At 37.9% G+C, this 72,089-nt stretch overlaps 5 protein-coding genes and 1 pseudogene across 6 annotated transcripts; 3 read left to right on the forward strand and 3 right to left on the reverse strand.

The window, feature by feature from the left end:
• Window positions 1-11,923: 11,923 nt before the first annotated feature.
• On the reverse strand, window positions 11,924-12,911 carry LOC143565537 (uncharacterized). Its single transcript, XM_077052491.1, has 3 exons — window positions 12,837-12,911; window positions 12,769-12,786; window positions 11,924-12,361 (listed from the first exon to the last, which is right to left on the reverse strand). Exons 1-3 carry the CDS (start codon window positions 12,909-12,911, stop codon window positions 11,924-11,926), a joined length of 531 nt encoding a protein of 176 aa, XP_076908606.1.
• A 13,106-nt stretch (window positions 12,912-26,017) lies between these two features.
• On the reverse strand, window positions 26,018-34,759 carry LOC143565538 (uncharacterized). The gene is made up of 7 exons (XM_077052492.1): window positions 34,325-34,759; window positions 33,953-34,210; window positions 32,963-33,205; window positions 32,348-32,497; window positions 27,371-27,435; window positions 26,357-26,820; window positions 26,018-26,277 (listed from the first exon to the last, which is right to left on the reverse strand). The coding sequence occupies exons 1-7, from the start codon at window positions 34,757-34,759 to the stop codon at window positions 26,018-26,020; spliced, it is 1,875 nt and encodes a 624-aa protein (XP_076908607.1).
• Window positions 34,760-34,804: 45 nt separating this feature from the next.
• Window positions 34,805-40,623, forward strand: LOC143565539 (uncharacterized; annotated as a pseudogene). Its single transcript, XR_013141088.1, has 12 exons — window positions 34,805-34,960; window positions 36,697-36,751; window positions 36,852-36,912; window positions 36,997-37,135; window positions 37,179-37,331; window positions 37,824-37,947; window positions 38,044-38,082; window positions 38,157-38,231; window positions 38,819-38,878; window positions 39,517-39,581; window positions 40,153-40,243; window positions 40,507-40,623. The product of XR_013141088.1 is annotated as an uncharacterized LOC143565539 (transcript).
• A 649-nt stretch (window positions 40,624-41,272) lies between these two features.
• LOC143565536 (protein C2-DOMAIN ABA-RELATED 5-like) lies at window positions 41,273-41,980 on the reverse strand. Its single transcript, XM_077052490.1, has 3 exons — window positions 41,870-41,980; window positions 41,641-41,736; window positions 41,273-41,569 (listed from the first exon to the last, which is right to left on the reverse strand). The coding sequence occupies exons 1-3, from the start codon at window positions 41,978-41,980 to the stop codon at window positions 41,273-41,275; spliced, it is 504 nt and encodes a 167-aa protein (XP_076908605.1).
• A 23,950-nt stretch (window positions 41,981-65,930) lies between these two features.
• Window positions 65,931-67,183, forward strand: LOC143565541 (zinc finger BED domain-containing protein RICESLEEPER 2-like). The gene is made up of 3 exons (XM_077052493.1): window positions 65,931-66,330; window positions 66,386-66,483; window positions 66,563-67,183. The coding sequence occupies exons 1-3, from the start codon at window positions 65,931-65,933 to the stop codon at window positions 67,181-67,183; spliced, it is 1,119 nt and encodes a 372-aa protein (XP_076908608.1).
• A 4,095-nt stretch (window positions 67,184-71,278) lies between these two features.
• LOC143565542 (uncharacterized) lies at window positions 71,279-71,806 on the forward strand. The gene has a single exon (XM_077052494.1). It carries the CDS (start codon window positions 71,279-71,281, stop codon window positions 71,804-71,806), a length of 528 nt encoding a protein of 175 aa, XP_076908609.1.
• The last annotated feature ends 283 nt before the right edge of the window (window positions 71,807-72,089 follow it).

The raw sequence follows: 72,089 nt of genomic DNA on the forward strand, positions 1-72,089 counted from the left end.
TGAACTTAACAAACTCACTATTAAAAATCGTTATCCTTTGCCACGAATCGACGACCTATTCGACCAACTTCAACGCGCATCGTCTTTCTCAATAATCGATCTTCGATCGGGTTATCATCAATTGCGTGTTCGCGAAGAAGACATTTCTAAAACCGCTTTCCGTACTCGATATGGACATTTCGAATTTTCGGTCATGCCCTTCGGGTTAACAAATGCACCCGCCGGTTTTTATGGACCTCATGAACCGCGTTTGCAAACCATTCCTTGATAAATTCATTATTGTCTTTATTGATAACATCCTTATATTTTCTAAATCTAAAGCCGAACATGAACATCATTTGCGTTCCATTCTCTAGCTCCTTAGAAACGAACGACTTTATTCCAAGTTCTCCAAATTTGAAATTTGGCTAGAGGAAGTTCAATTTTTAGGAAATATCGTAAACAACAAAGGTATTCATGTTGATCCCTCTAAAATTGAGGTCGTTAAGGATTGGAAAACTCCAACGACTCCCCCGGAAATTCGATCCTTCCTCTTTTTGACCGGATATTATCGGCGTTTCATTCGAAACTTTTCTAAGATTTCCTTGCCTCTTACCTCCCTCACTCATAAAGGGAAACCATTCGATTAGGGTTCGAAGCAAGAGGAAGCATTTTGTACTCTCAAGTACATGCTTTGTAATGCTCCCGTTCAAATCCTTCCCGATGGAAAGGACGATTTTGTTGTATTTTGCGATGCTCCCATCAAGGACTTGGTTGTGTTCTCATGCAACGAGGTCAAGTCATCGCTTACAGGCAACATAAGGTCAACGAGAAGAACTACACGACTCATTATCTCGAACTTGGTGCCCTCGTTTTCACTCAAAATCTTGAGACATTACCTTTATGGTATGAAATGTGTAGTTTTTACCGATCATAAAAGTCTTCAACATATTTTTGACCAAAAAGATCTCAACATGAGACAACTACGATGGGACGAATTACTTAGTGATTATGATTGCGAGATTCGCTACCATCCCGGTAAAGCAAATGTTGTCGCCGACGCCCTAAGTCGAAAGGTTAATGTTAAATCTATTATGCTCTTAAGCGTTGTTGTTCAAACCGATCTCCAAATTTGTATCTTCCAAGCTCAGCGTACCTCCGTTGAAGAAGGTAACATGTACGACAAAATGTCATGTGGAGCCGAACTTCAATTCGAAACCAAATCCGATGGTCTCTTGTACTTTCTTAATCGTTTGTGGGTTCCCAATCGCGATGATTTTCTTACTTGTATACTCGACGAAGCTCACAATTCACGGTATTCCGTTCATCCCGGTGCGGATAAGATGTATTTCGATCTTGGTGCTACCTTTTGGTGGCCGGGTATGAAAAAGGACGTAGCGTTGTTTGTCTCTAAATATATTACTTGCTCAAAGGTCAAAGCCGAACATCAAAGACCTTTTGTTCTACTCGAGCAACCACCGATTCCCGTTTGGAAATGGGAAGACATTGCTATGGACTTTATCACTAAACTACCCAACACCCAAAAATGCAACGATAGTATTTGGGTGATTATCGATCGTTTAACCAAGTCCGCTCATTTCATTCCGATTCGCGAAAGGTATTATGTAGAGCAGCTTGCTCAAATCTATGTTCGGGAAATTGTGTGCCAACACAGTTTGCCATTAACTATCATTTCTGATCGCGATGCTCGTTTTACCTCTCATTTTTGGCGTTCACTTCAAGAAGCTTTAGGAACACGTCTCGATCTTAGCACCGCTTATCATCCTCAAACGGACGGTCAATTCGAACGTACGATCCAAACACTTGAGGATATGCTACGAGCATGTGTTCTTGATTTCGGTGGGAATTGGGATTCTCACATTCCGTTCATCGAGTTTTCTTATAACAATAGCTATCATTCTAGCATTGATATGGCTCCTTTTGAAGCTCTTTATGGTTGTAAATGTCGTTCTCTGATTAGTTGAAACGAAATTGGTGAAGCTCAAATCACAGGACCCGAAATGGTCCAAGAAGCTACCGACGTTATCGATCAAATCCGTAAAAACCCCCTAGCCGCTAGAAGTCGTCAAAAGAGTTACGCCGATAAACGGCAAAAACCGATCGAATTTAATGTTGATAAGCTTGTCCTTCTAAAAGTATCTCCTTGGAAGGGGTAGTCCTTTTCGGAAAGAAGGGTATGTTAGCTCCTCGTTTCGTTGGTCCTTTCAAAATCCTTAAGCGTGTTGGGAATGTAGCTTATCGACTCGAACTACCGTAAGAACTTTCCGGTTTTCATCCGACATTTCATGTTTCGAATCTCAAAAAGTGCTTAGCCGAGGGTAATCTCCATATACCTCTCGATGAAGTACATGTCGATGAGTCGTTAATCATGGTTGAACGACCCGTGGAGATCATGGATCGCAACGAGAAGAATACCAAGCGTAGTCGTATTCGGTTAGTCAAAATTCGATGGGAGTCACGGCGTGGCGCGGAATTCACTTGGGAACGAGAAGACGCAATGAAAGAGAAGTATCCACATTTGTTTGCATCATCATCTTCATCGTAATTCGGGACGAACTTTCCTAAAGTATGGGATACTGTGACATTCGTCAATTTCGGGTTATCTTGCAATCGTTTTTATTATGTAAACCGACCCGTTTTGTAAACCGAAAACTTATGATATATAAAATATTGGATTTTTATGTTACTAAATCATTCTCGTTGGTTCAATTTGAAAAACCCCTTTTACGGATTCAAAAACGCCTTTAAAACGACAAAATAACATCAAAAACGAACTTTCAGGACGCGTAACGAACCACACAAGACGAGCTGGGCCAACCCACCTGACTCTGGGCACGTTGCGCCGGGCATCCAGGGCAGGAGGGTCAAGTCACGCGGCGCCTAGGGGTAGCTGCAGCATATTACGAATTTTCTTGTTATTTTTTGCTTTGCTTGTTTGTTTAACCAACCGATTTGCATGTAAACATGAAAGAGAACCTTGCAAAGAAGCTTTGACACTTACCCTATATATACACACCCATCTTCTTCATTTTACACTTGCTTTTACTCCAAATTCTCCCTCAATTCTTAAGATTCAAAGGTTGTTCTTCATATTCTTGGTAGTTTGACTTCCCAAGTCAAACAAACCGTAGTCTTTCATTTTAATTAACTTGCTAACTCTTATTGATACTTCAAGATTATGGCGCAACATATATATAATATACACCCCTTGTTACCTTTGATAGTTACTTCTCTTGTCTCTATCGGTTAGGTTTCGGACCTCGTAAGGCAAGGCTACACTGAGGACTTTCGTGGTGGTTGTTATATATTTTCCGCAACTAACTTTATTATTGTTTACTAACCATGACTAACTTATACTTATCTTGCTTATTTATAAAGTTCCATGGTTATGGGTTTGACGAGTCTAAACACGGTTTAACCGTAACTAGCTCCAAACCGTAAACCGAACTTTGTTTACTAGTTTTTTTTAAATAATTGTTTAAACATGGTAAATGTTAGATTTAAGTTTCTAAAATCATTTTTATGAGTTCTATGGTTATGGGTTTGTAGATTCTAACCTCGGTCTTAACCCGAAATTATACTCGAACCGAAAACCGAACTTTTGTTTAAAGACTTTATTGTTAACTTTTTGGTTGTAAAACTTAAGTATTTTCATTTGTACATTATTAAACAAGTTCTTGGATATATGGGCATATGGAAACAATCTATGAACTTATTGTGAGATGGAACCCGAACCAAGCCGAACTAAACTGATTTTCACTCGCTTAAGACACACAAGTGTGTTTTTAGCTATCAAGACTTATATATTTCTTTAAAAATAGTTTACAAACTGATTTTAATTATTTTATTAAGTACTTGGAAATTTTGGATCCAACTTGATCTCATAACAAAGTTTGGACCGACAAAACCGAACACTCGCTTAACGTGCGTTGTTAGTTCTAAAACAATAGAACTACATACTTAGTTAAGTCTTATTAAGTTTAATTGAGTTATCACATAACATTCATTATTTTGGAAAGTTGACTTTGGGTTTGACCAAATATCAAGACCCGAACCAACAACCCGAACACTCGTTAAAACCCGTTTTAGTATCTTTATTCCAAAGGGACTTGCATTCTTGCATTTTACCCACCTTATTAATTAATATAGGTTGAGTAAATATTAAGGTTAGATAGTTTAACCTAGTTTCGAGCAAACTTACATTTTAAAGGGTTATTATTATAAATTCTTAAATAGTTACATTTTAAACCTTGAACTTTAATTGTTTGCATTTCTCAACATTTATTTTATTTAAAGACCTTCAAGACAACCTTTTAATTCAAGACTTTCTTTTATTTAGGCTTTGCTCGTTAAACCCGTCATTCCGGTTAAACTCCAAATCATCCACCTTTCAAGTTTATTACTTGAACGTGAGTACTTTCATACCCCGTTTTCCGTCTTTCGTTTTGGGGGTGACATTTCATACCTATTCAAACTGAATACTTTATACTTGAGTCTTAAACCACAAACGTTATTGTATACTTTACTTAAATAAATGATAGATTTGGTGTTCTATGCTTACATGGTTATATGCTTATGTGTTTACCGATTTTGGAGGGTTGAATCATAAATCCGTGAACTATCTGGTATTCTCTTATAGCACGGTGCTGTTAATGTATTCTTATTAACGACCTCATGAAATCCGAATCTATTTGTTATTCTCTTATAGACGGTGCCGCTAATGTATTCTTATTAGCGTCCTCATATTATCCAAATTATTGCTATTTATTTGTTGTTTTGTATACAAGATTGTGGCTTTTCTTATTATATACATATTGTTCAAAATCTATGAATTGCTTACCAACATTTGTGTTGATAAACTCTATTTTATGAAATTTTACAGGTTTGCATTTAGGTTGATTATGGAGCTTGAAGAAAACATCACAAACAACGTTAGGATATTAGCAAAATGAACAATATATGATTTGTTATATTTTGTTGTATTTGTCTTATGGATATTGTTATGTGACATTTTGATGTTGTGAAATGAAATGAGTTTGTTAAATATTGTCGCTTTAGATAGTGTCATGCGCTTATGGGCAATCGTTACATCCCGGCATGTTCCGCCGCCTTTGGTCGGGGTGTGACAAATGGTATGACGGATCCGAGTCATCATCTGCTCTATTTCACTGCAGTAGGAGGGGTCAGTGGTTGGACTCTACCCTATTGGTGTCACATGTTTGCTTTGACATTGACGGGAGTTTCCCACGAGTGGTTCAAGAAATTACAAGATGGTCAAATTAAGAATTGGAGTGATTTGGTGGCTAAGTTCTCATAACATTTCAGTCAGTAGAAAAAACACATAAGGGATCCATATGAGATTTTGGATGTAATTAGGCGTGATAATGAATTCGTTAAAGATTTTATCACTCGATTCAATGAGGAAAGTTTGAACATTGGTGGAATTAGTGAAGATATGCTACGTGGGGCTTTCTGCAAGAATGTGCGGAACAACACTTTAATTCTATGTTTGACAGGAAAAGATGGAATGCCCAAAACCTGGGACGAGATTATGTCCGCAGCAAAACTTTTGGCCAGAACAAAGAAAACTTTAGGGCTTGAAAGTCCTAAACATACAGCAAATGTGGAGTTCAAGAATACGCGGGCGAATAGGCCAGTGCGCGGTTCATTCTGGTCCAGGATTCAATCGCCTACGGAAACTTCAAAACAACCAGACGCGTGAACATTGATTGGAAACAAGAATAAAGATCGTAATTGGGGGCAAGACAATAACAGATGGACCCTGTTAACGAAAACTCCTTCATAAATTTAAACTACAGAAAATGTGAATTTCAAGAAACCGCAACAACTTATGAAGAGAACATATTTAAATCCCAATCAACAGTGTATGTTTCACAATGACATTGGTCATCACACTGATGACTGTGTTAATTTAAGAAATGAGATTGAACAAGCAATCAAGTCAGGGAAGTTGAAGCATTTGTTGAAAAATGTAAGAAAAGAGACCCGTAAACCATCCGCATAAGTTAATTTTGGGCTGCCAAAAAAGCAGGTCAAGGATTTAAATGACCACATGATCCAAGGAGGAAAATTTTGCGGATATAAGAGACAAGAAATTGATTATGAGGAATGGAAGAACGAACTAGTGGTGTTCCCTTGGGTCAAAGGGGTCCATGTATGAAGTACCCGCTGATTATCACTACCTTGATTGGACATTATAGGTCTCATTATGTTTTCTTTGACACGAGAAGTACATCATATATCATGTACGAACAATGTTTTGAGCAGTTGGATGAAGAGGAGAAGACGAGGTTGAAACCTATTCACGCGCCGGTATCAGGTTTTGGTTATGAGGTTATACATCCACGAGAAGTCATTTCTTTCCCGATTTCCCTCAGTGATTGCATTCATTCGCAGACTGAAGATATGGAATTTTTGGTCTTGCCAGCAAAATCAAAACATGATATAATTTTGGGAAGAGAGGCAATTTGTGACTACAATGCTAATTCATACACATCTCATGGTGTGATAGGCGTCCCAACCCGCACAAGCATAGCAATCATCCGTGTTAACAAACATTGTTTTACCACAAAAAGTTCGAAGCCGAGTAAAATTCCGAAAACGGTGGAAATAATTGAGCATGAGAAGTGGGCGATGAATCCAAAGTTTCTAGAGCAAACGATTACAATTGGTCCAACTATTTCTGAAATAGTGAGGAAATTTTTGAAGCAGATTTTAGTGAAGAACTTGGACGTTTTTGCCTGGCAACCTGCAAACATGACTGGTGTTCCAAGAGAAATTGCGAAACATAAGTCGCGGGTTAATCCGGCGTTTACTCCAATTGTTCAAAAGTAGCTGAAGATGGGTCCTTAACAAACAAAGAAAATGAATGAATAGGTTCAAAATTTGTTACATGCCGGGATCATCAGAGAAATACGTTACTAAACATGGGTAGCGAATCCGGTTATTGTTCCCAAAAGTAATGGGACATGGCGAATGTGTATTGACTTTAAGGATTTAAACAAGGTGTGCCCAAAGGAATGTTATCATTTACCAGAAATTGATCTGAAAGTTGACGCGGTTGACCCGTTTAGATTTAAGTGTTTTCTTGATGCTTACAAGGGATATCATCAGAACCGCATGGCAGCTGGAGATGAAGACAAAACCGCATTCCGGACAGACCAAGGCACATTTTGTTATAAAATGATGCCCATTGGGTTGAAAAATGCAGGTGCAACATACCAGCGGCTGATGGATGAAGCCTCCACAGAGCAAATTGGGCACAACTTGGAAGTTTACATGGACGATCTAGTGATAAAAAGTGTTGAGTAAGACCAAATATTGTGGGATATTGAAGAAACATTCAACACTTTGAGAAAGATTAACATGAAACTCAACCCTAGCAAATGTTCTTTTGGGATGGAAGACGGAAAATTTTTTGGTGTAATTGTTACAAGTGTGGGTTTCAAAGCTAACCCAGACAAAGTCCAAGCAATCGTTCGCATGCCTTCACCATCTTCCCTCAAGGAATTGCAAACGTTGAATGTGAGATTGGTCGCCCTAAACAGATTTCTAGCCAATCATGCGGCTAAATCTTTTTCTTTCGTGTCAACGTTAAGAAACTGCTTAAAGAAAGCACACTTTAAGTGGACTGCGGAAGCTAAGGAAGCATTTGTGGAGGTCAAAAAGTGTCTAATGGAGTTGCCTACATTATCTGCACCACAAGCGGGAGAATCGTTATCCTTGTACCTTTCAGCGTCAGACATAGCCATTGGAGCACTGCGGTTAACGGATAGGAAAATTTTCCAAACACCGATCTATTATGTCAGCAAAACATTGGCAGATGCCGAAACAAGGTATTCAATGCTTGAGAAATTGGTCTTGGCCTTAGTTTACGCAGCCAGACGTCTCCACATATATTTTCAGGGACACCCGATCAATGGTTTGCCAGGGTATAAATTGAAGAGTGTTTTAAGCAAACTGGAATTGGCTGGAAGATTGGCAAAATGGGCCATTGAATTGGGAGAACATACAATATATTATAAACCAAGGCCCGCAGTCAAGGGAAAGATATTGGCTGATTTAATTACAGGGGTCCCGTATAAAGGAATGTAATGGTGTAAATCTCAATGAATATTATTGAATGAATGAAGCCCCTTATATAGGGGAAAATACAATCATCTCCTACCATATTAAGGATATCTATAAATACAAGAGATATCCACAATATCTACACCAATCTAAAGATAATACTAAACATATAATAATTATCGCTAAGACACCCCCGCAGTTTGAGCGGGCGGTGGACAGACGCTCAAGCTGGACAGAAAGGACTGGAAAAGCTGCCGCGACAAACCCTTGGTAAAAATATCGGCATATTGGAAAGCCGAAGGCACGTGCAAAACCCGAATATCACCCACACGCACTTTAGGTCAGACAAAATGAATATCAATCTCGATATGTTTAGTACGCTGATGTTGGGCCGGGTTATTGGACAAGTAAATGGCAGAAACATTGTCGCAATAGACAACCGAAGCCTGTTTAATAGGCGTATGCAGCTCGAATAACAGATTACGAATCCAAGTAACCTCTGCCACAGAATTTTCTACCCCGCGATATTCCGCTTCAGCACTTGACCTGGATACTGTAGGCTGTCGTTTAGACGACCACGAGATGAGGTTGTCACCAAGAAAGACACAATAACCTGAGGTAGAACGACGTGAATCGGGGCAACCACCCCAATTGGCATCAGAATAAGCAACCAGCGAATGAGAGAAGGATTTAATAATCCGAATACCATAGTCAAACGTCACCTGAATATACCAAATGATGCGCTTCATGAAGGCAAAATGCGAGTCCCATGGCTCATGCATGAATAAGCAAACTTGTTGAATGGCATAAGAGAGGCCGGGTCTGGTGAAGGTCAAGTACTGCAATGCACCAGCCAAGCTACGATATAAAGTGGGGTCGGCAAATAGTGGGCCATCAGTGGCACTCAGCTTGGAAGACAAGTCAACGGGAGTGGTACACGGCTTACAATCTGTCATAGAGGCCCGCACAATAATATCCTTAGCATACTGTGACTGTGTTAAAAATATGCCGTTGTTGTTATACTTCACCGCGATACCCAAAAATGATTAAGACGGCCCAAATCCGTCGTAGCAAACTCTCGAGAAAGTGTAGAGATGATATTATGAAGTAAAGCGTCATTCGATGTCGTATGTATAATATCATCTACATATAACAATAAATAAGCAACATTACCAGCCCCTGATGATAGACAAACAATGAGTTGTCACATGCGTTGCTTTGGAACCCCTGTGTTAGAATAAAATTGGCAAACCGTGTGTACCATGCCCTCGGTGCTTGCTTGAGTCCGTATAACGATTTTTTCAAGTAACAAACATGATGCGGGAAACGACGATAACCTGGTGGTTGATGCATGTATACGGTCTCATCTAAGTCCCCGTGCAAAAAAACATTTTTAACATCCAATTGTCGTATCGACCAAGATCTAGAACCGCCAAGGAGAGGACGGTACGAATCGTGCCCGGTTTAACAACCGGGCTAAATGTCTCATCACAATCAATGCCCGCAGTTTGAGAGTTGCCATTTACCACTAATCGGGCCTTGTACCTTTCTAACGAACCATCAGATTTAAATTTGTGTTTAAATAACCACATGCAACGAATAAATGGATGGTCCGATGGTCGGGGGACTAATTCCCACGTTTCGTTATCCTATAATGCACTAAATTTAGCGTACATAGCATGTAACCAATTCGGATCGGCAATGGCGTTGGCATAGGAATTTGGTATGGGAGACAGGGTAGGGGCTGTAAAAGCTGAATGGGCAGTGGAAGAAGTATTACGGGACTTGGATTCGTGGTCATGGGGGTGACCCGAGGCAGAAGGTTGGCTGTGGGAGTGGACCGAAAGTACAGGAACTGTGGTTTGGAGCTGTGGTGGGATGGTAGACGGAGCAGCAGACGATGTTGTGGGACCGGTAGTAGGTGAGAGTAAGCAGACCGGTTTTGGGCGACGGTTGTACGTAATCGGGAAAGGGGTGGTGACGGATGGTTTAAAAGTAGGAGCCTAGAACGAAAAACTCAAGGGCAGGGAGTCGTCCAAGAATGAATAAGAGGATGGAGGTTGCGGAATGGTGTAAGGGAAAGTGCTCTCGTCAAAACTGACGTGAAGAGATATTAAGAACTTATCGGTGGTAGGGACGAAGCACCGATAACCTCTAAAGTCGGGGGGTATCCGAGAAAAATACAACGAACTGACCGAGGGTGTAATTTATGGGGTTGAGTGGCAGATGTGTTCGGGTAGCAAGCACACCCAAAGACACGTAAGTGTTCGTACTCTGGGTGGCGAAGGTAAAGGATAAAAGTGGGTGTGTAAAAGTTAAGTCTTTTGGTGGGAAGTATATTATGAAGGTAGACGATCGTGTGCATTGCCTCCACCCAAAAAATAGGTGGAAGGTTTGCGTGGATGAGCATAGTACGTTTGATGTCATTTAGGCGACGAATCATACGTTCTGCGCTGCCGTTTTGAGAAAAGGTCCGAGGACACACAAAGTGAAATAATAGCCCTTGTTGGTCTGCAAAATTTTTAAAGGCTCGGTTATCAAACTCCCCCCCCCCCCCCGAAGTCACATTGAAACGTTTTTATTTTTCTGTTAAACTGGGTAAGAATAAGCTGGTGAAATTTAACAAATGTGGGAAACATTTCTGATTTAAATTTTAATGGATAAACCCACACAAAATTGGAAAAATTGTCAATTAGAACCATATAATATTTATAACCTGATTTACTTGTGACTGGCGATGTCCATAAGTCGCAATGAACAATATCAAATGGAGCAAACGTAAAAGAATTAGACAAATAAATTGGTAAACGTTTACTATTTGATAAACAACAAGAGTTGCAAACATGAGACAAATGGTTCTGATTACAAGAAAAACTAAAATTGCGACGTAAAATATTTAAAACTTCAGTGTCGGGGTGGCCTAGCCAATCATGCCAAGGTTGAGAAGTGGAGGTGAGAAAAATAGCTTGTGGTGGAAGTTGTGGAGGAGTGAAAGGATAGAGATCCCCGGTACTGTTGTGGCGAGAAAGCAATCGTTTAGTTTTGAGGTCCTTTAAAGAAAAACCAAACGAGTCAAATTCCACAGAAACGTTATTGTCACGAGTAAATCGTCTAACAGAAATTAAATTCTTAATTATTTTTCGGCTGTAAAGGACATTTGGTAAAATATATGTTCGATTGGGTAGTGGGTGAAAACCAGTGCCAGATCCAAGAATTGGTATACTATTACCATTACCAACCAAAATAGATGCATTAATAGGATGAGAATGTGGGAGGACAATTTAACCTGGTTCTTGTGTAAGATGGGAGCCAGCACCTGTGTCCATTAGGTCATTGTTCCAAGCAGAGTTGGATTGGTTGAGTTGTACGTGTGCTAGAGCAGCGCTGAGATCAGACGAACTTAAGGCGTTGAAACCAGTGGGCTGCGGCTGCTGCTGATTGTACTGGGCTGCAGTCGGATCACTGAACTGGGCCGGGTTGTAACCTGCAAAAGGGGTCGGGGCTATTGGTATGTTATTAGTATTGGGCGTCCATTGGTTTTGGGTTGGGTAAGGGCATGGTGGGGGAGTGCACCAAGCCCAGTTAGGAAAAGTTGTGTTGGAGGCCCAAGATGGATAAGTGTGACCCGAATGACCTGAGCGACCCCTGCCTCGGCCCCCGCGCCGGTTGTAAGAAGTATGGCCTCTACCTCTGCCACGGGAAGCAGCAGGAGGGTTATCGGAACCACCGAAGTGGGGTTGCGATGGCTGTGCAGGTGTAGCCGATGTATTCTAAGTGACCCCTTGCTGCTAGGCGATTAAAACAGAGCTGTTGGAGCGTTTCCGTGCCTCTATTATGAGAACTTCATCATTAAGCATTGTAATGGCCTGATCCCAATCAACTCTTGCTGATTGATCAGGGTTGCTGTTGTGTTAAACTCCTCTAGAAGCCCGCCTACGAGCTGTAGGACCAGCCTGGAGTCGGAGATTGGCTGGTCGACATCGGCAAGCTGATTTGCCAAATCTGATAATTGTTGACAATAGTCCGCTACCGAAGAACATGAGCCGAGTGTAAGATTGTAAAACCTAGTCTCGAGAGACGCGGTTCGGGCCTTTTTATTACTGAGAAAAATCTTCTCCAACTTCAACCAAGTGGCGTGTGCAGTGGCCTCCGTGTCAAGAATATGCTTCAAGTATTTATCTGATACAGTGTTGAATATCCATTGCATAACCAGGGCATCGATCTCCTTCCACTGAGCATAATTATTGGCTGTGTCATCCGGAGCAGGGACCTGTCAATGTGATTGAGAACCTTATAAGCAACCGCATGTAAACGGAATAATTTGACCCAAGATGTGTAGGTTACGGTGGTGCCGTCAAGGGTTCGGATCTTGGTTTGAATGTTTGTGACCGAATAGGCCGGATGGAGAGGGTTGGATTTGGGGTCGGCTGAAGAACCCAGGGCTGTATCATCTTTTTTTGTCATGGTGGGTTGATCGATGGATTAGGGTTGCAGGTAGATATTGAAAAAATAAAAAAAGAAATTGAAGAGGATTGAGATGGTATTCAGAACCGTGGCTCTGATACCATAAAGGAATGTAATTGTTTAAATCTCAATGAATATTATTGAATGAATGAAGCCCCTTATATAGGGGAAAATACAATCATCTCCTACCATATTAAGGATATCTATAAATACAAGAGATATCCACGATATCTACACCAATATAAAGATAATACTAAACATATAATAATTATCACTAAGACCATAGAGTAAAGAGACATAGTGTTAGATTGAACAACAAACTCCTTCACCACCTGAACAAGATCAAGTGTGGTCATTATTCACAGATGGTGCGTCAAGTGGTGAAGGGTCTGGTGCGGGTCTTAGGTTGGTCAATCCAGAGGGTAACGAATTTACTTATGCTATCAAGTTAGATTTCAAAACTACTAAGAATGAAGCAAAGTATGAAGCGTTTCTGGCAGGATTGCGGATTGCCAAGATACTTGGTGTACAACATTTGGAAGCACAAGTCGATTCGATGTTAATTGCGGGACAAATTAATGGGTCTTATGAAGCAAAAAACGAAGTAATGGCCTCATACTTATCTCAAACAAAGGAACTTATACTTCAGTTACAAATCTGCCGATGCTTAAAGCAAATTGGCTTCCACGAACTTTGAACACTTTTCCAAAGACATCCGCATGAAGTTTTAGACCGTCCATCAGTTCCAAAACACCAGGTGTTAGTCATACAGACGGGAATTGAGTCATGGATGACCCCAATTGTTGCATATTTGTCATCGGGAACACTCCCAGAAAGCAAGTCAGCAGCTCAAAAGATTAGGCACAAGGCATTAAATTATCAATTACAAGATGGGATACTTTGCCGCCGATCATTCATGGACCCGCTTCTCATATGTGTCGATGCGGAAGACGCCAACTATTAAATAAGAGAAATTCATAAAGGAATATGTGGCTTACACGCGGGTCCTAGAATGATGGTGGCTAAGTTAATGAATGCGGGATATTACTGGCCAGTGAATCATGTCGACGCAGTTAATGAAATCAGAAAATGTAACTCATGCCAGCAACATGTACCAAATACATTGAGGCCAAAGAATTAGTTGGTGCCAGTATCATCCGCATGGTCGTTCCAAAAGTGGGCAATTTACATTATGGGACCATTCCCGGAAGCTCCATGACACGTCAAGTTTTTAATAGTGGTAATTGATTATTTCACCAAATGGATTGAAGCTATGCCAGTTGCTTCCATCACTGCTGCAAGTGTGAAAAAGTTCCTACGGGAGTTTATTATTTGCCGCTTTGACCTACCGCAAACATTGGTCAGTGAAAATGGAACTCAATTTGCGGATGGTTGATTACAAGCATGGTTAAAAGAATTACAAATTAACCGAGTATTTACGTCAGTGGCTCACCCGCAGGCAAATAGTCAAGTTGAAAGAGCCAACAGAAGCATCAAAGATGGGATAAAGTACAAGACTTGGAAACAAATGAACCGGGTGGGTTAATGAACTGGCTCATGTGCTATGGGCCTTTAGAACCCAAAAGAAAGCGAGCAACTCAGAAACGCCTTTCAGCTTGACGTATGGTACTGAAACCATGATTTCAGCGGGGATCGGAGTTCCATCCGCAAGAATGTTTTCTGTCATCAACAATGAGGAGGAACTACGTCTGAATCTTAATCTCCTTGAAGAACGACATGAGTTAGCACTTAATCGAGAGAGCAATTACAAATGACAGCTTCAAAAGTATTACGATTCAAAAGTCAAAATTTGCAAATTCTTTGCGGGAGATTTTGTCTTCTACAATAATGAAGCGTCGGGACAAGAACCTGCGAGAAAACTGGCTCTAACTTGGGAAGGACCATATCGAATCAAAGAAATCTTAACGAAAGGTGCTTACAAGTTGGTAAAGTTGGATGGAACCGAGATTCCAAGAACATGGAACATAGGCCAGTTAAAAAAATGCTGCATACGATGGTCCATGTGTCATTATATCAAATTGGCATATCTATTTTTATTTTTGGCCTGCGTGCCACTATTAGTTAGAGGCAATTTGAGTATCACTTCACACTAAAAATTAAATTGTAAACAGCCTTGCATGCCACTTCCTTTTGAGCAATTGTTTAATAAAGATACGATTTGTATACAACTTGCTGTTATGTTTGGCATGCGTGCCAGAAGTGACAAGTGTGTCATTAACTTATACCCGGTGTGCATGCCAAAAGTGACCCACGTGTCGTTAAACTTGTACCCGGTATGCGTGCCTGAAGTGACCCGCGTGTCATTAAACTTATACCTGGTCTACGTGCCAGAATTAACCCGCATGTCATTAAACTTATACCTGGTGTGCATGTCGGAAGTGACCCGCGTGTCATTAAACTTGTACCTGGTGTGCGTGCCAGAAGTGACCCACATGTCATTTAATTTATACCTGGCATGCGTGCAAGAAGTGAACCGCGTGCCATTAAATTTGCCCCTGGTGTGTGTGCTAGATGTGTCACGTGTGTCAATAAAATTCTTATTGGGTATACATAACATTTAAGTAAGCAATCCTTTATTGACATATATGAAAGATCCTAAACGAAACTAATATTATATACAAACAATAAAACAAAGTGAAAGGAAAAGTACTTTATATATAGTCAAAGGAGGATTACAAAATGTTTTATACGATTTCATGATTCGATACATGATTTGATCCAAAAGTTGATTCACACAAAAAAATTAAGAACAAAACAAATCATGAAGATGGAGAATCTTGTTCACTATTATCTACATCAGGGTTGATCGGGTCTTAAGCTTCTTCATGATCAATGTTAAAGTAAGCCTTAAGCTTATCAACTCCATCGTCTTGGGCAGCGAGTTCTTTAATAACATATTGAATAAGGAAGGATAAATTGTCAAAGGCCTTCAACTTAGTGGCATAAATCCCAGCAATATCTTGGCCATACAGTTTGAACTCCTCAATGGGGCGCTTTTCTTCAGAAAATTTCACTCTTTCATCAAACCCGGTGTGACGACCGGCTTGAGAAGAAGCGACAAGCAGTTCCGCAACACAATCCCTAAGTTCAGATCCATGTCACACGTGTTCAATCACCTATAAAAATGTAGAACTGAGCAACAGTTCGATAGCTTATTTGGCAAAGCAAGTTAAAACGAGATATTACCAGAGGAAGCCCTTGAGACATCAACCAATTCTAGTCAGCTAGAGCTTGGTCGACAATAGTCTTTTGTTTAGAACACATTCTACTCAACAAGTTCAGAAATGCGTTGATCTTATTGGGCGGCAGTTCACTCTAAACATCGACCTGTTTTTCTAAGCCTGTTTTGGCTTCTTCAGCTTGCGCTAGTTCATTTTCCTTGGCACGAGTTTGTTTTCGTGAAGCTTCTAGCACTACGTTCTGATGTTTACACGCTTCTTCCCAAGCTTTGGCAGCAGTAGCTTGGCTCGATTTTTCCGCTTCAAGAGATTTTTCAACATCTTTAAGTTACCATTTCGCTGTATTGGCAGTTATGCGGTAGTTATCAGCTTCCTTCTTTGCCACCTCAGCAGCAGTTTCTAATTCTTCCCAGGCGCTCACCATGGCTAACCAGTCTCGATATATTTCTTGGCTAGTGGATATTTCGCTATCCATATTGTAAGAATGAGAATTGGCTAGCTCGTAACGGGGACGCCCGCGTTGGCGTTGGCGTTCAACAGTCGGGATCCCTTGTAGCAAAAATTCATGACACACATCGTTATCCGTAAATAACGACCCCTGACGCAGTAACCAATGAGGATGATGAATCAATGGGTCCTCATGAGGATTTGGTTTACCATAATATCCTGTAGGTCCCATCTCTTCTTGAAACTAAGAAGAGGATGCATGTGGTCCGGTAGATTGAATATGTTGACCTTCATTATCTTTGTGACCATTGGGGGAAGCAAATGGAGAATTATTCTGCGGGTTTTGCTCTGCATCTGAGGAATTGACTTGAAGATTGTCCTACAAATTTCTACCCTTTGATGCAATTATTTTCTCCGTTTCTACGGGTGGTGGAGATTTCGGTGGAGACTTTGGTGGTGATTTTGGAGGAAACCTGGGTGGATACTTCAGTGGAGACCTAGGTGGAGATGACGGATGAGATACGGTTTCTTCAATCACAATACCTTTGAGAGGCATCTTGATAGACTTTGTGGATATAATTAATGTAATCACATTTATCGAAAACATAAAAAGAGCACATTATCATAAGACACACTACCTTTGAAAACCTGGGCAGAAGCAACAAGATTTATACGGTCGCCAAAGTGCATTTTTTTGGACTTCTTCGGAACTGGCATGGAAGGTTTCAACAATCAACCTTTACCTTGCCCAGTGGGGTTGGGTGCACCAATATCAATAACAGCTTGATCGGTTGCGGGTTGTTCTTCTTCACTCACAGTGGCTTCAGCAGTGGTTTTGGCATCATTTGCAGTTTTACTTGATGAGGGATGATGTTTGATCTTTCGGCTTAAACCTACAACGGTGATACTCTCAACATCAGTAGTATCAACAGATGATTCTTCTTCACAGGGTAATGATTCTTTACTAAAAATCAGAAGGACAATCACCCCGCTAGAAGTAAGGGCTGATAAAGGACGAGGATTCAAAACTTCCTCATCTTTAGCAAACATAGCCTTAGATACCATGGTCTTAGGGCATATAGTTGTGGAAAATAAAAAGTTTTTCACGATTATGATCAAGAAACGGTAAAAGCTTAAGGTCACGAGGACGTCGTGCCATCAGACCTGGAACACGGTCCATTAACGCACATAACATCGACCCTCACATGCATTTAGTAAACAACAGTTATTATGATAAAGAAAAGAGATTTTTGAGGAATGGGAAAAATATACTTACTTTCATCAGGTTTCTGGTAGTATGGTTCCTCATCTGGAAACGACCATAGACTACTCATACCCACACTCCCTAAGGCTCCCTCGTTTATAGCTCGCATTGGGGTAGGTGTGCGGGTCATCGTAAGGAACCAAGGGAAATTAGCGTATGTCGCAAGCACAAGATCCGACAGCTTCTCGTTGGGTGGGCGGTAGACCATGTGACAGGAAAAACGACTTCCGGATCCTATAAAAGGTTCGTACGCACTACAGGGTGGTTCTGCTCGAATAATTCCTTTTCCGGTGATCGAACAGTTAAACCATCCACCAAGACTTAACATCTTGTTGAGCACGGCTTTGGCACGACTAAAAAACTCAAAATGTCGTATCCTAATCAACCCAAATGGGTGCATTTGGGATAGATGGATACCGTGACCCGTCAATATACTGGCAAGAAATTTCATTACTGGAAATCGGATATCGGATATTTCTAGTTGTGAAATCCTCGGCATAAACAACCATTTTTCCCTTTGGAGGTTTATTGGCAGTAGATTCTGGGGCGGGAAATTTTGGCCCCCATTCTGGAGCCAATCCATGCAACGTTTACGATATCCTGGAAATCCCTTTCTTTCCAGTTAACAGCGATTTTGTGGATCGACGGACTACTCTTCTTTTCAGCAGCCATAGTGTCAGGTGTAAACGGGAAGCACCGGGCAATGATAAAAAATGGGTAATCAATATTAAGTTAGAGAAAAAGGAGTTGAACAGAAAGATGAAGAAGAAAGACTAATAAAAAAAGTTTATGTCTAAGAGATGTCTTATTTATACCCATCGAAGTTAATGCGATGGGAAAATGCCAGAACAAAGAGAAACCATTGGTCCAATAATGCAACGCCACGTCATGCAGGAAAACTGAAAAAGCGAAAAAAGGGGTACAGTCAGGTACAGTGACAGCCGGCATAAACGTTGCATCACTATACGGCATCTGCAAAGTTGTCACATCCACTCCACCCATACTTATCTTTAAAGACAAAAAAAATCTTCACAACATCATGCAAAAAATTCAATATCCCCATAAAAATAACTTAAGTCCAAAATTTCACCCGCATAAAACTTCACGTGGAAGAAACAATGGAATGGGGAGACTTATAGAGGTAGAGTAGTGAAAAGATCTAAATACCCATAGAGGAACAATCGCAGGTCATCCAGGGCTTCCTCAGAAGTCACCCGCGGAACATTCTCATCACCCTCACAACTTAAGTCATAGGAAGATCAATGAAAAACTCCAAAGACCATCAGCAGATTACTCAAGACTCCCTCAGAGGTCATCCACAAGACATTTCCGTCACACGCGAGATGACAGAAGAGTAACATCAGCAAATCAGTTGTAACCAACTTCCTTCTAGAATATTTACACGAAGATTCTTTCTGGGAAAGCACGTGATGTAACAACCAATGAGGGGAGGACAGCTGGCAAGGTTGTTATAACCGTGCACATGGCCAGTTGTGTTGTCCTATCGTATGCAGACACATTTCAGTTTGTTACAAAGAGCATCTTCTAGAAGAGGACAGATGTACCAATAATATTTGCATAAACTGCCGGCTATAAATACCCTCCCCAATCATCATGAGATATTCATTCACACTTCACATATTACATCACTCACTTAAAGTACTTTCTCTCTATAAGAATTGTACTTATTCTTACGCCGGAGGGTGGTTACGGGAAGACCCCCCCCCCCCACTCTTTCCTTCCTTTAACGAGCTCACGGTGTTCTGTTTTGCAGGTTTCCGTCGCCAGACTTGTTGAATCGTTACTCGTACCACTGAGTTATTTGATATTTAACCCGTATTCTGTGTAACTATATATCTAGCCTATTCTGGTTTAGATCCATGCTTCTTTAGAACCCAATACTATGTCAGTGTGTCACTATAGATTATAGATTACTTTCGGTAAATGCTTATGTAAGTCCCCTGGCCGATGGTGATCGATACGAGATCCGCACGAGATCTAGGAGTGCGGAATCCTTCTAGACTCATTTATGGTGTTATAGACGAAGAACACGATTACACACAAATAAACACACAAATGGGATAAACGAATCTGCAGATCCTTTATATAATAATCAAAATACGTTACATATCGAACGAAAACAAATTACGACCGACCCGAGGTGAGCTCTACCTCGGTTCTGCCCATACGACTCTCTCTTTCTGTTTTTCTCTATGCAACAAAACAAACGAACAACTGAACTACTAACTTTTTCTGAATGCCAAAACCCTAAACATGACACACGTATATATAGATACACAAACCCATGGGCTTGGGCTTGGGCCAGACGGCGAACTTCTCCTAACTTCTCCAATGGCGAAGTTGTTCTAACTTCTCCTATGGTGAAGTTGTTTTAACTTCACCACTACGTCTCAGCTGGTAAGAATTGCATAGCGACGGTCACAAAATGCACCAACAGACTCCCCCTTGACCGTTTCTCTCAATTCTAACTAACACTAAAGATCATCTGTTACAAAACATGCACCTACTGACTCCCCCTTAACTAATGATCTTCTGTGTTATTCTTCAGGTAGGACTCGGTCTTCAGACATTGCTCTGTGATCTTCAAGGTTGAACTTCACGTATACATGCAACATCAATCATGTCCTCAACCAGCAGTGTCTAAATCTGTCTTGTAGCTTCACATATCTACCAATCACCTGACGTCTTCCGTATCAGATCTCCCCTTCAGTGTAAGCCGCTCCGAACTATATCGATTGAGATCTTTGATCTGCATCCCGGTGCCTAATCAATCATCTCAACCATTCGGTTAGTAAGATAAGGTTCAATCTTCAACTACTCAACAACAAGTGATCAGTTTCATCACAAAACCACCTTGACAGAATCTTACACACATGCCCAAATAACCAAATTATGTGTCAATTTCCAACTTTAATTAATATCCCATTCGCAACTTCAACTCCATATCCAAACGAGTCCATAAATTCATTAAAATAGCTGACCCGTAGTTGTTCACATATATGACCAAGAGATACCAATTGTAACTCTTTGTCGGAACAACGTTTTCGGCCTCACAATAATCGTGTAAACCCGGCCATCGGACGAAAACTCCAAAAAAAAAAAAAAATACTATCACCAAATTTTTTTCTCAATGATCCTCTCTTCATATGAATGACATATGAAAATTTCCGTTCAAGAAAATTTCTCAAAAAATACTCTTTTTTTAATACCATATCTTGAACATCGGAGGAAAGGAAAACATATCGTTAGTCTAACCTTTAGCATATCAGAAGTCTGACCAACGGGTGAACTTCACATAACTTCGCCTGTGAACTTCGCCCTTAACTTCGCCTTCATTAAGTTCGCTCCCAATAACTTCGCCCAGTTATAACTTCGCTAACTTCGCCTAGTCATAACTTCGCCATTTTTAACTTCGCCAAAACCCTATAACTTCGCCGACGACATCTGCCCTGACCAAAAATCGATCTGAAACATACCAAAAACACCAAAACGCAGATCTCGAACCATAGCATAAGAGCCTAAGGCTCTGATACCACTTGTAAGTCCCCCTGGCCGATGGTGATCGATACGAGATCCGCATGAGATCTAGGAGTGCGGAATCCTCCTAGACTCGTTTATGGTTTTATAGACGAAGAACATGATTACACACAAACAAACACACAAATGAGATAAACGAATCTGCGGATCCTTTATATAATAATCAAAACACGTTACATACCGAACGAAAACAAATTACGGCTGACCCGAGGTGAGATCTACCTCAGGTCTTCCCACACGACTCTCTCTTTCTGTTTTTCTCTATGCAACAAAACAAACGAACAACTTAACTACTAACTTTTTCTGAATGCCAAAACCCTAAACAAGACACACGTATATATAGATACACAAACCCGCGGGCTTGGGCTTGGGCCAGACGGCGAACTTGTCCTAACTTCGGCAATGGCAAAGTTGTTCTAACTTCGCCTATGGTGAAGTTGTTCTAACTTCACCACTTCGTCTCAACTGGTCATAATTTCATAGCGACGATCACAAAATGCACCAACAGCTTATAACATGTTACAGATTTACTAAAAGAAATTACCCTATACTATTTTGAACAGTTAACTTTACTGAATCATATTATTTATGGTTATTTTCATATGAATTGAATTACTTTTAACATAATTAGGCATGTTAAGAGTGTTATATTTATTTCTGCTTTTTGTCTGCATAAGTTTATGATCCGTGATTCTATGCGTATAGTTTTACAACTTGATAACTAACACTTCATTTATGCTACTTGTCTATGGGTGGAGGGAAAGAGGTGAAAAATAGTTGTGGATGTTAAGAAAAAACCAAAATCTAAGGTTATACTCTACTTTGCGTTACATTAAATTGGAATTTTTAACCTGCTCTAAACTGTTATTTGAAAAGTTAAGCTACACTAGGGATGAGAAAATTAGGTATCGGTAGCGATTGGTACGAGTACCGAACCGTTACCGGTACCGAAATCGATACCAAATTTTTGAGTTTCGGGATCGGTACGGTACCGGTATTTCCCGAATTTTTACCTTCAATACCGATATCGTCCAAGTACCGTACTGAACCGGATATTTTGGTACCGGTACCAGGTACTAAAAATTAGTGATTTTTGGGACTGGTACCAATAACGGTACGGTACCATGCTTATCCTAAGCTACACTACCTATTAGTATCAATTACATAACTGAGAATTGAGTTAACTGATTAATTGTGGTTCATATTTCTTCAAAAGTTATACATTAGATCTTTTAATATTGTTATATATTTAATTCAGTAAAGTTTTGGAAAGTTAAGTTACCCCACCTATGATGTCAGTAAAGGTTCAACCGGAAATCGGTTATGCTGGCGGTCCCGTTAGCACCCTACAACTCGGCTTTGAAAAAACCGGCCGGTTATGAGCGGTCCGCGGTTAAACCGGGAAACCGGATCCACAATCGGACTGGATATAAGAAGAAGTCAACGGAATTAACCCTCTATTCGCCGGATCTGAACCAAAATGAACAAAACTCGTTTTCCATTTTCTGGATTTGTAGTCTGTGACACTCGTCAATTTCAGGTTAACTCCGTTAATCCAAACTCCGTCAATTCAAACTTAATATCACTAGAAATAAACGCACATCTCATTACATTTAAACTAGGGTTTTAAATGACGCTTGACAATCACTACACATGTAGTCTTTCGGGATTGCACCGAAACGCACACGATTCGACTCAAACCATTGGTGAACGAACGACAAATATCAAAACAACAAATACTTGATAATTATGCGTTAATCTATATGTTACTTGATAAGTTATGTGTAATACTAAACACAAGAGACAAGAGTTATTGTTTACACTAGAAATTGAATAACTAAAAGTAGAGGGGCCTTTGTGAAACATACTTAATATTATAATATTAATAAAACCCTAAACTCCCTCCCCTTCCCCTTAATCGATCGGCTCCCCTCTCCCTCTCCCTTTGGACGGCCGAAAGCAAGAACACACACACACAAGTATTTTTCCAAGCTTCATCAAAGGAATTAAGGTGCTAGATAGGTAATTAACAACTTCTCTATGCATTCTATGTGTTAAATTTTGATATTGAATGGGTTAATCAAAACCCTAAATTCTTGAAAGTGATTATTAAGATGAGTTAGGGTTTGATTGTATGTTTGATGATGATTTGCTAGTGAATTAATAACTAGTTGTGTTATAATTGCTTGTTAATTACTTGTTCTTTGATTTTAAACTTTCAAGTAAAACCCTAACTATGTGTGTAACGTAAAATGATATGCATGATTGGTAAATCTTGTGTCTAGAGTGTTATATGCATGGATTATGGTTCATAGATTGTTGTTATGTTGAGTTTTGATGTAAACTGGTACTGGACAGATTGTTAAATTGATGTTTAGACGACTGTAACTGGATGTTAATGTGGTAATTGGTCGAAATTATTAACACTACAGTGTACTAGGTTGAGTCTAGTTTCTAAAGAGTCCAAATTTGTAATTTTTGGACGTGTAAAAGTTAACTTTTATTATTTACAAAACTGTAGTGCAAGTCTGAATTGTGAGGTCTGCTGTTAAGCTGTTTTGAAATTATCATATCTCATAAAATACAAGACCAAATGAGTTGGTTCCACTTCTAGAAGTTAAAAATTTGAGTTAATAATCTAACCCAATTGGTCTTGCATTAATTTAATTTACCATTTAACGGGAATAACAAATATCATTCTGTTGCGCATGATTTTGACTGTTGTGAGTTTACTGTAATGTTTTGGTCTCTGTGAGAAAACTATGTGGAATAAAAATACAATATAAATATTTCTGGAAACCTAACTTATGTGTGCTTTTGTTACGATTTTTGGTGAATTAATTGATATGTTATGATCTGTTGAATAGAGTAATCTTTCAAGTAGAAATCTGTCTTGATAAAACTAGCTGTTGAACTATGTGAAAATACATGAAACGTGTTTGTTAATAGATAATTGCCATGTTTTGACTAAATTGCCCTTGTGGGGAGATAATTTACTAGTAATGTACAATGTTAGTATTTGATGCTTAAGTAGTTGTATACACATGTAACGTGTCACCAATGTGTTTGTCGAGTCACACATAATTCACAAACGAAACACGAAACGTATCTCATGCATAGGTATTATGTGCCGAGTCTAGAGACTCAATAGTAGTTTAAATACTTAGAGAATCTCATTTTTATTTTAGATCACTAGTGAGGATTTTCTTTGACACGCATCTCTCGGATTTGTTTTTGAATTCTTCGCAAACAGTGAGTTTCACGTTCCCCTTTTACTCTTTTAAACGCTTTTTACTTGGGGGAGATAACATACTCCAAACACTTTAGATTTTGTTATTGGTTATATATCGCTTGTAAGGCTAAGTGGAAAACAAACCAACTAAAGTCCTTCATAACATCGAACCGTTTAGTATTTGTATAATAGCGAGTCACTGTTGCGTAGTACTACTGGGTTTGACAAACCCCACCCAACTCTAAACTCGATTGTAGGTCGAGTGGGTGTAATCTTGGCTAACACACTACCATGGTCGTGGTTGACATGGTGGCAAGGCATATGATAAACAGTCAGCTTCGGTGTCGAACACTTAGTAATACTTGTTTTATAGGCTAGCTACCTATTGATATATAATTGACTTAACATTATTTGGTAACGCAAACGCAAACACTTAAACGTAAACGTTTTCCTTTATTTATATATGTGAACTCACCAACCCTGTGTTGACACTTTTAGTATGTTATTCTCAGGAAGCCGTGGCGGGCGCGCAGTATAGGGACATGCATTTCATTGAATACTATCGTTTTGAAAACTTGCTTTTAAACTTTTATTAATTTGGTTTTAAGTTGTCCTGCGTGACGCAACACTTGACTTATGATTTACGCTTCCGCATTCATTAAACTTTAATATTTGTGGTTTAAAAACTTTGAATATGATGTTTGATTATAACTATTGATTCCGATCCTGTTAGTTCACACTCTCTGACGGTAAAACTCCGTTAGTGGGTTTTGAGGGTGTGACATAGTCCACTTCACATTTCTAGTCGTCAGCACACATTGTCTTTGCGAGATCTGTATTCAACTTGGTATTTTCATTTTGATTTTGAAATAAAAAAGAAGTTTGTTGTAGAGAGAGAACAGAAATATTGTTTAGGGAAGAAGAAAGACATAAAATTAATAATAAATAAAAAGAAAAAGATAGCCCTATTAGACCATGTGTAGCCGTCATAAAGCCACACCCCTTGGTGTCTGCGCCATGTGACGTCCAGTCAAATCTATGGTTTTTTACAAAAACATGGTTTAGTCGTAACTCTCCACCCCTAAGCGTTATGCGCCACGTGGCACCAGTCACTATTAATTTTTTGTTTTTTTAATAATAATTCATTTCAATAATTAAATATAAAATTAAAAAACTACATTAAAATTTAAAAAATACATTAAACTCACAAATAAAAACTAAATTAAAATTAAAAAAATACATTAAATTAAAAAATACAACAATAAATAATAATAAGACTACATGTTGCATTTTTCAAAATATTTTGCTTGCCGGATTACTTTTAGAGATTGAACTCTAGGGTCGTCTTTGGATAACTCATTTGTTAAAACCTCGATGTCGTGGTCCAATTCATTCCTTTTATGTACTTTGACGGTGTCCAAATTTACTTGAAGACGTTTAGCTCCAAGTTCTTGTATATCTTTGAGTCGAATGTTCATTTCTTTGAAATGACTTTCCATTTCAATATTCGAACCCGTTGCCGACGACGACGCGACCTCTTTTCCCTTTCCCTTGCTTCCTCTACCCCCCGGTAAAGGCATCTCGGTAATATCCGCATAGGGATTCCCGACTTCATTATCGCATAAGTTGAAGTTTCGAGCGTCGGAACGGGGCGTTTCTAGATCAACCAAGGACGATGTTTTAGACCTTTTTAGGCTGACCACTTTCGGTGTCGGCCTCCATAACCGGGGCCCATTTAGGGTGAAACCTCAGGTGTTGTTTTCAAATGCCAAAGTAATTGAAGCTCCCCGAGGTCTTATGTTGATACTCTATCAATGCCCTTTCCATGATTTTCGCGTCAGAGACACCGCTGCTCCACGTTCGAGTCATCCGAGAGTGAACCGCATGGAAATCCGTGCATTTGGTGTTTATATTGGTCCATTTCGACAGTAAGGAATCTTTTTCTCGACGCGAGTCCCCACCAAGTTCGTGGAATAACTCTTTAATTTTGTTCCAAGATATGCCCGATGCTTGAAAGTTCGCTAAAAAAAATAAAAACATTACAAGTTCAATGTTTGTTCTAAGAAATTTAAAAAATATATATATTTTTTAAAAACTTACCACACTCGGGATCTTCCGATATCACGCACCAAGCACGAGCACATAGTTCCCACTCTTCGATACTCCACGGTATAGTGTTCTTTTTAGTCTGAGGTTCGCCGACGGGTTTCGTTACGTGTTTTCTCGGACGTCCACGTTGGCTCGAACCGCCGCGAGTCTTCGGGAAGAGTTGTGGCTCCGAGTTGAATTGTGTCTCCGGCACCGTCTCATCGTCGGGTTGGGAACCCGAACTGGCCATCATGTTTGTGGTTGGGTTTTGGAAACCGGGCACCGTATTTAGGTTAGGGGCTCCGGAACTTAGATATCGCATGTATGCGACCATATGCGCTTCGAACGGATACGGGGATTGAGGGACGAGGACGGTTGGCATCGGGACGGTAGATGGGTTCGGTTGTGGGTTATTCGGGTCGGGATTGTTTGCATTGCCTTGACGGACATATTGACCGAAACCGAGAACATTTTGGCTGTCAAACGAAAACATTTTGGTAGTAGTAGAATTGTGTAAAAAATATATGATAGAGAAGTAGTAGAATTGTGGAAAAAAAATTGAGGTTTGGGTTTGTTTTTATAGTATATTTGTGTTAATATTTAAAAAAAAATAATCCAAACGGCTATTTCCTCAACGGATATATTTTTTGAAAACTGTGCCATTTCTCTCGTCACACATAAAACGTCGGACCAAAAAAAAAAAACAACCCAAAACGCCCGGGGGGGGGGGGGCGTTATACCCCATAACGCGACAATAAAACCTCGACTACGCTTGGTCTTATTCTTAGAAGTTGAAGTGAAAGACAAAAAAGTATATTTTAATATCTATACACCTACATCATTTGTCAATTAGTTTCTTAATTGTAATTATATATACTACAATTGCAAACTTTGTTTGCAAATCCACTAGAGCCTGTAGCAATCGGTTCACCCCTTGCCGATTACAGTGGTCTGGCGGGGGTATGAACCATCACTGTTTTCTGTTTATCCCTTCCAACGATAGAGAAAGAGGGAGAGGGGTGTTACCAGCGGATTCCCGGCCGCTTCGATGATGATGTACATTCCTTTGTTTTTGCCCCATCTGATGTTTTCTTTATCCATTAAATTAATAAGAACATGAATGTAATGAAACAGACCTATATGCATGTGTTTCTCTATTATGAATTATGTGTGAAACTGGTCAAATGAAACATATATACATATATATATATATATAAGAACTTGAACTTTGTTTATTTTTAATTTTTTTTATATTTGATCCAGGTACATGAAAAAAGAATTCTCCTTTGCCTAGTTAACAAAAACATTAGTGATATGTTTAGCAGGTAAATTCTCATTTCAATGTTTTTTAAATTTTACACATTTACTCATTAACAAGCTGATTGGATTTGGGGCTACTGTATAAGGGTATGTGTTTGATAGTAGGGTGGAATGAGAATGAGTATATCACCATAACTATTTCTTCTTACCTTGAATGTAATCTTATATGATCATGGTAAATTAGTAGACAAAGTGAAGAAGACTTTGCAGTTTTGACTGTAATCTTCAGATTTTCTGAGTTTTTTTTTCCATAATCGTGGTTTCAATTAGGGTTTGATTGTTGCGGGGCTTAATGTTTTGTGGTTTCAATTAGCATAATTCAAAATTAGTTGAGTAAGTTGTATCGATATAGTTTATTTGGTTGATTAGTGCAGGAAGTTAACACTGAAAATCTGTATACTTTGGTGACAGTTGATTATTTGACCCAATTATGCTTGCATTTGTTTTAATGACGGCTGTTTGTTTTTGATTACTCTTAACAGGTTATTGCAAGTTTGATGAGGCAATGAATGTGAAGGCATTATGAATATAGGGAATGAAGCAACTTTGATCAGCAACGTATATAGAGAGGGTAATACCATCTCTCACTTTCAAGATTATTTTCTAACATTTCCTTATTTTAGTTACCATGATGATCATCGTTTTTGAGTTTTGAGGACAAATTGCAATAACAGGATACTGGTACTTTGGTTCTTATTTGAGTAATTTCGATATAAAACACCTTTGAAACATGTTGATGTGGTTGAATGATCTGTATAATAACCTCAACTTAAAAAGACTAAACCCAAAAAAAATAATTTCATTAATGAACAAATAAAGAGTTGAAAACTTGTAGGCTTATGCTCATATGTGTGTAGTAGACTGAACCACTTTTATGTGAAATCACAGGTTCTTAGGAGGAGGTGAAACCCAGTCGCATAAACAAATAGGGCATTAGTTGGGGTGATCAATATAGGCTTAAGGTAACTTTCGATGTTGTGTTATTTTCCAAGTTTCATAAAAGAAGTAATACGAGTCAGGCCTGTTGTCGCTCATGATTTTGTTTGATGATGTTAAGCAAACATTTTAAAGCTTATATGTTCTAAATTTATCAAATTCCTCTCCTAAAATATCTTTTCAGAACATTTAAGGAAAAATGTAATTACAGTTAACAAAATTACAAGAAAGTGGCAAAATAAACGGGTCTGGTCATGATTAATGATTTTCATAAAAGTGAATGTAATATGCAGAGTGAACCGAATTTATGGAAAAAAACTTTTTTCTGTGATAGACCTACAAGAGGGCCAAGGAAAGAGCCCAACAAGCATCGGTGGCACCGCCACTACCAACAATGCTCAAAAGAAGCGAAAACGAGAGACGAATAATGCATATAAAGAGTAAAAAGCCTCCGTGAAGCTTTTGTTTCTTGGTTGAATATGTGATTATGTTAATAATACATCTATGTTATCATAATCAAGGTTAGCTTAACTGAATCTGTAGCTCTTTAGTTTATATTAATTGTATTCTAAGTAAAATTTGTGAAGATAAACATGATTTGTGGGTTATTAGTGGCAAAAACTAACAGCACTAAGCAAGAGAACTTATTTGGATTCTTTTAATCCCTACCAGTTTTGAGTTTTAATAATTTTGTGAGTTTGATGGTCATTGAGCCTTTTGTATTCTTTATACATGACAAATGTGCAAGTAATCTTTGTATATGTATAATGCGTGTGTGCAGTAAACAATATTGTATAAATATGAAGGTGCTTCTGTTATGTTTACCAACTAATGTAAATACAAAGTTTTGTTAGTAAATGAGTCAAGTTTTGTTGAGGATGTAAATGAGTCAAAACTCCTTGGTCATATCAAGGAATGTAACTCTTTTAACTACTCAAACATTATTTTTGAAGATTTATGTAGTCGAGGAGAGATGATTTTGAGTTTTGGTCATCAACGTCTGAGATTGATGGTTTCACCCACAAACACCGCGAAACGGGGGTGAAAATACTAGTTTAATTTAAAATGAAACCATTATAGCCATCAATTGAATATTCACACGTATTGCGTTTCGTATTTTACATATATAATTTTTAATACTATTTATGATATCACGGTTTGTACATCCAGTCCGATCAGTGACCCGGTGAGTCTACCGGTTCGCTGCCCAGTCTGGTTTTAAAAATATTGAAGAAAAGAGAGAGTACTGCTGCTACACCAGGGAATAATTGGAAACTCACAAACCCATTGGAAGATAAAAAGGGTAATATTGACAATTTGCAGATTCGTTAAAAGATTTGAATTATCCATGACTATTGGAGTATTTGTGTATGTATTGTTTGTTTATCTTCATTATATTATACTTTTGTAATATTAGATTGGAATATTTGTTTACTATATTTACATGTTTTGTGGCCATCCTGACGTTTTGGACTTGAAAGGGAGGGAAGGAACAAGTATACAAATACAATACCATTGACTACAGTAAAGCTTAAAAGGAGTCTTACAAATATAAATATATAAAGTTTATATTTATGTTAAGTTGTTTAATTTGAAAGAAAAAACTTACATACCCGCCCGAGGCATCACTTTAACGCCAACCGAGCCCGTGGCATCACTTTTTTTATTTAAATAATTTATATAGTTTAATACATAATTAAAAAATAAATGTTGAGTGGGTATTTGGGTTGAGTGGATAAACCACCCCTTTAAATTGAGTAGTTTTGGGTTGTTTATAGGTGACGCTACTTGTTTGTTGAGTTAGTAGCTTTGTTGAATATGTGAATCATTTCCTCACCCTATTGACTACAAGTCTATAACATACATCATTGATGGATTATGTAACACTTAAATTCCTATAACCAACAGTATTGTGACCACGTTTCATACCAGTCGCGAAACGCTCTGATTTCTTGTATCGTAAACTATAATTAATATAAATTTTGTTATAGTAAATTCCGGTACCATAATTAGAGGTGCACAAAAAACCCAAACCTAGAACCGGACACGGAAAAAAAAAACCCGGAACCGGTTTTTTTATACCCGGTTTTTAATACCCGAACCCGTATCCGACCCTACCCGTAGTGTACGGATAGGGTATGCATTTTAGTATCAAAACCCGTACCCGAATCGGAATCGATTTCTACTCGGTAATACCCGAAAACCCGAACCGGTTCCATACCCGGAACCTGGTTTTTCCAATACCCGAAACTGGGTTTTTCAAATACCCGAAATGTAACCAGAAAATACCCGAAAAATACCCCTAAAAAGTGCAACCCCTAAAAAATTTCAATCTATACTCAGAAAAAAATTTCAACCCGAAACTGGGTTTTTCCAATAGCCGGAAATAGGGTTTTTAAATACCCGGTTTTATACACGACCCGAACCCGATACATAAGTACGGTTTTTAGAGGCAATACTCAGACCCGAACCCGACCCAGTATTGCTAATACCCGATTATACCCGAACTCGGTTTCGTACCCGAACCCTGGTTTTTCTGATACCCGATTGTGCGCTTCTAACCATAACTAATCAAACCCATACTGATCAAATTTTCAATGCGTCCCGCCGCAACGCATGGACACTTTTACTATATTTACTATATTTACGTAACGAAAATTCATGGGCCTTGTAAAAGAAAAGAATAATATAACACCTAAAAGCAAGCCCATAAACGAAACCATAGCCTCTCACTCCATCCTCTGTTCTGCAGTAGTATAATTTTTCCTGTCAAACTATTTTTTCAACTCAGATCCGTTTCTAAACCGTTAACAAGATATGATCATATGGTTTGGAGACGGATCTGAATTGGACAGATAATTGGATAACTCAGACTTCCGTTGTATGGTGGTGGTATAGTGATTCACAGAGTTTAAGGTTTTATTTGGCTATATATATATTTTTGTTTAGATTTACGTTGTCCTCTATGAAAATATTAACTTTTTGGCTCATATTTTTTTTTTTCAAAGTGTTCTTTTTCTTTTTTAAATGTCTAGTGGTGTATTAATTATGTTTCTCTAATAATCGCCTTTAATTATATGTTATAGGTTTCCTGATTTGTAACAAAAATCCAGGTTTGATACGATGTTTTATTGTCCCTTTACAATGGGTTGATTGTATTTTAAAGGTTGCAGCAATACTACGTTGCTAGAAGTATGTATTTTCATTATGTTTTATACTGCCTTGCAGGTTGATGTCTTCTCTTAATAATCCGTTTTTTGATGTTTTGATGAACTGATTCTGCTTTATTACTAAAAGCAAAGAAAACTTTACCTATTTACCCCTTCATCTGTCCATTAGTTACTTGAGTAAACAAAATCTGATAATTACAATCTCAAAACAACACAAGCATATACAAACACTATCTCCTACAACCCATCTAACTAAAGTTGAGTACTAGATTCTGAACGGGGTGTAAACTTGCCGAGCTGAGCCAGAGCTCGGATTGGTTAACTTACCGAAGCTCGCACTCGAATTGTTAATTCTTAACGTTAGGCTCGAGCTCGTTTATTTAACTAACTTAGTTTTAGGCTCGAGCACTCTCGATTCAAGCTTTTAGAGAGCCTATCTCGAGCAGCTCACAAGTAGCTTGGCTTGTTTACAACCTGCATTCTGATTATATAATATCACCCCATAATCACTTTCAAAAAGCACTTCCAAACACACAACACCTATTCAATTCAACAAAGTTACTAATAAATAACTAACCATTTTTGTGTTAACACTCCCCTCTCCTGCAGCATCATTTTTAGCTGGGTTATAAAAACCAAAGCTAGCCGGTTGCGTATGCCTACTAGCAATAATAATCTGCCGCTTCCATGCCTCTCTAGTTGATATCCCTTTGTCATCTAATATCAGCTGCAATTTACACATTAAAAAGGCACAAACAAAACATAATAATATTATATATTTTCTTAATTATAAAAAGACAACTAAGAGACACAAAACTGGTTTTGCTGGTCAGCCACCCCAGTAAACCGAAAACCGAAGAAAAGAAGACAAATTTCGCAACATGGTTGGTATTTTATGAACAATTTTGTATCTGGAACATCGTAAAGAATTATAGTTTTTATTCGGTATTAAAAAATGAAATCCTAGTGTAACCAGGGGAAACTGGTAGTTCACTCTATTTTATATATTTGTTAGTGAGGGCATATTAGTCTTAACGGTGTAAGTGAGTTTGACTGAAATGACAAAAAATGAAACCACAGTGTACATTAGGGGGGAAAATTGATGAAGGTGTCAAAAGTGATCAGACCACAAGGACGAAAATGACAGTTTACTCTAATAAGCAATATTATATGTTTGTCTTCCAATTCTTACCATATCAGGATCAGAAAAGAAGCTATAAATTTGTGCTCGGTACCAACTTGCAGCACATACAGGGTTTCCTTCTAACCATAAATTCTGAAGTGATGGAAGACCAGTTAGGAGTTCAAGTTCTTCAAAACTAGAAATGGCATTGTAGGAAAGATCAAGGCCCTCCAGTGACTTTAGATTCTCGATCCCACGAATAGTAGTCAAAGCATTGTACCTCAACACCAATTTTGCAATTTGACATGATACCTACATACAACCGAACCTAGTAAATCACTTATAGTAAACTATTTGTAGGGTCTCGGGCAGCTAAGACCCCGGCTCTGAAAACCTTATGTTAACATGCAAATTATACTATCTAGGCTTGTAAACGAACACGAATGGGCATGTTCATGTTCATTCGTTTAACTTTAACCAAACACGAACACAAACAATCAAACGAGCGTGGTTTTCTCGTTGTGTTCACTTGTTAACAGTATAAACAAACGGTTTACAAAGGCGAACAGACGAATATTACTGAACATAGATGAACAAGCATGAGTGGGGGAACACGAATTAAAAGCAAATGTGAACATCAATTTGTTGGGCCTAAAAAATAAAACTAGACTAAATTGTTAAGGCTGATATTTTATTTCATAAAAGTAGACTTAAATTAATTGACCCAAAAAATATTAAATCAATATATTAACGAACACACTTAAAGAAACTTAAACTAATGAACATAGATGAACAAACATAAACAAGCGTAAATGAGCATACGTTCACGAACATAAATGAACGAACAAGACATGTGTTTGTTCATGCTCATTCATTTAATAAATGAACATAAAGGTTCAAATCATCAACCAAACAAAAGGTTCAATAAATGATAACATTTACAAAAGTAATTATTTACATGATATTGTAAGTCAACAGGAAGGAAGGGGTTATAAGGTATGTATGGTATGCTTGATTTGATTATTGATCCGTGATTATAAGAATGTGAATTAAGCTTACCTTACTAAATGAAGCAATTGTTCTCAAGTGATTGAAACCAAGGTCTAGGTGCTTCAACTTGCTGCATCTCCATAGATTATCCACTTTAGAAAACTTGTTTCTACTTAGATCAAGGGTTTCAACCACAGGTAGAAGTCTCAAGGAATCATCCATCAAAACCAAGCCATTAGAAGCACAGGAGACGAACGATAATCGCTTCCACTGAGGGGAGTCCTCTGTGGCAGCAATTCGACTGGCGAAAACATGTCGAACCGCATCCTGTTGAGGTCACCTCAACAAGAAAGAAACGTACACCTAGTGATGTATATATATAACCTAAAGATAGCAAAACAATAATAATAATAATAATAATAAACTGTTAATGTTACGTACGGTTGAATTATAACAAACAATCTTCTCGAGCGTATGCCTAAGCTCCACAAGACCTGTGGCGGGCGAGGTGGAGAGATCGCAGCCTCTCATCTCCAAGACCTTGAGCCTCCCAAACATGAAGAGACATATCGGCGTAGGATCCCTGCATGGCTGCAGCGACACCACCTTCAAGGACGTAAGCATCCTGAGGATCCTCCGGAGCTGCTCGAGGGCGCGGTGGTCGCCCAAGTCAGAGACGTAGGCGCGGAAGTAATTGACGGGGGCGCCGGCGAGCATGCGTTCGAGCTCGGACAAGGATTGGAGCCTGCATTGGACGTAGCGAAGGCCGACGGGGTTGAGTTTGAGGACGATGGTGTCGTCGAGCAATGGAGCGGTGTGGTCTTCCACGAACGTCAGGAGGGAGTCCAGGTAATGGTCGTCGGTCATGGTGGACATGGTTTGGGAGTGCAAAAGATGTTATAGCGTTGAATGATCACAACAATGATGATGATGATGATGATGATTCGCCATTGGTACTGGTGTGGGAAATTTGATGGTGAAATGTTCCAACTCACCGGATTGGCTTTCGCGGAACGGTTATGTTTGATGATATTTCGAAAATATACAATATTTGTTATTATAACTTCACTTAATTCGGTATGTGTTTTAGCAAACTCAGGTAGTCTTTGAATGAGTTATAAAATCTTATTTATTTATGAAACTCTTTCATAATTAAACAATAATTTTCATAGGTCATGGTCTCACCAAACCCGGATAACCGTTAAACGGGTTATTACATCTTATTTATTTGTGAAATAACCTCTTAATCATCAAAGAATAATTTCCATGGGTTATGGGTCTTACCAAACCCTAATAGCTCTCAAATGGGTTATAAGATCTTATTTATTGGTAAATACTTTCATCCTCAAACCCTAATTTAATTTATCTTCTTTACATGTTCTCCATTGCTGGTCTATCATCTCAATCGCCGATTAACTTTTGATACCACTCACCATCGTCAACTACATCAACGTCCCCCTTTTCATTAGACAAATATTTGTGTTCATGTTTGTTCATTTAAAAAAATCAACATGTTCGTGTTCGTGTATTTTTGTTCGTTAAAAATAAAAAACCTACACATCTCAGTTGAAAATACTCAAACGCAAAAAAGTATAATAACAAACTAATATATATGTATTGTGTTCGTGTATTTTTGTTCGTTAAAAATCTAAAAAACCTACATATCTCAATTAAAAATACCCAAACGCAAAATTATATAATAACAAACTAATATATATGTATTAAATTACAAAAAACTACAATAAAAAATACAATAAATCATCATAAAATAGCAGAACGAGTATAAACAAAAACTTGAATAAATTCTTGTAACACGGGAGGATTAAACTAGTATATATATATATATATATATATATATTTCTCCTTAGTACGTCTTTTTTACTTTTATAACATTTGGACAACTATAAAAAAAATTTTAATCATAAATTGGCTGAAATTTTTTTCTATTGGTTTAAGATTTTTTGATGTTTGAACTTTTTTTAATCATAAATTCAAACAAAAAAAAAATAACCTTGTTTTGTTATTTGAAAATGAAAATCAAAGTAAGATGGATGGATAACTCGAGTCGAGATTGTAGACAGATAAAATCACAAGTAGACGTAAGTTTTGATGTAACAAGGGAGTGAGGTTGTAGTTGTAGCTAGCAGGTAGGTAGATGGCAAGATCGATTAGCAAATAAGCAAAACTAAAGTTAAAGAATAGAACGGTTATGATGAGTTTTTTTTCACTTATTTTTGATTTACATGTTCTTCATTGGGTTAGGCTTATTGATGTACCAGTTGCGTGCCCGTGCGATGCGACGGCGTTGCACGCAAACATGACATCGGATGCGTAATCGGTGTTACTGTTCTGTATGTGTGTGACTTAACAATAGTACGCACATAACTCGACCATAGTATGCTCGTATTGCGGCATTAGAATCTTAACCGATGTTAGTAAGCACGTCACAACGACTGTGCACGCTCAGTCAGGTGTTGGTGCGCACGTAACGCTACATTGAACTCGTCTTGATCCGCAACACATTCCGCTTGACAATGTTCTAACCAAAATTCATTATGACTTGACCCCTTTCAACCCAAAACCGTCCTGACCCAAACCAAATTAACCTTTTTGCATCGACTTATTCCAACCTTAACCTTTTAGACCCATGACCTGAATGACCGAAACCGCCCGATTCGTTTTTCGGTATTTAATGGTAATCACGTAACACGTTAAGTTTTTAAAATGAAAAAAAGTATTTCTTTCTTTCTTTCTTATGTATTTGTAATAATTGATTCATATACTACTTGTTGTTGTTGTTATTGCTGCAGCAGGTATTCAGACCCCCTTTACGCTGCCCTCGGGCTGTTGTTTCCTCACAGGATCAAGGTCTTTTGTATGAAATTATTATTAGGGCTTTTCTAATTACTAATGACCTCTAAGCAAACACTACTATTGTATGAAATTAGGTTATTGATTTCATTTACAGGTTCTGAACTACATTCTCTACTTCAGTTGGTTGACGTCGAGAATATTCTGTTTGGCACAAGGTACTTCTTATCCATTATCTTATCATCTGATTCCACATTTACTTACTATAATAATACCCACCCTGTTCTGTTGTATACATTTAGTTACTTTAGCCCATTGTTGAAGTCCATAGCCTTCCAATGTTGATTATGTGATGATCGAGGAAGACCCCGAGGAGAGACACCACTTTATCACTATACTAGAGGCTAGATTCTTCTTTCTTGCAGCTGATGCTCTAAATCTGTATCTCTACTTACTCCTAACATGCTTCAATCTATTATGACAGCATCACTTGATTGGATTCTAGGGGTTGGCGCCCAACATACAGGAATGTTTTGCTTGGCGTCTGAAAAGAATTCAAAATACCCTGTTCAACAAAGTTATCAACCGAAGATCTGGAAATAGAGATTTTCCTTCATTTGTTGCAAGACTACTCAAGGTAATATATATATATATACATCACTAATTTGTGTTTTTGCTTTCATTGTTACTCAAGTTCTATTACATTTTTAGCTAAAATACCAAAAGTTAAGCAGGATAAGTCACTTGATTAACATGTTGAAATGATACTTTCATGTGATCCCGAATTGACAAGTTTATACTATATTAAGGGATGTTGCAAGGATGCATCGGCTGACATAATGTTAGAAACAAGTTATTTTGTTTTTTCTTTCCCTCTATAGGTCAGATGGGTAATACAAACTGTTTTAAGCTAAAAAGGAAACGAGTAAACAGGTCAAAAGTTTCCCTTCTGTATTTTTGTTAAAAATATTTTACTATTGTTTGAGTAGTAAAAAAGAGTCAAGTTAACCTGTTTTGACCTGTTACCAACCACACATTTTATCATCCATAGCTAGCATGTATATATGAAATCTTTAAATTATCAATTTTCTCTTGTGGCAAAGTTTTTATTCTTAGAATATGTTTGCAGTGAAGGCTCCGGAAGCTCGAAACGCGAAACTGATAGTCTGGAAGTTGGATTAAGCCCGTGGAAGGTACAAGCATTTGCTGCTTTAGGACGCGGGGCAGAAGAGTTTGTTACAATGCTTCTAAAGGTTTAAAATCTAATGTCCAGTTTTTGATACAGAAATCTGTTTGACCAAAAAGAATGATCATTTGGGATTTTTTTTGTTTTAATATTTGTCTTCTAGGGTGGAGGGATGCTTACAGTGGGGAGATTATACAATTTGGTAAGAATTAACCCGCGAATAAATTTTCATTATGGGTTGAAGAATTTAAAAAAAAAAGTTTTCTATCGTGATAGATATCAAGTAAATTATCCGGGAAGGTAATCTTAGAAGCAGCCAATTATCAGATAAAGAAGGAAGTTCTCAAGGAGGTAAACATTTGACTCTTTAAAAAACATGGTCAAAGCATGTAATTTGTATCTTCAAATTGAAATTTTGAGGGGTATTTTCTTATGCACCTTTAACTTGCATGCTGTCATATTTACACAATGAAACGTCAAATATCAAGTATACCTGTTTTCAAAAATTTGGCATTTATGCCCTTGTATTCTCCTTTCCCAAATAAATGTTTGTTGGATCCTTATCTTCCTTAAATTCTGAGAACTTGAATTGTTCAATGTTTATTATGTAGAAGAATATAATGTTCATATTTATATTTATTTAAATGGTTAACTATGAAATTTGAAGTGGTATATATTTGATGTTATGGTTTTCGATTGAGTAAATATGATATTTATACAACTTGTTAGGGGATATATGAAATTGCCACTTCAACATGAAATGATATCTTTGTTGAAATGCTTGCGAATCAAGATCACCTATGAATGCAATGAAAGTGCCTGTTCTTTCTCATTCTTATTTTTATAAATTTTTTTCAGCAACCATGTTCAACTTTTATTAATGACAATAAGTCCTTTTGCAAACAAATGTATTATATTATTATGTCGTATGTACTTAGGGTGGACGCTTGGCAGCTATTAACTTAGAGTCAAGAGCAGCTTTACTTGCAGCAAAACAAGTGAGTGAATACTATATAAGTTACTTTTGTATAAAAACATATTCAAAGCGACACATTTTGCCCCATAACATTTTCTGAAATACATATCATGTTGGTATTATATGCCGATGATATTGTTATTACTGGTTTTCTCTGTCTTGGAAACTTTTGGTTGACTAAGAGTGACTCTGTGTTTGATTTGATCAACACTTATGTGGTAAAAAGATCATAATATTAACAGATTTATAAGTAAAATGGGTCGTTTTAGGTCGTATTTTGTCTCAAAACAGGTCAAATGGGTTAAGATTTAGCTACAATAGAAACAGGCCCAATGGGATAAAAAATCGCAAGAAAGGTACTCAAAATGCATAAAACCTCCTAATTGATGTAGAAGAAAAGTTAGATAATAATTGTAACAAAATAATTCGATGAACGTATATATCACATTAGCTATATATTAAAATTCAAAAGGAAGTAGTAGGAAATAGATGTCTGGTTGTATGTTTATTATATTTATATGGTGTCACCTGAAGCTAGTATGTCACTTGAAATCTATTTACTTTTTATGTTTTTGTAAATAGAGTTGGATGCACATGGCATTTGAATTTACAAAAAAAGATTTAGTTGCAATATTTTGTTTTTGCGGTGATGGTAAACAGGGGCTAAAAGGGGCTGCATCTAGATATCTTGGCGTTCGGAGCATAATGGTGTTACTTGGTCCAATGTATGCACTTTATTTATTTATTCTTTTTAAAAGGAGGGGGGTACATAGTAACATAAGTGGTATTTATTAGTGGTGTAAATTTTTGATAGGATACAAACCTAACACAAAATTCGTGGGTCTGGGTTTAGTCTAAACGGATTTGGGTCAAACCCGCGTACATGTTTAGCAAAATGGGTTGTGTTTGGCTGATCGGCGTGTGTGTTATGTTATAACCTAAACTGATTGGGCATTTTATGCCAAAATTTAAACGATAAAAATAGGAATATGCATCGGGCTTTATATTTTACACGTAAGATTCTTTATTTGCAAAAAGAGTTCAGGTTAAACGGGTCGTGTCTGTGTCATTCGACTAATACGCATGTCGTGTAAGGGTTTTTGTGACTGACAGTCTGACACGACTTTTGGGTTTGTGTCAAATTTCCAGGTTTGATCAACCAACCTGTGAACACGACCACCCCCTTAACACCCTGTAATATAAGTGCAAACTCGGGAATTAGCAGAAATAAGCAAATTAGTAGTTGTAGAATGAGTGTGTGTGTGTATTGATGCTTGGTGAACCACATTTGTACAGGCTATGGGGAACGTTTCTTGCAGACCTCGTTATTCAAATGCTGGGAACTGATTATGCAAGAATCTTGCGCGCAATATATGCATTTGCACAGGTACTTACCTCAAAAACATTATTCGTACCAATTATATATTAAAAAAAGTAAGTTGATTCAAGTCGTTTAGGCTAAATCTGTTTGTGGGTTCGACCTGAAATGGGTCTGAACCTGCAAACTTCTTGTTAGGTTTGTGTCTAAACCAAGCCCTGATGACCTCTGATTTGAATATCACATACTTCTTAGATTACATGCTATTGGAATATTACATACTTAAATACACAAAAAAACATTATATCACATAATTTTTTACTCTTTCTCAGATCAGAATCTCAAGAACATACAGGCTACCGTCTGATAGCAGATGAGAATTCTTACTTTGTTTGATGGATGTCGTATTGTATCGCCATGTGTAGATATACATATATGTAGTTTAAGAAGCAAATGGTTTACACGCAAAAATATCTATTGATGATTTAGCTTATAATTCGTTATTATAAAGATCCTTGGTCTTTTTTTTTAGTTTCTGATTTTACAGATTAATGGCTGTTGAACTCCAAAAATCTTTTATACAAGACCAGCCACACAAAATTGAGCAGAATCTTTTTGAACCGGGTTTTGAATAAAAACTTGCAAGAAATTGAACTAGGCCCGTCAATTTTACCCGTACTTGAATAAAAGTCTGGTATGTAAACCAAAATTTTTTAAAATTAGAAATATGTCCATACACGAACTACTCGACCTGACGAACCTGATTGTGACGCAGATCTTTTATCATATATATATATATATATATATAATATCATGCACAAAGAAACTAAATAACCTGACCCGAAGCACCCAAACCCAAGTAATAAACCTGATCAACACTCCTATTTTGATAGACTCTGACAGATGACACACTTGCGTCACAGATGAGACTAAACCATAATGAATTAGGGCTTTAATGAAGTATATACAAATGTAGCTTGGATATTATAGACACTTTTCATGTTATTTTCTTATTTTTACAGAAAATTTCAAAAGGAATAAAAATTGAACCCTAAACCCTTCTAGATCCGATATAATATAATAATACTGGGCCTGATACTAAATGGGGTGGGCCCCTGGAATATCGATCCAATGCAACTCGAGTTCAATTTCACCAGTTTCGACATTCCGCAATCTGAGAAGCATATTTTGAACGACCTGACCATCGGTCCAAGTGACACAACTTTCTTCGGATAGGCAGTTTGATCTAGAGGGCTCAATTCGCTTTAATATGGTGCCGTTTGGGACGGTATCGGGATCCAAATGCATCTTGAGTGCGTCCATAAAGGGGTGGATGTCAAACTCTGCATCCCCCATTTCATCGTCCTTGGTAAATGTGTCGTGATCGAACACCAACTGCAGCAGCATTTATATCATCATGTTGAAGACATGCATGCATGTTATGAAGATAAATAATAAATGATTACCAATTCAATAGGGAGATGAGGATCTTCGATGGAAAGAGTCAAGTCTTGATCCCACACCGGGTTGAGGTCTCCATAGATAATGTGAGTCTTTAGCCTCTAAACCAAAACAAACAAACATAACATAGAATGTTGTAAATAAATGCTTTAAACAGTTGAATCATCCAAATCAATGACATTGTATGTATGATATGATATAATTAATAATAATAATAATAATAATAATATATACCTGATCGCCCATTTTAAAAACGCAATAAGGATCGCTGGAACGGAAATCACGAACGACAAGATTGATGCCTTTTTTAACCCTAATCCTAAGAAGACCCAACAAATTGTCCATTATCGATCTCACGCCCCATACATTGTCACAACAAACAAACACAAACAACTGCTGCGAGGCGATTCATCACCAATATCTTTCTTAATTTATTTATCCAATCAGGGTTTATGGTTGTATTTTCTTTTCTTTTCGTGGAATCACAATATATGCATTTTGCCTCAGATCATTATTATTTTTTTATCTGCTTAAATTCCGAATATCAAATTTTTTAATATCAATTTGATCGGAAAAAAAAAGTAGGGGTGGGGTGGGTCCTAAACTAAAAATACCATTAAACACCATTTTCTCTTTACATAACCACCGGCTAGACCTGTGAGATCAAACCCGGTTATTTACAATAAAATCGGGTCCTAAAAATATCACTAAGCGGGTCCGGGTCCGGGTCTCACAAGTTTGCAAACACCTACATGTAACTAGTTGACATTTTTTTGGGATTTGGTTTCGTGGATTTTTTTAAAAAAAAATTATTGATTCGACAATGAGGGCATGGTTCAAGTGAGACGCGTGTCTATCAAAACAAGTCTCGTATTTGAGAGATGGAAATTGGTTGAGATAAATGAGCGTGGCTAGTTATTGCTTCGTCACAAAAGGGGACGCCGGGTTCAGTGAAGGTTAGCCAAGTCAATGGTGTCCCTAACCTGTTAAAAAAGTTTCATTGGTAGTCTCTAAAAGATTGTTTGATAATTAATTGTTAAATCAAAAATAAGAGGTCTAACAGACAACATTTCAATCATTCAATATATCATCCATGAAATTTAATCAAGTGTAATTAAGAGGTGTAAGATGCCAAATTTAAGAGATGTTTTTACTACCCAAAGTGAATGCTTTGAGCAACATGATTTTCTAAGGTATGATGACATCCTTTAGCCTAGTTTGTTTGTTCGTTTGTTTTTTTTTGTTTTTTTTTTTTTGGAAAAGTTGTATGTACATTTATTTAACTTTTGGATTCATAGCTAGTCATTTTACTAAAGTAGAATCCTACTCAAACAATCAAGATGTTACAAATAGGTAAAACATGAATCAAGACAAGACAAGTAAAGTTAAAGTGCCTTCTTAGAATTACCAACTCAAACACCTATTAATCCTACTTTACGTTTACACTTTAACCTCATCAAAAGAAACGATTCTTGATACCATGTTTTGGTCAATAATTGAGTGGTGTTGATGGACACAACACAAACACAAAGTCACATTGAGACGGGACGCCATCACGTAATTCACAAAGTCATACACCAACGTCTCTTCAATGGGTCACACTTTTTTTTTTCTTCTTCTTTTTTTTTAATATCATAAAGCCTAACAAATTTTATTTTTAACAATTATAAAAGAGAAAAAACTATTTATTTAAAAAACCTTTTTAGTACAAACAGGCGTTACCAGTTATTCAAAATGTTAAAATGGTGTAAAAACAAAAAAACTAAAATATTAGTAAAAAGAATGAGTAACTTGTGGTTTTTGTTTCCGTGTTCCTATTTCAGTCAAATAGTTTATCATTTTTGATTTCAGCCTTTGATCTTTCAGTTTCGTCTTACTAGCTATTCTCTAATATCACAGACTGATGTTTTGTAGTGTCTTTTGGTTGCGATAACTTCTTGCTAATCTCACTGGTTCTTAATATATCCCTTACAGTTCCAAAAAAAACTTAAATAGTTTTGTTGATAAATATTACATACTGTATGAGATCAATATGATTGATGTAACACGAATATGGTGAGATAACTTGAGGGCGTCCGGGTTTTACCGCTAGCGGGCCTTCGGCCGGGTGGGTTTCCCTGGAACTGGAGATAACTTGGAGGCGTTTAAGGGCTCTGTACGGCGGGTTGGGCCAGCCGGCAGTGGTCTTTTGCCATTCTATGTTTGTTGGTCATTTAAAAAAACAAATATGTTTTTGTTCATCGAGTATCTATAATTCTTAAATGATTAGATAGTACACTTAAAATTATTGATGTAACTCGAATATGTTTTTATTCATCATGTATGTACTAGTAAGAGAGCCCACGTTGCAGCGGAAACACAACAAGAATTTGGCTAGTAGCGGTTCAGATCGTATGATACCGGAATTTGCTATAATTATTATACTTGGCTTACGTTTACAAATGGTGTACATTTGGAATGTAAGTTTGAAAGGTAACTTGGTACCATAAATCATCGCATTTAAGCTTAGTGATTTCTTACCTCATGTTTCAGAAGTAACCTTTTTTCTTCGTGCAACATACTGCATAGAGTTTTCACAGTCCCATTTGTAGTCATTTCCTTCACTAAGTATTAACTTTATCACCAAATTCGACACTTGAAAATGATTTCATGAGGGAAAATCAACACTAAATAAGTAGGGGAAAAAAAAAGAAAAATATGTTATGAACACTTAAAATAAGAAGTAAAATGTGGCATGTAAACTATGACCATATTAGTTTAGTCAAGTCGCAAAGTAACCAAAAGATTATCAGGTGATTTTTGAACAGATCCACAGGACCACAACTTAAGGAATTCAAAATATTAGTCTTGTTTATCAATTGTCGTCGTTTCCATCCCAATCCCGAAAAACTTGCTTCTCAAAGTTAACTTTGAGAAAAAAACATCTAAGAATTATTGTTGGTTGTGAAAATTTGGCATAGATTTATCACCCATAAAACAAAATGCGTGGATCCAACCATATTTTAGAGATAACGCCATGGACTATTTCTATCATATAGTCTTTTTCGGTGACAACGTTTAAGGCTTCTATAAAATAATGTAAATGATCAGCAAAAGTGGATCACATTATCTCACGCTTCTTTTAATTCGAGACTTCTATATGGATGACCCGTTTAAAGGAATCAACAATCTAGCCGAGGATAGGCACCCCCTCTACAACATTTCTTCATGTGTAGGAACTATCGCAGCTTGCAACTACCTCATACACACACCTCATATATCATAATATCCAAATTCAAACACAACAAAAAAATGTCTTCTACTCATCCTGCAAATGCTCAACAAATAAAAACAGCACCAAAACACCAAATAAGTTAACTTTAAGAACATCATAAAAGCGTAAATAGAAAGCGAAAAACATAAATATTCATGCACATGGGTCTTTAAGACAAAGCGTACGGGGCGAAATGGTGGGGCCATATGTGGGCGATCGGGGCTACAACACCGCCCCCCCACGTTAATGAATTGTCTAACACAATTATCATTTATTTCGGCTACAGTGTACATGTTTAGGCAAGCAATCCGACTAAACCAGGTATACCCTAACCGGTAGACAGTAGTTACGTTATGTTTAATGTCGGGTACATGAATTACCATAGTAATTATACGAGAATACATGGTTCACTGTATTGATTGTACGTGAATATATAATTCATCGTATTGAATATGCGATTAATCGATCGATAGTTATTGAAACCCAAACGAATCGAGGGTTCAATTATAGACGATATCTATAATATTTAGTGATTTTACGAAGCATTAATGCTTCAGGATAAGTAAAGTACGGCACCGAAAAAGAATTTCGATTTAATGGTACGTCGGTATATTAAACGAAACCTTTAATACCAAACCAAGCAAGAGACGATCGATCAAGCCGAAAAAGATGCACAATTATTAATAATATGATGTTTTAAGTTAATAAATGTCATGGTTTAAGTTTATAAAGTTTTTAAATCGGTTTTATATAAATTTCATTTTTTAAGCCGAAAACGACCGTTTTAGCTTCGTTTTAAGCCAAATTAAACATTTAACCGAAAAACGAACTGAACCAGATTATCCAAAACATTATCCGGATTGCGAGAATCCAAATGTGTGGATAGAATTGGAGAGGTGGGTCCCACCCCACCCCTTTACTTGTGCCGATCGGAATGGGGTAATCCACCCTAGCCTTCATTTCTTTTTTTTTACATCAAACATTCTCCATGATCTTCAATCCTTTCCACTTCATGATCCAAAAACCCGGAATTTTAGCAAGAAAACCGAGGTAAGAATCGAGTTATTTGCGTGTTCATCTTCGTTTCTTGAGTTTATTTGCAAGAAAATGAGGTTTCAAATATGAAAACCTATTCTTGCATGATCAAGTGATGTATACGGGTTATACAAGGGATCTTGGTCCAAGAAAGGAGTTAAACGAACCAAAAACGAATTTTTACGGTTTAAACTTTAGTTTTGAAACAATAACCGAAACTATAGTGTAAGAGGCTTGATCGTGAGTATAACTTGCTTGGTATTGTGGTATGTTGGTTGTAGGTTATGTATTTAGTGGTAGATAAGGCGGAAAGACGAGTTTGTAGCTTGTAGTGGCGAAAACAAAAGGTATATTCGGTTTATGTTCGGTTTTGGAGTTTTTGGACAGATTGTTGATGGTTTAGAGTTGGGTCATGAAATTTTACATGGATGTTCTACACATGAAAATAAGAGTTTTGTGAAGTTTTGGTAATTTTTGGATAAAGGATGAATATTTGGTGAATTTAATGCTCGGTTTTGGCTAAAAATGGTGAAAAATAGTTAAATATCAAGAAAAATTCTGGAAAATTGCAGATAAGCTTTTTATAACATGTATAAGTCACACACAAAAGTTTAGGTCAGTTGGAGAAGGATAAGTAGGCTTTTCGGTTAAACGAGTTCTAGGGTTTTCTAGCTCGGTTTTAGTGAAAATGGCATGTTAAAAGAGATTTTGGTTCTGGAAAAATTACAGGGGACTATGTGGATGGCAGGGGACATCCAGGAAAAATTTGGGATTTTTTTAAGGTCGTTTGGTATTTACGACATATTTATTGTTTAAATGGTGTTCAAAAATAGATAAATAAATTTTAAATATAAAAATTTATTCTGGAAATATTTTTATAAAATTCCCCACTGTCAAAAAGTGATTTGTGCAAAATTTCAAGATCCGATATTAAACGGATAATTATTGTGCAAAACCAAACTTTTAAAGCTTAAAACGCGTAAACCGTTAAAGTTCGCTTAAACGAACTGACTGGTGTATAAAAACCCTAAAAATGAACTATTTTCATTTAACTGAGTTAAACAAGTAAAAATAAATCATCTGAAAATAATTCGGATGATTTGAGTAATTTTAGCCGATTTAACAGTTTCTGGTACGCTAAAGACGGAAACGGGCCCCGCGGCCAATCGGGACGTCTAAACCGAGCTCTACTTTCACAACCTTAATTAAATTATCAGTCAACCACCATTTTCGGGTCGTGTGTGACCAAACTCATTTTTGAAACGTAAAAACGGATAACCGTGCTAGGCACGCAAAACGGGGAAAACGAACTAATATTAAGTTTGACTATTGAACTCTAAACGAAATCATAATCTGAGTCCGGAGAAGTGTTTCTGGGTTAACATTGCCCCCAGAATGGGTACAGGCTGGGTTAACAGTGTCCCCAGATGTACCGGTTAACACGGTTAAAGTTATATTAATAATGAGTGTATAGTAACGATCGTAGGGATCATATTACAGATTGGACGTGTTAACTGATAATGATTGTTGTTACCTGCTTGCATGTGCTAAGGTGAGTTTCACGAGCCCCTTTTTCTGAATTGTTTTTAAATACTTTCTCGGGGCGGAAGCATGTTACTACTGAAATGTTTAAGTACATACTGAACGCATGGATTTGCGTGTATTTATATATATTTTATTGTACGGGAATCGTACGGAAATGTACTAAGATGGTAATTGTCTGAGTTGCTAACATTCTAAGGCCCCGGAACACGAGTGATTAACTGAAAGCCGGTAGAGTGTGAATAGTACTATTGGTCTGACAAACCCAACTGGTCTGGCATGGATTTGCTGATGTTTCCCAGCCAGTTGCACATGTCTATTTTGTTGTTATATATATTTTGCTATGTAATGTTAGACATAGCGGTTTGGGGCAGGTCCGTGGGCGGAGTATGCCACGGGGTTGTGTGTGGATAGTCAGAGGTTTCACTTGTGGGCTCAGCATAATTACATCGATAATATTATATTATGATATGGATTTATCATGGTTTATTCAAATTGTGAAACTCACCAACTATTCGTAGTTGACCCGTTTTCTCACATGCTTTTCAGGTACAATTAAGATGAAGTGATTGCTTACGTGCTAAGTGCTTGATGTGTGTAAGATTTGCGTGCAGGATGTTATGATACGTTAGATTAAATAGAATTATGTATCGTATTGTATGATGTGTGTATCACCTAGACGGTAATGAATATGAGATAATGTAATTTGAAGTATATTAAGGTATTCAGTTTTCTTTATAAATAATGTGGTTGATATCAGAGGTGTCTGTGGCATCCCGTTTACGTTTCCGCTGCGGTTACGGGGTGTTACAGAAGTTGGTATCAGAGCCATTGGTTATAAAGAATTAGGATGTCTTTAAAAGATACCTAAAATATAACCAGTAGCTCAAGTATTATAGGATCTGAATATCAACTAATAAGTTATAGTGACGAGGTCTTGATGAACTTGGATGGACAAGTGAGTTATTATGGTCCGGAACATAATAACAGACTTGTCCGCACGGGGGAATTCAGGGGAAGTCACGGGGAACATTAATAGGTAAAAATGGCAACATATGTGTAAAGTATATAATATTATTTATGTGTGCTAATGTGTATATATATATATATATATATATATATATGTACGTATCTTGTGGGTACATGTATTGAGAAATAGGACCCGGATAAGGAACCGGGGGATGAATAAATAAAAGTACCAAGGATGCTGAAATTTCTAGAGCATCGGTTGATGATAAGTCTGACTTATCGGGTCATAGTTATGATAGTACCAAGTTAGATCTCCCGTTTAACATTAACCAGAAATATCTAGTAACCGTCACTCCCAACCAAAATTGATAAATCCCTTACCCTACCAACACCGGTACCGTATATCCTAATAACCCCCTATGTTCACCTGAACCGCCGATCCTCACGTACGGACGGACCTGTACCTGAACCCATTCTTATTCCATTAAGGTAAATAAATAAATAAAATAAAATAAAATAAAAGAAATAATAATAATAATAATAAATTTGATAATAAATGAGCATATAAAATAATATATAGAAATATATATGTGTATTTCTCACTCTTAAACATATGAGACATACCACCTCCAGATCGAGAATTACCGATTTTAGTGAACCTAGAACGCCTGAGAACATTGACTGAGCAAGTGATAGAGTTTCCCATAATAGTAATTGATAATATTTGAAGGCAACCCATGTTGCGCGATTACCTTGAACCTTGCAACTCCCTATGTTAACCTTACATCCGTTAGATGCCTATACCCATGTATACTCGAATAGAATGATTACCCATACAAAAAGAGGTGTTGGAATCATTATGATATAGTTGGTTGTTCGTCGTAGGTGGTCTACCGTGTATGCCGGATATACAAATAGACACGGATATTATAACTCCGTGGCACGTAATCGTTTGGTGCTCACGGTGAGCATGTATCGGTTATGCTGTCATGCAGAAGGATATTGAAATCAAGTATATTAAACATTAATCTTTGTTGAGAAAGACCTATATGTCAGTTGGTGACAAGGGTTATGAAACATATTTAAAAGTTAACCGATGTCAGGTTAAGTCCATATGTTATTATATTTGTGGGACATATATACTAGATACTGGTATGTGTAATATGTATGATAATATTTGGTGTGTATGTGTACCTGCTGTTGTGATTGAGCTGGTAACGAGTTATACGGTGAGATTAGTATTGATTACTGCGTACTGGATGGGTACGGCAGAATGACATAAAAAGAGTAACACCAATGATGGAGATTGATATGATTCAGTTGATTGCTCAAAGATAGCAGATAATGATACCGAATGTCGTATCACAGATCACTGCTAGTGTTGATGCAAATGCGATCGCAGAATTATGGATCGAGCAATCACATGAATATGAATATTTCAATTCTTAGTGGTATTACTAAGAGTGATAATGTCCCACCGAATACTATTATGACTACAAGTATTAGTTATAAACTAGACATGAATAGTAGTCATAATGAATTAGATCCGGTATGAAGGCTATGTTTGTTGGTTGTGTTAAGGAAATTATTAATAGTTTACTGATGGTAAAGGGAGGAATAGATTAGCAAGTGGGTAGAAAAGATCGAAATGGTTAAGGTTATTGGTAAGAGTCTAGAACATTGTGTAGCGAAATATGCTACAGATATGTTGGTAGATTATGTTGTATCGTGATGGAACACGATGGTACAAAATTATAGTTAGAAAATTATTACTCAGATGATATGGTCGGAATTTAAAATTCTTGTGCTAGAGCACTTTTATTCGAGTAATTAAGTTCAGAGATTGGAAACTGAACTATGGAAGATAGAAATGTTGTGTGCTGATCACTTAGAACACGCTAATCGTTTGAAGGAATTCTCATGTCTGGTAACATGGCTAATTACTCCTGAAACTAAGCGAAGTGAGCACTATATTGGTGACTAACTCCATCGATAAGGAGTATAGTCAATCTTGTAGAATATACAACCTTTGGAAGGGTTGTGTCACAAGCCAGCATTGATATATTTGACTCTATGGGAAGCGGACTGGAAGGACGTTAGGTGAGACGTCGAGTGTTAAAGAAGAGAAATGATAAAGGTATAGGGCAAGATGGGCTTTTGAATAAGTAGGTATGTCCTACAACCCAGAATTATACTAAAGACTAGTTCTGGTGTGAAAACATAAACCGCATGAAGGGTCCTCCCCTAAATGTGGAATATATGGTTATCGGCAGAAAGAAGAATGTCGAGTGATAGTAGGCCACATGTGTGGTAAAGATGGACGTAATGCCCCAATTGTAGAACCAATTGAAGCCATGTGAACCGGCAACCCCAACCCATTCGTGTACAACCACGCTGAACCCAACAACTTCAATAACAATCCATCCAAAGAAATCAAATTATGCCAAACAGTTGTACTTGCTATGAATGTGGCAGTACAGAACGTTTCAAGAGAAATTTCCCAAAGTTGAACCAAGGTGTCGTTGGAAGACGAACCTCATGACAAGCATCAACCTCTGATCAAGCAAGGAGCCGTGCCTTTGTGAGTAATTCGAATAAAGCACGTCATGATCCAAAGGTGGTATTAAATATGCTGTAGTTTTTAAATCAATAGGCTTCAGTGATATTTTTACGGTCGTCAATAGAAGTTAGTTCCTATTGACCTCCTATCATTTGGAAAGATACCGATTAGTGAAACTATAGAACCCTATACTGTAGAATCGCTAACGGTAAGTCCCTAATGGTTAACTAAATTGTTCGGAATTGTCCTATTATTCTGAACGATTAACCTTTCCTTATTGACCTACGACCAGTAAAGTTAGGAAGTTTTGACGTAATAGTTAACATGGATTGGCTAACTCAACATGAAGCTGAAATCAAATATGAAAAGAAGATGATTAGAAGCTCTCTTTCGGACGATGAAGCGGTTAGATACAGAGAAAAGTATTTAAAAGAAAACTTATTGTAACACCCCGTAACCGCAGCGGAAACGTAAACGGGATGCAACAGACACATCTGATATCAACAGCATTGCTTATAAAGAAAACACCACTACATTAATTTACATCATATTACATTGTTCCGAGTTTAGTTCCCGTCTAGGCGATAGCACATAAGTTTTACCAACATTACATTATCATATTTAATACAAAATGATCACTAAACTTCCACAAATAGCACACATCATCAAGCATGTAGCACTTACTCCAGTTTGGGAGTACCTAGAAAGCATGTAAAGAAAACGGGTCAACTACGAATAGTTGGTGAGTTTCACTAATTTAAATAAATAGTGATAAATCATTATGATAATCATATATTAGAGACATCTGGGGACACTGTTAACCCAGTACTGTACCCATTCCGGGGGCAATGTTAACCCAGAAACACTTCTAGAGACATCTGGGGACACTGTTAACCCAGTACTGTACCCATTTCGGGGGCAATGTTAACCCAGAAACACTTCCAGGGACATCTGGGGACACTGTTAACCCAGTAATGTACCCATTCCATACGAGTCCCGTACAATCAAATATTTATAAATACACGCAAATTCATGCGTTCAGTATGTACTTAAACATTTTATTAGTAACATGCTTCCGCCCCGGGAAAATATTTGAAAACAATTCAGAAAAAGGGGCTCGTGAAACTCACCTTATCGTAGGCAATTTAGTAATACAATACTCCAGCTACTAGTCCAAATCTGTAATACGATCCCTAAGTTCGTTACTATACAATCACTATTAACATAACTTTAACCGTGTTAACCGGTACATCTGGGGACACAGTTAACCCAGTACTGTACCCGTTCTGGGGGCAATGTTAACCCAGAAACACTTCACCGGACTCAGATTGTGATATCGTTTAGAGTTCACTAGACAGATTTACTATTAGTCATTTTTCCCGTTTTGCGTGCCTAGCATGGTTATCCATTTTTATGTTTCAAAAATGAGTTTGGTCACACACGACCCGAAAATAGTTGTTAATTGATAATTTAACTAAGTTGTGAAATTAGGGCTCGGTTTAGATGTCCCGATTGGCCGCGGGACCCGTTTCCGTCATTATCGTACCGGAAACTGTTAAATAGGTTAAAAACACTCAAATCATCCGAATTATTTTCGGATGATTCATTTTTACTTGTTTAACTCAATTATATGAAAATAGTTCATTTTTAGGGTTTTTATACATCAGTCAGCTCGCTTATGCGAACTTTACCGGTTTACGCGTTTTAAGCTTTAAAAGTTTGTTTTAGCACAAATAATTATCCTTTTAGTCTCGGATCTTGAAATTCTGCATAACTCACTTTTTGACAGTGGGGAATTTTATAAAAATATTTCCAGAATTAATTTTTTATATTTAACATTTATTTATCTATTTTTAAACACCATTTAAATACTAAATATGTCGTAAATACCAAACGATCTTAGAAAAATCCCAAATTTTTCTTGGACCCTGCCATCTCCATAGTTCTCTGTAATTTTTCCAGAACCAAAATCCCTTTTTAAATGCCATTTTTACTAAAACCGAGCTAGAAAACCCTAGAACTTGTTTAACCGAAAATCCTACTTAGACTTCTCCAAATGACCTCAAATTTTGTGTGTGTCTTATACATGTTATAAAAAGCTTATCTGAAATTTTCCAGAATTTTTCATGATATTTAACTATTTTTCACCATTTTTGGCCAAAACCGAGCATTAAATTCACCAAATATTCATCCTTTATCCAAAAATTACCAAAAATTCACAGAACTCATATTTTCATGTGTAGATCATCCCTGTAAAAGTTCATGACCTAACTCTACACGAAACACAATCTGTCCAAATCACAACCCTTATACAAAAACCGAACTACCTTGAGTTTCTAGCTTCAAATCACAAGAATCTCGCTTTCTAGCCTTTGCTATCAACTAGATACAACACCTACAAGCACAATAACACCACACCAAGCAAGTTACACCCACAATCAAGCCATTTCTTTCATGGTTTCGGTTATGCTTTAAAAACAAAGATTTAACCGTAAAAATTCGTTTTTGGTTCGTTTAACTCCTTTCTTGGACCAAGATCCCTTGTATAACCCGTATACATCACTTGATCATGCAAGAATCGGTTCCATCTCGGGTTTTCACCCTTTTTCACTTGGAAACCTCATTTTCTTGAAAGAAAACTCAAGAAACGAACATAAACACGTACATAACACAATTTTACCTCGGTTTTTCTTGCTAGAATTGTCGGTTTTTGGAGGGAATTATTGAGAGGATGAAGGGATTGTTGAATATGTTGTTGTAAAAAAGAAAAATGAAATGAAATGAAGATAGATGGTCCGATCGGACCATATTGGAGGGTGGGGTGGGACCCACATCTTCATTTTAAGCCACATATTCAGATTCTCGTAATCTGGATAATGTTTTGGATAATCTGGTTCAGTTCGTTTTTCGGTTAAACGTTTAATTCGGCTTAAAACGAGGCTAAAACGGTCGTTTTTCGGCTTAAAAATGAAATTTATATAAAACCGATTTAAAACTTAAACCATGACATTTATTAACTTAAAACATCATAGTATTAATAATTGTGCATCTTTTTCGGCTTGATCGATCGTCTCTTGCTTGGTTTGGTATTAAAGGTTTCGTTTATCATACCGACGTATCATTAAATCGAAATCCTTTTTCTGTGCTTTAATTCACTTATCCCGAAGCTTTAATACTTCGTAAACATCACTAAATATTATATATTTCGTCTATAATGCAATCCCCGATCGTTCGGGCTTCAATAATCCGTTAATCGGTTAATCGTATTTCCAATACGATTAACTGTATAATCGAGTATAATTCGTACTATAAATCATACATACTCGTATAAACGCACCATAATTCACATATTCATTATTAAATAACACATACATAGTATATACCGGTTAGGGTATACCTGATTTTGCCGGAATCGTTACACATATAGAAGATGTTTCGGTGATACGTAAATATCCAGAAGTTTTCCCAGAAGAACTTCCTGGATTACCGCCAACCCGACGGGTCGAATTCAGAATCGATTTAATGCCTCAAGCTGACCCTGTTGCTAAAGCACCCTACCGACTTACACCAACTGAAATGCAAGAATTATTGGATAAGGTTTTATACGACCTAGTTAGTCACCATGGGGTGCACCAGTGTTATTTGGGGAATGAAGGACGGAAGTGTTAGGATATGTATTGATTAGGGAGAATTGAATAAAGTGACGATCAAGAATAGGTATTCACTTCTTCGAAGTAAATGATCTGTTTAACCAACTGCAAAGGGCGATTTATATTTAGAAAATTGGTCTTAAATATAGTTATCACCAAATGAAAAATCCAAGAGGAGGACGTTGCAACAACAGCGTTTCGGACTCGTTACGGCCATTATGAATTCTTAGTTATGCCTTTCGGGCTAACAAATGCGCCGGCAGCATTCATGGAACTCATGAACCGAGTCTGTAAACTTTATTTAGACAAATTTGTCATAACATTCATTGATGATATTTTGATATATTCGCAACATAAAGAAGAGCACGAACGACGGTTAAAGAAAATTGTGGAAGTGTTAAAGCAAGAGGAGTTGTACGCGAAGTTTTCGAAATGTGATTTTGAATACCGAAAGCATAATTCCTTGGGCATGTTGTAAAGCATCAAGGAATACACGCTGATCCGAGTAAGATAGAAACCATTAAAATTGGCAGTCACCCAAGGCGCCAAAGGAAATGCGCCAATTTTTAGGACTAGCCGGAGACTATCAGCGGTTTATTAAAGAATTTTTAGCATTACCCAACTCATAATCCTTTGTACGACGCAAATGTACAAATTTTATAGATGATAAGAGACCGCAGTCTCATATTCATCGAAGATGGGTCGAGTTGTTAAGCGATTATGACTGTGACATCCGTTATCACCCCGGCAAGGCTAACGTCGTAGCCGATGCCTTGAGTAGGAAAGATCGGGTTAAGCCATTGCGAGTGCGAGCGCTGGGGATGATAGTCCAGTCGAACCTTTCGGACCTGATTCGAGTCGCTCAACGTGAGGCGTTGAAAGAGGAACAATTGGAAAAGGAGGGACTTTGCGGCAATGAGAAGAATTTCGAACAGCACATGGACGAAATTCTCTATCTAAAAATCGGGTTTGGATCCCGACTCTCCATGACCTTAGTGAATTGATCATAAACGAAGCGCATAGATCGAAATATTCCATACATCCGGGATCGGATTAGACTATTGATGATACGAATATCTGAAAAGATTTTATTAATGTCCGAGGTTGGAGAAAGATATGGTTACGTATGTTGGTGAGTATTTAAGTTATGCAAGAGATAAGGCTGCACACCGAAAACCCTAGGGAACGCCACAACGACAGAAAATTCGCCAATGATAGTGGGAATAAAATTACAATGGATTTCGGGCGCAAATTCCCAAAATACATCCAAGGCATGAGGTAAATTGGGTAATCGCGGATCGATTAACCAATCCTCGCATTTCATCCCAATCCATGACGATTACCACAATGAATTCTCGCCCAAATTCATAACGGTGAAATGGTATCTCGTCGTGGAGTACCATTTTCAATTATCTCAGATCCAAATAGTCATCCTACTTCCATTATTGGAAGGCGGGGAAGGAAGCATCGAGAGCTTGAAGCTTTCTATGGGTGAAGTAATTATCACCAATTTGTTAAATTGAAAATGGGCGTCAATCAAGCCATAAGATTTGAATTGATTCGAGAAACAACCAATCGGATTTATAATAATTAAGATAAGTTGAAAGCAGCGCGAGATTGGCAAAGGATTTATGCCAACATTCAAAGGAAACCATTGTCACTGGAAAGAGGTGAAAAGGTATTTTTAAGTCATCACCTTAGAGAGATGATATGAGGTTTGGCAAAACCGAAAATAGCTCCTTAATATATTGGACCTCATGAGACTATCTCCATGATTGGTCATTTAGTTTATCGATTAAAGTACTCCAGGGGCTAAGTACTATACATGATGTTTTTTCATGTATACGGATTGAAAAGTACCTAAGCGATGAGGCAACGAAAGTACTAGTAATGGAGGTACTGATAGAAGACATACTTGATATCATAAATAATTCCGTAGAGATAGTAGACGGGAAAACTAAACAGTTTGGACACACCAAGCTTTATTGATTAAGATTAAGTGGAATTCACAGCGAGGACCAGATTATACCTGGTAACGCGAGGGTGAATTCTGAAGGAAAACCCCCACCATTCTCTCGGAAGGGGATAGTGGGCGTGTAAAATTTCGAGGACGAAATTTCTTAACGGGGGGAGAATGTAACGATTCCGACTAAACCAGGTATACCCTAACCGGTAGACAGTAGTTACGTTATGTTTAATATCGGGTACATGAATTACCATAGTAATTATACGAGAATACATGGTTCACTGTATTGATTGTACGTGAATATATAATTCATCGTATTGAATATGCGATTAATCGATCGATAGTTATTGAAACCCGAACGAATCGAGGGTTCAATTATAGACGATATCTATAATATTTAGTGATTTTACGAAGCATTAATGCTTCAGGATAAGTAAAGTACGGCACAGAAAAAGAATTTCGATTTAATGGTACGTCGGTACATTAAACGAAACCTTTAATACCAAACCAAGCAAGAGACGATCGATCAAGCCGAAAAAGATGCACAATTATTAATAATATGATGTTTTAAGTTAATAAATGTCATGGTTTAAGTTTATAAAGTTTTTAAATCGGTTTTATATAAATTTCATTTTTAAGCCGAAAACGACCGTTTTAGCTTCGTTTTAAGCCAAATTAAACATTTAACCGAAAAACGAACTGAACCAGATTATCCAAAACATTATCCGGATTGCGAGAATCCAAATGTGTGGATAGAATTGGAGAGGTGGGTCCCACCCCACCCCTTTACTTGTGCCGATCGGAATGGGGTAATCCCCCCTAGCCTTCATTTCTTTTTTTTACATCAAACATTCTCCATGATCTTCAATCCTTTCCACTTCATGATCCAAAAACCCGGAATTTTAGCAAGAAAACCGAGGTAAGAATCGAGTTATTTGCGTGTTCATCTTCGTTTCTTGAGTTTATTTGCAAGAAAATGAGGTTTCAAAGATGAAAACCGATTCTTGCATGATCAAGTGATGTATACGGGTTATACAAGGGATCTTGGTCCAAGAACGGAGTTAAACGAACCAAAAACGAATTTTTACGGTTTAAACTTTAGTTTTGAAACAATAACCGAAACTATAGTGTAAGAGGCTTGATCGTGAGTGTAACTTGCTTGGTATTGTGGTATGTTGGTTGTAGGTTCTGTATTTAGTGATAGATAAGGCGGAAAGACGAGTTTGTAGCTTGTAGTGGCGGAAAACAAAAGGTATATTCGGTTTATGTTCGGTTTTGGAGTTTTTGGACAGATTGTTGATGGTTTAGAGTTGGGTTATGAAATTTTACAGGGATGTTCTGCACATGAAAATAAGATTTCTGTAAAATTTTGGTAATTTTTGGATAAAGGATGAATATTTGGTAAATTTAATGCTCGGTTTTGGCTAAAATTGGTGAAAAATAGTTAAATATCAAGAAAAATTCTGGAAAATTGCAGATAAGCTTTTTATAACATGTATAAGTCACACACAAAATTTTAGGTCAGTTGGAGAAGGCTAAGTAGGCTTTTCGGTTAAACGAGTTCTAGGGTTTTCTACCTCGGTTTTAGTGAAAATGGCATGTTAAAAGAGATTTTGGTTCTGGAAAAATTACAGGGGACTATGTGGATGGCAGGGGACATCCAGGAAAAATTTGGGATTTTTTTAAGGTCGTTTGGTATTTACGACATATTTATTGTTTAAATGGTGTTCAAAAATAGATAAATAAATTTTAAATATAAAAATTTATTCTGGAAATATTTTTATAAAATTCCCCACTGTCAAAAAGTGATTTGTGCAAAATTTCAAGATCCGATATTAAACGGATAATTATTGTGCAAAACCAAACTTTTAAAGCTTAAAACGCGTAAACCGTTAAAGTTCGCTTAAACGAACTGACTGGTGTATAAAAACCCTAAAAATGAACTATTTTCATTTAACTGAGTTAAACAAGTAAAAATAAATCATCTGAAAATAATTCGGATGATTTGAGTAATTTTAGCCGATTTAACAGTTTCTGGTACGCTAAAGACGGAAACGGGCCCCGCGGCCAATCGGGACGTCTAAACCGAGCTCTACTTTCACAACCTTAATTAAATTATCAGTCAACCACCATTTTCGGGTCGTGTGTGACCAAACTCATTTTTGAAACGTAAAAACGGATAACCGTGCTAGGCACGCAAAACGGGGAAAACGAACTAATATTAAGTTTGACTATTGAACTCTAAACGAAATCACAATCTGAGTCCGGAGAAGTGTTTCTGGGTTAACATTGCCCCCAGAATGGGTACAGGCTGGGTTAACAGTGTCCCCAGATGTACCGGTTAACACGGTTAAAGTTATATTAATAATGAGTGTATAGTAACGATCGTAGGGATCATATTACAGATTGGACGTGTTAACTGATAATGATTGTTGTTACCTGCTTGCATGTGCTAAGGTGAGTTTCACGAGCCCCTTTTTCTGAATTGTTTTTAAATACTTTCTCGGGGCGGAAGCATGTTACTACTGAAATGTTTAAGTACATACTGAACGCATGGATTTGCGTGTATTTATATATATTTTATTGTACGGGAATCGTACGGAAATGTACTAAGATGGTAATTGTCTGAGTTGCTAACATTCTAAGGCCCCGGAACACGAGTGATTAACTGAAAGCCGGTAGAGTGTGAATAGTACTATTGGTCTGACAAACTCAACTGGTCCGGCATGGATTTGCTGATGTTTCCCAGCCAGTTGCACATGTCTATTTTGTTGTTATATATATTTTGCTATGTAATGTTAGACATAGCGGTTTGGGGCAGGTCCGTGGGCGGAGTATGCCACGGGGTTGTGTGTGGATAGTCAGAGGTTTCACTTGTGGGCTCAGCATAATTACATCGATAATATTATATTATGATATGGATTTATCATGGTTTATTCAAATTGTGAAACTCACCAACTATTCGTAGTTGACCCGTTTTCTCACATGCTTTTCAGGTACAATTAAGATGAAGTGATTGCTTACGTGCTAAGTGCTTGATGTGTGTAAGATTTGCGTGCAGGATGTTATAATACGTTAGATTAAATAGAATTATGTATCGTATTGTATGATGTGTGTATCACCTAGACGGTAATGAAATATGAGATAATGTAATTTGAAGTATATTAATGTATTCAGTTTTCTTAATAAACAATGTGGTTGATATCAGAGGTGTCTGTGGCATCCCGTTTACGTTTCCGCTGCGGTTACGGGGTGTTACAGAAAGAGCAAGGATTTGATCATTGCAAAGCATGTCCTTAAGAGTTTAAACACTTCCTCTTGATCGGAACCCCATTCATAAACTTTCCCTTTGTGGGTTAGTGCGGTAAGGGGTGAAGCAATCTTCGAAAGTTGCGGATAAAACGACGGTAATACCCCGCTAAACCAAGAAATGAACGAACTTCCGTTGGAGAGGACGGGGTCGCCCAATTTTTAACAGCCTCAATTTTAGCGGGATCGACGTGAATACCCTTGTCGTTAACGATGTGGCCCAAGAATTGAACTTGCTTTAGCCAAAATTCGCATTTGGAGAACTTAGCATAAAGTTGTTCCTTTTGTAACAAGTCGAGAATGGCGCGCAAATGGTCTTTGTGCTCGGTATCGGATTTAGAGTATATCAAGATATCGTCGATGAAAACAATCACAAACTTGTCGAGGCAGGGTTTACAAACACAATTCATAAGGTCCATGAATACGGCAGGAGCATTTGTCAACCCAATAGGCATAACTCGGAACTCAAAGTGGCCATAACGAGTACAGAAGGCGGTCTTGGGTATGTCATATTCGTGGACATGGGGTTGGTGATAACCCGAACGGAGATCAATCTTAGAGAAACATGTGGCTCCTTGGAGTTGATCGAAGAGATCATCGATATGCGGAAGGGGATAACGGTTCTTGATAGTAAGCTTGTTGAACTCACGATAATCGATACACATACGAAGAGTACAGTCTTTCTTCTTAACCAACAAGACGGGTGCGCCCCATGGAGACGAACTCGGGTGAATGAAACCCTTTTCCGTGAGTTCTTGGATTTGGTTGGAGAGTTCTTGCATCTCGGAAGGTGCAAGACGGTACGGTGCTTTGGCTACGGGAGTTGCTCCGGGTACAAGATCAATACGGAACTCCACTTGACAAATGGGAGGGAGTCCGGAAACGTCATCGGGAAAGACTTCAGGGAAGTCGCGGACAATCAGGATGTCGGAAAATTTCTTTTATTCGTCGGATTTTTTGGTGACAAGGGCTAAAAGGGGGACATACTTCTTGCGTAAGTAACGTTGGGCTTCGAGACACGACATGAGGTTTTGCTTTGAGAAGGGTCCTTCACCGCGAACGTTTAGAATCACACCTCCATCAATAGGGATTCGAATGAGTTTCCCGAAACACAAAATTTCGGCATGGTGGAGAGAGAGCCAATCCATACCAATGATAACGTCGAAGCTACCCATTTGCACAGGGATAAGGTCGATGGAGAACTTTTGCCCATCGAGAGTAATCGTGAAATTTCGAATTACGGAGTCAATAGTGATCGAACTACCGTTTTCTATCTCTACCATGAAGAGCTTAGATAAGTTACAGTGGGGCACATCAAGTATGTATTCAAAATCAAAGGAAATAAAACTCCTATCGGCTCCCGAATCAAATAATACCGAGGCATGATGCTTATTGACTAAAAACGTACCGTTCACCACATCATTAGAGTTTCGGGCTTGATGAGCATTGATGGTGAAAGCTTGGCCTTGAGTTCTTTGAGGTGCTTGGATTTAAGAAGTTGAAGCTTGAGGGGTTGGATCTTGATAGGCTTGCATGACCATGGGTTGAGCTTGAAGAGGTGGAGGAGCCATGAGTTGGGGTACTTGGGGTTGATAAGCTTGCACTTGATAGGCTTGGGAGGTGTAGTAAGGTTGTGGTGCAACATAGGCTTGGTGAACTTGGGCGAGTCGAGGACACGCGTTGCGAAGGTGATTTGGGTCACCGCAATTGTAGCAAGCCCTAGCGGGGTTAATGGTTGGAGCACGAGGGATGGCTGGGTTGGGTTGGTTTAATGGTGCGAACCGCGGTGGAGCGGCTTGCACACGTGGTGCTTCTCGACAATATTGGGTAATGTGGCCGAATCGGTGGCAATTGGTGCACACCCGACATGTGGCTTGGGTCGGGTGGTGGCATTGGCAAGTGTTGCAAAACGGGTGTGGGCCGGTGTAGGGATTTTTGTTTGGAGGGGCTTGTTGGGCTTGTGGTTGGGCTAACACATAATTTTGGGAGTTGGGTTTTCTCTTGTTGTTGCGGTAGTGAGATGAGTTGTTATGGTTGTTATTCTTGGAGGATTCGGGCTTAGCGGATTCGGGCTTGGATTCCTTAGTGGGCTTAGGTGTGGGCTTATCATTGGGCTTCTTGGAATTTTTCCGCGTTAAGGTCCCGGCCTTAACGTGGTTCTCGGTGAGGGTACCGGCTAGGTTGATGGCATCATGGAGGGTTTGAGGGTCACGACTTAGAACGGAGTCTTGGATTTGCATAGGCAAACCCGAGATGTACTTATCGATTGCGCGTTCAAGGGGAGTGACCATGTGAGGGATGAGAAGGCTCAGTTCATGGAAATGGTCGTTGTAGACGGTGTCATTCCCACTTTCTTGTTTCAAGTTCCAGAACTCTTCTTCCAACCTCCGAAGCTCATGTTTCGGACAGAACTTCTTGAGCATGAGTTTCTTGAGGTCATCCCATGGCAAGGCCATGGAAACCTCAGCGCCGAGCGTGCGCTTCTCACCGTTCCACCAATTGAGGGCATTCTTCTTAAGCTTGCTCGAGGCGTAATTGGTTTTCTTATCCTCGGGGCATTCACATTGGAGGAATATGCTCTCTATTTCTTCAAACCATTGGAGGAGAACGGTAGCACCGTCGATACCGTGGTATTCGGGCGGGTTGGCACTCTTGAATTGTTTGAGGGGGTAAGCATTTGGGTTTGGAGTTGCGGATGATGATGAAGCATTCACAGTTTGCAATTGAGAGATGATCGTTGGGAGGGCTTCTACAATGCCCTTAGTAATGCGGGACGACATGTGGCGGCCAGATTTGCCGGTGCGACGGCCACGATTGATGAGGCGAGAAGACATACTGCAGGGGTAAAATGTGTAAAGTTCGTAAGACTCGGGTGAATGTTGCAAATATAAATAATTGACGAAATATAGTAGTCGTGCATTGAGGTTGGGATTGTGTTTGAGGTTGAGAATTTCATTACTTACGAGACTTGATTATATAACATTTTATCATCTTTAAAAAAAATATAAATAAATATATATAACAACATAACTTGAATTAAAAACATGGGTTCATTTGTCGGTTAGGGCTTCATGAGCCACCATGGGTCCTTCCAACAAATGAAAAATATCGAACACCAAATAAACAAAAACAATCGAAAATCGAATTTGAGGGGGGTGTTGAGGTAGATGATTGAAGTAGTTCGGGAACCACCCCATTGAACATACTTCATCCATCCGATCAACAAAACACAATACGGAAAAACCAAGTTTAGCCACGAAATCAACGTGAATTTGGTTATAAATTTAAGGATGTGATCATCACATGACCGTGTTGATACAATGAGGGTAGTAGATTCGGGTACGTTTGGTGTGATATGCTTTGGCCTAATAAGTTCCACACCCTTACCGAACACTCCAGGAAGGCAACCAGGTCTCGCGGTTGATTGAGATTTATACGCATTGCACTTCCTTAGGCTCGCAAGCCTTGATGTCAAGGGTTCGGTAAACAAGTGTGTCCCTCTTCCAGTTACCACATATCCGTCCCACGAATCATCCTCAAGGAGAGGCGAGCAAAAAGGTGGGATTTCCTAAGGAATTTCCCGATTAAAAAAATCGTCCTAAAGTTTTGAAAACAATTTTGAGAGTGAGGCATAGCCTCGGATTAGGTGTGTGCTTTTGTGTACAATTGTATATGATCGACAATATCAATATGCTAAGCTATGTACAAAAATTTAAACAAGTAGGGCGCATGTATAGGAACACGTATAGGGACCCTAAGCATGCTACTAGGTCGTTACGTCTAACCACCTATCTTATAGCCTTCGGCTCTGAAACCAATCTGTCACACCCCAACCTATGGCGGAACATGCCGTGGCGCGACATTGATTGTATCATAGCTCAGAAGACACTAAGTAAAATACACTTGTCAATATCTAAATTATTCATTCATATATCAATTTTCATAAGTACAAACATTGTCTTAACAATAACGTTACAAATCGATAATAAATAATTTAAAACAAGAAAAAGTGTTCTTCAATCATCAAGCAACCTAAGGTCTCATCTACTTCCAATACTTGATTCATCCGATAAAGCTACCTGCGTCATGCGTGAAAATATATATTTTGTCAACATAAAGTTGAGCAAGTAAACCACGATTTTGAGTATATATAATAATAAAATGACAATTCCGTGCGATAATTGTAAATTACTACAACTAGTATAACAATAAATAAAAGTTGTCTTTTCACTCGAATCATTTTGATAACGAGCTAACTCGACGGCGTATGATCATACTAATGAGGATGAGGATGAGGATGAGGATAAGGATGAGGATGATGATACCAACCAACATAAAGTAAACACATAGTCACATTTGCACATATCAACTAATCGAGCAATTCCAATTACGCATATAGTGGAATCGTAGTGAAAACAATAATTTAATTGTGAACGCATAACGCCCCCAAAATTGTAAGGCGGTAAAAAGGGGGATGCGAACTTACTTACCTTTAATGAGGGATAAACGAGGACGAGATAATAGAAGAAAAAGGCTAGGATGGAAAACAATCAAGCTTCCCGATATTTGCCAACAATTAATCCTTTTAATTGGATTAGAACAGCTTGTAAGATAGCGAATTTGATCGAGCTATTTGCGGCCAAAAGAGGAGAGATTTGAGTGACGGGATGCTAGTGTTAACTGAATTGGTTATAGGGGAAAGGATTGCGACGGAGCGGAGGTGGTTTCTGCAAGTTTAATTGGTATATTACAATGGAATTATATAGGATCCCAAATTAGGGTTCGTTCGTGGCTTAATTAGGTTAATTGATCAATTTACGGGCTAATTAACACGCTCCTACTATAATTGAGTGTCGGTTACACGTTTATGCGATGGAATATGCTAATTGCCAAAGTTAATTGATCATAAACGAGCGGGATTAAGGTTTTTGAATGGTTGTGGGTGCCGTCGGGTCGGGTTGGATCCAAGGGTGGGTTAGGGTAATTTTTTGAATATAATATATTATATTATAAAATCAGAATTCACATAAAAAGTCCCTGAAGTTTGTAGATGGGAACGAGAATGGGTTATAGTTTGAGTTTGGATGGAAATTGTCAACTTTTGAAAGTTTAAGCATTAAAACTACAAAAACAAACTAAAATACTAAATAAATATGTAGGTGTTATTAAATGAGTGACCCGAACCCTTAAATGGGTCGGGTTTAATTACAAGAATATAAAAATGAAAACCCGAAATGTTACACGTATGTGTCCGACCAGGGGATAAGTTCAGCAAGATTGATCGAGTTCTAGTATGCAATGTAGGGGTGTTGATGGTTCGGTTCGAAACCGTGAAACCACCCAAACCGGTCATCGGTTCGGTTTCACGGTTGTTTTTTTTTTTCAAGTTTCGGTCGGTTGGTTTCAATAATTCCAAACCGTAACGAACGGTTTGGTTTACGGTTTTTATACAAACCAACCGTATAAAACCGGACCGGACCGTATAAATTAATAATATTTAATTTTATAAATTTATATATATATGTATATATATATATATATTATATATCGATATGTTTTAAATCAACAAGTATTGTATTACATTTTAAATTATTAATATTAATAAGTAATTAATAATTGAAAAATGGGCCGAGCCCCCAGTAAATTTATCTGGCTTCAATAGAATATTAAACCCTAAACTAATAAGTCTAATATATATATTATGATCTTTGATAGAATACCAAACGTTGTTCCTACTTTTCATCCACTGACCTTTTTATTTCGTCCCTTCATGTATCAAACCAAACAAACCCTAATTTAGGCACTAGTTAAAAACTAAATAACACGGAAACAACTCGTTTATGTTATGAATTTCTTGTTAAATTTTTTTCGTGTATATACGTTTCTTAACTGTTATGTTATAATCGCATATGTTTAATGTCATTAATGTTGAAATCGCTTATGTTCGTCTTTGATTTTGCTAGATTCCTGTTAAGGCTAGGTTTAATTTTCTACTTTGGATTTTATTTAAAATGGAAACAGAGGATGTCAATACACCTATAACCATCGATGGTGATATCGACATGGAGCATGTCAATATCATTGAGGATGACGATATGGCGGAGGCCGAGGGTGATAATGACGTGGAGTTGGAGCAAACTGAAGATAACAATAGAAAAAGGGGACGGAAACAGTCTATTGTATGGGATCACTTTAACAAACCGAAATCGGCACGCACCACATGTAAGCACTGTAAGAAAAGCTATGTTTATGAACCGAGTAGGAATGGTACTAGTACTTTGCTGACTCATTTGAAAATATTATGCAAGTTTAATCCCCTTAAACGCCAAAAAGATATAAAACAAAAGACTTGTTTTCAAGGAAAAGGGGAGGGTGGAAAATTAGTGTGTGGTCGTTTCACAAAGGAGTTAGGTAAGCATGCTATTGCTAAAATGATAGTTATTGACGAATTACCGTTTACTGTTAGAGTTACCGAGTCAGAATACAATTGCTAGAGACATTTTGTCATTATATGTGGATGAAAATAAGAAGTTGAAACAGTTCTTAGGTAAATCTTCACAATCTGTTTGTCTGACAACGGATGCGTGGACTTCATGTCAGAACATAAGTTATATGGTTTTAACGGTGCATTATGTTGATCAAGATTGGAATTTGCAAAAAAATGGTTTTGAATTTTGAAGTTATTTCTAATCATAGGGGTGACACAATTGGTAAAATGATTGAGAGTTGTTTAATTGCATGGGGTATTGAGAAGGTTTTTACAATCACTGTGGATAATGCAAGCTCTAATGACACTGCCATTTTCTTAAAAAAGAAGATAAAAAATTGGGGAAATGCAATTTTAGATGTTCAATATTTGCATATGCGTTGTTGTGCTCATGTGTTAAACTTAGTTGTGTGCGACGGGTTAAAAGATTATGATCCTTCAATTCAAGTTGTTAGAAATGCTATGAGATATGTTAGATTGTCTCCTTCTAGGTTGGCTAAGTTTAAAGAATGTGTGAAAATAAAAAAGTTAGACATTAGTGGAAGTGTTTGTTTGGATGTTTCTACTAGGTGGAATTCAACTTACTTGATTTTGGAGACAGCTTTGAAGTTTAGAAAAGCATTTAATCGGTTAGAAGAAGATGGACAATATGCTAGGTATTTTAATGTGGGTTCTAGTACCTTGTTTGGTGAAGAAGATGCAAAAAAAAAAGGTATGATCGGACTAAAATTGGCCCACCAAGTGATAGTGATTGGGATATTGCAAAGTCCTTTATGACTTTTCTTAAGGTCTTTTATGAAGTGAAAAATCGATTTTCGGGGTCTTTGTATGTAACTTCAAGTGCTTATTTTCATGATATGTGTTCATTGCATACCCATATTGATGAGTGCATTCAAAAGAATGATGAGAGGTTGAGTCATATGGCTATAAATATGAAGGAAAAGTATGATAAATACTGGGGGATGCGGAGAAGATGAATCCTTTATGTATATTGCTGTTGTACTTGATCCTCGTTACAAGTTAAGCTATGTCAATTGGATTTTGGATAATATGTACCCTATGGGTAATCTTGCGGACAACCTGAAGAAGAAAGTAGAACAGACTTTGTTTTAACTTTATGACTTTTATTGTTTAAAAGATCCTTAGCATGCCAAAAAGTGTTCCTCAAACAAGAGCCATAATATGGGTGGGGTTAGTGAGAATCTTAGTGTGCAAGAGAGGCGTATGCTAAAGTATAAGTCACACTTGGAAGCTGGAACATCAGGTGAATTAAGTGAACTCAGATAGATATTTGAAGGATAATAAAGAGCCAATGTATGACTCTTTTGACTTGTTACATTGGTGGAAGATAAATGGAGAAAAATATAAGATTTTGGCTACCATTGCAAGGGATGTCCTTGTTGTTCCAGTTTCTACAGTTGCTTCAGAGTCCGCATTTAGTACGGGAGGTCGCATTTTGGATCCATACAGGAGCAGCCTTTCTCCTAAAACAGTGCAGGCGCTTATATGTACACTAAATTGGATTCGGGCTAATTTTAAAAAAGAAGCAAGTGTTGATTTCACAAAAATGTTGAAAGAAATTGAAGAGCTTGATGAACTTGAAAATGGTAAGTTTTAACAATATTTAACACTTAATTATTTTTGTATTATCAACTCTAACAGAATATGTTTTACATTTCAGATTTTGCAAGCAAGCTTAATATTTGCACGGATCATATTGATTGATAATTAACGTGTTTATCATGTTTTTTTATACATTTTTATCTTAACTTTGGTTTATTTTATATGATAAAAATGGTGACAGTTTGGACTTGGATGACACTTGAAGTTTGAAGTTTGGATAACACTTTTTGGACAGCAGCCAATACATACTTTATGTTGATGCATATGGGCACCCTTTTGATGTATTGGACTACTATGTCAGCTAACTACTAGGAAAACTAGTTATTTTAATGTATTTGGCTAGTTAGGTTGATGTATTTGGCTAGTTATATTGATGTATTTTCATGTTTCCGGACGGATTATGTTTAATCGTCACTATGGACAAATTGTAATTAAATAACTTATGACTTTTGCAAATTATTTAAAGCCAAACATGGCCAAACCGTGAAACCAAACCAGAACCAAACCGTAACTAACGGTTTGGTTCGGTTCGGTTTAAAAGTTCAACGGTTTGGTTTTGGTTTACAAAAATCAAAAACCTTTACTAACGGTTTGGTTCACGGTTTGACCCAAATACCGAACACCCCTAATGCAATGATTTTAAAAGTTATTGGCCTCTTGCTTCATTGAATGCCTTGACTAAAGGGTGTTCTGACCAAAAGCCGCTGATTCTTAGTATGGTTCCTATAGACTTTGGCCATACACCGTTTCGTTTTTTTAATAGTTGGCTTGAGCTTCCTGGTTTATGCGAATTTGTGTCCTCTTAGTGTGCTCGGTTCAGGTTAGTATGGTTCCTATAGACTTTGGCCATACACCGTTTCGTTTTTTTAATAGTTGGCTTGAGCTTCCTGGTTTATGCGAATTTGTGTCCTCTTAGTGTGCTCGGTTCAGGTTTGAGGGTCCGGCTGACCTTGCTCTTACTACAAAGCTGAGGTGGTTAAAGAAGAAAATTAAGAAGTGGTTGGAGTTGAAAAAAAGGGAGGAGAATGGAATATATGAAGATAAAAAGAAAAGACTTATAGTCTTAGATGGGGTTGCTGAACAGAGACCGCTATCGAAACTGGAATGGGAGGAAAGGTTGAATTTCATAAACGAAACTGATGGTCTTAGACAAAAGGACCTGAGGCAAAAGGCACGCGTCAAGTGGGCGATCGATGGGGATGACAATTCGAGTTACTTTCACGGGATTTTAAATGCAAATCTTTCCTCAAATCAGATGCATGGCTTAATGATAGATGATGTCTGGATGTCTACTCCGACGGTTTTAAAGGACGAAGTGTTTAACTATTTTCAGGTAAGGTTCACCGAGCCTCTCGAGGTGAGACCTGAGATTTGATGTTTCGAGTCTGGGCCTTTAATTGGGGAGGAGGTGTTGGGGTTGGTGGAACTGATTTGTTTAGAGGAGGTAAAAAACGCAATTTGGGACTGTGATGGGGATCGGTCACCTGGACCGGATGGTTTCAATTTTAAATTTATTAAACGGTTTTGGTGTTGTTTCGAAGCGAATTTCATGAAACTTTTTGAGGAATTTTATACCTTTGGTCTGCTATCATTCGGGGTTATTTCTTCGTTCTTAGCTCTTATCCGAAAGGTAAAAGATCCGATGAAGTTGGGCGATTTTCGTCCGATAAGTCTAATTGGGTGTTTAAATAAGGTTATCTCGAAGGTGTTGGTCGGTCGGTTGAAGAAAGTGATTGGGAAGTTGGTTTCGGTGGAACAAACGACTTTCTTGGCTAACCATAGCATTCTTGAAGGTCCCCTTATCTTAAACGAGTTGGTGGCGTGGCTGAAGAAATAAAAAAAAGGGTATGATATTCAAAGTGGACATAGAAAAGGCCTATGATTCCTTATATTGGGTTTTTCTGTTGTTGGTCTTAGAGCAAATGAATTTTCCGTGTAAATGGAGGGGTTGGATTCAGGCGATTTTGGAGGGGGGGGGGGAAGGGCTTCAGTTCTTGTAAACAGTTCTCCAACTCCGAAGTTCTACTGTTCGACAGGGTTACGCCAAGGTGACCCTCTCTCGCCTTTTCTCTTTGTCTTGGCGATGGAGGCACTTACCGGTATAATGAAAAGGGCGAGTCGAGTTGGGCTTTATAAGGGGCTGCGTTGCGGGGTGGGGGGTCCTTTGGTGTCTCTTTTTCTTTATGCGGATGACGTGGTGTTTATTGGAGAATGGGAAAAGGAAAACGTTTTAAATTTGAGGTGTATTTTGTGATGTTTTTATCTTGCATCGGGCCTTAGAATCAATATGTCAAAAAGTTTTCTATACGAGATTCGGGTTGAGAAACTGGAGAGATTGGATATGGCGAGTTTGCTTAGATGTCGAACCAACTCTTTACCGTTTAATTACTTGGGTTTACAAGTCGGTAGGAATATGAATTTGGTGGATTCTTGGGACCTGGTGGTAGAGTTGTTTCGCAAAAGGTTATCCTTATTGAAAGCAAAAAAATTGTCCATTGGCGGAAGGGTAACGGTTGTAAGATAGGTTCTTAATTCTCTCCCGACATATTACTTTTCCTTATTTAAAGCTCCGGATGGGGTCGTTGAGAAGCTTGAAAGGATTAGGAGGGCATTTTTTTGGGGTGGAACGGAGGAGGTTTCTAAAACCAATTGGGTGGCGTGGAAGCGGGTAGTTGCGCCGGTGTGCCAAGGTGGAATCAGTCTTGGGTCTCTTAAAGAAACTAATTTAGCTTTGCTTGCAAAATGGTGGTGGAGATTTAAAAATGAGAAGGATGAATTATGGAGGAAAATTGTATGGGCGATTCACCACTCGGAAAGGTCGTGGTCATTTATTCTGGTGAAAATGTCTGTTCCAGGTCCATGGAAGCAAATTGTAAACATTAATAGGGAACTGCTTGCTTGCAGTCTAGATCTGACCAGGATGATTAAAAAGGAAATTAAAGATGGAGTGAATACTCTTTTTTGGTTTGATGTTTGGAAGGGTGAAGTGCCATTTTGTTTTAGATTTCCACTGCTGTTTGCTCTTGAGACTAGGAAGGGGTGTAGAGTAAGTGATAGATTATTAATGTATGAGAATGAAATTTGTGGACGGTGGGATTGGTGTCGTCAACCGCTGGGTCAAGAGGAAGTAGGTGAATTAAGAAACCTCTTGCTAGAATGCCAACAAGTGAGTTTGGTGGTCGGATATGACCGAGTTATTTGGAGTTTAGAAGAAGATAGCGGGTTTTCGATTAAAAGTTTGAAGAAAATATGGTCGATCATGGTGGCGCAATGGATAATTATGTAATGGAATGGAATAACTGGGTTCCAAGTAAGGTTGGCATTCACGCTTGGAGAGTGGAGATGGAGCGTATTCCAGTTTGGGTTGAGTTATTGAAAAGAGGTATTGCGGTGTCATCGGCGGCGTGTCTTATTTGTGAGGAGGAGGTAGAGTCGGCTGAACATTTAATGATTTCATGTCGTTTCGCTCAACTTGTTTGGAGTGTTATTTCAACTTGGTGTAATGTCCCATCTATATATGCCTTCACAATTAGAGATCTGTTGGAGATGCATCGGTATACGTCTTTTTCAAAGCGGAAAGCGAAGGCCTTTTATGCAGTTTGTTTGACCACGATATGGTGTGTTTGGCGTGCTCAGAATGCTCTTGTGTTTGAGGGTAATCCGATAGTTCTTAATAATGTGGTTGGCGAAATTAAGGCACTTAGCTACTTGTGGGTTAAACATCGGGGAAAAAACACGAGTCTTACTTCGGAGATGTGGCGGGGCTTTAAGCTTTGATGTTGTAGGTGGTTTTGTTTTTGTCTCGTTGGTTTTTTGTCTTGTATTGCTATACGCTTGGTGACTTGGTGGTTGTTTTGGTCGTTGCTAGTATCTTGCTTATAACGTTTTTTATTTTATTTTATAAAGTTTGGTTGGCCGTTCAAAAAAAAGAAGAGAATAATAATCATTTATGTTTAGGCATATTTTTATGTACACACTAAAATAAATGAGCCAAAAATACTAGTAGTTGTGCAGCCTCTTTTGAATTGCTTCATCACATTAACAATCAAATCAACAAAAC

This window comes from Bidens hawaiensis, unplaced genomic scaffold (assembly GCF_021521415.1).
Source record: "Bidens hawaiensis isolate Kalapana, Puna unplaced genomic scaffold, B.hawaiensis_p1.1 tig00022403_1, whole genome shotgun sequence".
In the NCBI taxonomy this organism is placed as follows: Eukaryota; Viridiplantae; Streptophyta; class Magnoliopsida; order Asterales; family Asteraceae; genus Bidens; species Bidens hawaiensis.

Excerpts from the sequence above, each read along its gene's own strand:
- LOC143565541 (XM_077052493.1), top strand. The coding sequence starts at position 65,931 with ATGGAAACAGAGGATGTCAATACACCTATAACCATCGATGGTGATATC. Across the intron at positions 66,331-66,385 it reads TCGTTTCACAAAGGAGTTAG|AGTTACCGAGTCAGAATACA; the intron begins GTAAGCATGCTA and ends GTTTACTGTTAG. Across the intron at positions 66,484-66,562 it reads TAGGTAAATCTTCACAATCT|ATTGGAATTTGCAAAAAAAT; the intron begins GTTTGTCTGACA and ends ATGTTGATCAAG.
- LOC143565536 (XM_077052490.1), bottom strand. The coding sequence starts at position 41,980 with ATGGACAATTTGTTGGGTCTTCTTAGGATTAGGGTTAAAAAAGGCATC. Across the intron at positions 41,737-41,869 it reads TTTTTAAAATGGGCGATCAG|AGGCTAAAGACTCACATTAT; the intron begins GTATATATTATT and ends GTTTTGGTTTAG. Across the intron at positions 41,570-41,640 it reads CTCATCTCCCTATTGAATTG|TTGGTGTTCGATCACGACAC; the intron begins GTAATCATTTAT and ends ATGCTGCTGCAG.
- LOC143565538 (XM_077052492.1), bottom strand. The coding sequence starts at position 34,759 with ATGTCCACCATGACCGACGACCATTACCTGGACTCCCTCCTGACGTTC. Across the intron at positions 34,211-34,324 it reads TTGTTTGTTATAATTCAACC|GATGCGGTTCGACATGTTTT; the intron begins GTACGTAACATT and ends TGACCTCAACAG. Across the intron at positions 26,821-27,370 it reads AAGCGGCCGGGAATCCGCTG|CCAAAATGTTCTCGGTTTCG; the intron begins GTAACACCCCTC and ends TTCGTTTGACAG.
- LOC143565542 (XM_077052494.1), top strand. The coding sequence starts at position 71,279 with ATGGTCGATCATGGTGGCGCAATGGATAATTATGTAATGGAATGGAAT.
- LOC143565537 (XM_077052491.1), bottom strand. The coding sequence starts at position 12,911 with ATGACCACACTTGATCTTGTTCAGGTGGTGAAGGAGTTTGTTGTTCAA.